Source organism: Betta splendens, chromosome 10, assembly GCF_900634795.4.
Source record: "Betta splendens chromosome 10, fBetSpl5.4, whole genome shotgun sequence".
In the NCBI taxonomy this organism is placed as follows: domain Eukaryota; kingdom Metazoa; phylum Chordata; class Actinopteri; order Anabantiformes; family Osphronemidae; genus Betta; species Betta splendens.
In genome coordinates, this window is record NC_040890.2 from 2894402 (window position 1) to 2959371 (window position 64970).

At 40.5% G+C, this 64970-nt stretch overlaps 5 protein-coding genes and 1 long non-coding RNA gene across 9 annotated transcripts in view; 2 read left to right on the forward strand and 4 right to left on the reverse strand.

Moving 5' to 3' along the window:
- The first annotated feature begins 419 nt into the window (after window positions 1–419).
- Window positions 420–16979, forward strand: immt (inner membrane protein, mitochondrial (mitofilin)). 2 transcript variants are annotated; one of them, XM_029165292.3, is made up of 14 exons: window positions 420–714; window positions 6013–6080; window positions 6186–6375; window positions 6687–6828; window positions 7742–7831; window positions 11273–11416; window positions 11553–11686; window positions 12013–12116; window positions 13929–14064; window positions 14692–14821; window positions 15004–15227; window positions 15328–15459; window positions 15545–15674; window positions 15929–16979. In XM_029165292.3, the coding sequence occupies exons 1-14, from the start codon at window positions 673–675 to the stop codon at window positions 16534–16536; spliced, it is 2274 nt and encodes a 757-aa protein (XP_029021125.1). In that variant the 5' UTR covers window positions 420–672; the 3' UTR covers window positions 16537–16979. The 2 variants fall into 2 exon arrangements, with proteins under 2 accessions (XP_029021125.1, XP_029021126.1); XM_029165293.3 differs by lacking the exons at window positions 6013–6080; window positions 6186–6375 and having other exon boundaries at window positions 421–714.
- A 1065-nt stretch (window positions 16980–18044) lies between these two features.
- Window positions 18045–20270, reverse strand: LOC114864954 (fibroblast growth factor 4A-like). The gene is made up of 3 exons (XM_029165968.3): window positions 19985–20270; window positions 19550–19653; window positions 18045–18878 (listed from the first exon to the last, which is right to left on the reverse strand). Exons 1-3 carry the CDS (start codon window positions 20268–20270, stop codon window positions 18693–18695), a joined length of 576 nt encoding a protein of 191 aa, XP_029021801.1. The 3' UTR covers window positions 18045–18692.
- A 917-nt stretch (window positions 20271–21187) lies between these two features.
- LOC129604782 (uncharacterized) lies at window positions 21188–24853 on the reverse strand. Its single transcript, XR_008695989.1, has 3 exons — window positions 22913–24853; window positions 22705–22773; window positions 21188–22598 (listed from the first exon to the last, which is right to left on the reverse strand). It is a non-coding gene; the product is annotated as an uncharacterized LOC129604782 (long non-coding RNA).
- An 18687-nt stretch (window positions 24854–43540) lies between these two features.
- On the forward strand, window positions 43541–48915 carry tmem129 (transmembrane protein 129, E3 ubiquitin protein ligase). The gene is made up of 7 exons (XM_029165959.3): window positions 43541–43854; window positions 44211–44269; window positions 44434–44691; window positions 45209–45369; window positions 45461–45620; window positions 45716–45788; window positions 48415–48915. Exons 1-7 carry the CDS (start codon window positions 43575–43577, stop codon window positions 48597–48599), a joined length of 1176 nt encoding a protein of 391 aa, XP_029021792.1. The 5' UTR covers window positions 43541–43574; the 3' UTR covers window positions 48600–48915.
- Window positions 48916–50835: 1920 nt separating this feature from the next.
- atoh8 (atonal bHLH transcription factor 8) lies at window positions 50836–54134 on the reverse strand. The gene is made up of 4 exons (XM_029165960.3): window positions 53478–54134; window positions 53229–53384; window positions 52931–53122; window positions 50836–51141 (listed from the first exon to the last, which is right to left on the reverse strand). Exons 1-4 carry the CDS (start codon window positions 54117–54119, stop codon window positions 51118–51120), a joined length of 1014 nt encoding a protein of 337 aa, XP_029021793.1. The 5' UTR covers window positions 54120–54134; the 3' UTR covers window positions 50836–51117.
- Window positions 54135–55012: 878 nt separating this feature from the next.
- rnf103 (ring finger protein 103) overlaps window positions 55013–64970 on the reverse strand; it is a 20607-nt gene continuing 10649 nt past the window's right edge. For 2 of the 3 annotated variants that reach the window (XM_029165954.2, XM_055512575.1), the window contains exons 7-8: window positions 57519–58420; window positions 55013–55141 (exon numbers count right to left, since the gene is read on the reverse strand). In XM_029165954.2, coding sequence (XP_029021787.1) covers window positions 55057–55141; window positions 57519–58420 — 987 coding nt within the window. In that variant the 3' untranslated portion in view covers window positions 55013–55056. Of the gene's footprint in view, window positions 55142–56144; window positions 58421–64970 lie in introns of those variants that run through there. The other variant, XM_029165955.2, reaches the window with a different exon arrangement.

Sequence of the window (64970 nt, forward strand, 5' to 3'; positions counted from 1 at the left end):
CCTTTACTAAAATAAGGGGCCAGCACATTAAATAATGTACATTGTTTTTGGCCTTATTTTATATGGTGCATATTACAAACTAAGCGCTTACAGCCACACCTCTCTCATTTTATTATTATTATTATTATTCACAATGTAACAAGCACTTCTCACCCTCTCACAAAAAGATCCCAAATGTGTTTTATGCTTTTTATTATGTACATATTGAAGTACAGCAAGTACAAGGAGGCTGGTTGAAGCAGATGATATTCCTGCAGTTCACCACCAGATGTCACTGTTCTGTGTGGTTTCAAAGCCCCGCAAGTTTCTCTCATTTTTCCGGCAAAATCAGATGAACCCTCAACTACTCAGCTTCATGGGGCTTCAGCTGCCATCCCTAGAAATAAGCAGCTGTAGTCCTGCACAAACGAGCTGAACGCCTTAACAAGGCGGTGCGCGCTCCCTCGATTTCTGGCAGACAGTTACTTTTTGGCACGACCCGTGTCCTTAGTTTTATTTGTGCGGTCATTCCTTCTCCTGGCTGATGGGGCAGTGGTTCCCACACCAGCGGTTAAAACAAGCACAAGGCACAAGAAAGAAGAATATTAGCTGATCAGAAAACGAGGGTGGAAAGGGGAAACCTTACGTTTGTGTGAAGGTCCATCTGATCTAGGAATAAAGTGACTGAGAACAATGCTGAGGATTTGTTTGAGAGGAGCTAACGCCACAGCCCTGGTAAGACCTGCGCTTTCGCTTTACCAACGTGAGCTAGCTAACATATCAGCAAAGCATGTTGTCATTCAATGACCCACAGCCTGGCTCAAAGTGTCTCTGATTCTTGTGAGCGATGCTAGTCTGCTAACCTGAAACAGTGGTTTCATTTGATTCAGTCTCTATTATAGTCATATCAAGATTAGGGCAAAATGTCGGTGCTAGCTAGCATACAGAAACAGACTACTAATGCTTCAAGCCATAACTAAGGTTGATCTGCTACTGCGAATGGAAGGTCAAGTCAGAGTTGACTGACTGCACTGCCACCATGTTTTTATTACTGAAGACCTCCACGATTTCGTACAAATTATAATAGAAACTGAGAAAATAAATGTTATTGAAAGCTCAATTTGCAATTGAGATGATACACTCTACAGCCTCTATAGTATCAGTAGCCAGATGACGTCAACAGAACTGGAAGTTTGTTTCAGTTGCTACGGACAAAATCAAGATGTATTATAAAATCCCCGTGTGGTGAGTAAGCCCTGTCTGCTCACTCGAGACGTGGGATAAACGTTCAAAAACAACAAAGGGTTGATGGCTCGCTCTCAGATGGAACGTTTGAGTCGAAAAACCAAGTGCGGTATTTAACCGCGGTCAAATGAGCCGTCGCTATTTTCGAGGTGCGCGATTCGTGCGATAGTTACGGTAACAGTGTCGCGATCACCGAGAAGAGCGGAGACACTTAATCTAATGAGCAACTGAGGCAATATGAGTATTAATGTCGTAAGAAGATAAAGCAAATTATGGAATTTACAGTGAATGTTTAAAAAAATATTCATTGATCGAAAATATAAAAAGGGAACTGACTACAGCAAATATCAGATACTTTTACTGTATAGTTTTGGAATAATACATGAATAAACTATCGTACTGTACATTGAATTGGCATCAATACTGTAGCTTTATTTTGACCTTCAATAACTCCTCTTCCTCAAATTGGTACATCACCGTTTCTCCATAATTCTACTTAGTACTTCATGGACTGCCACCACAGCAAGTATCAAATGCTTTTACTGTATAGTTTTGGAGTAATACATAAAGTATCATACTATACGTTGAAGTGATATCACTAGCTGAACTCTAATTAAATGAGTTCCTCAAATTGGTACATCACCGTTCCTTTACAGTTCTTCTTAGTATCCCATGGACTACTATCACTGCAAATATAAAATACTTTTACTGTATAGTTTTGAAATAATACATTACTAAGTTTTTGTATAGTTAATTAAATTTATGTCAATGACCAAATTTGGACCTTTTTAATAAAATAAGTTCTTCCAAATGGAGATTGGATTTCATCACAGTTCCTTCATAGTTCTACTTAGTACTTCATATACTACCACCACACAAAGTATAGGCTACTATACATTTTATGAGTAAAATACTACTCAACTGTCACATGGTAAATAAACAGAGCAACAATGAGATTATCATTCCCTATTTCCTACTTCAAAGTCTACTACTCCAGTACAGGTTTATTTATGTATTACTCAAAAAGTATACAGTAAAAGTATTTGATATTTGCTGTGGTAGTAGTCCATGAAGTACAAGGTAGAACTGTGAAGGAATGGTGATGTACCAATTTGAGGAAGTCATTTTATGGAAGGTTAAATTTCAGATATTGGTGTCAATTGAACTCACTGTGATAGTTTATTGATGGATTTCTCCAAAACCATACAAAGTAAAGTAGTAAGTATGTAGTAAGTAGAACTGTGAAGGAACAGGGTTGTACCAATTTGAGGAAGAGGAGTCATTGAAGGTCAATGTTTAGGTATTGATGGCCATTCAATGTACAGTATGATATTTTATTGATGGATAACTCAAACTATACAGTAAATGTATTTTATATTCTCTGTGGTATTAGTCCATAAAGTACTAAGTAGAGCTGTCAAGGAATGGTGGTTTACCAATTTGAGGAACTCATTTTATGGAAGGTCAAATTCAGGTATTGATGTAAACTTATCTACTGGAAGTATTTGATATTTGCTGTCATAGTAGTCGAGGTAGTACTAAGCAGAACTGTGAAGGAATGGTGTTGTACCAATGTGAAGAAGTCATTTTATTCAAATCCAAGTTTTAGAATAGAGGCCAATTCCCTTTTTATATAAAAATATTTTTCATCAGTGAATTTTTTTAACATTCACTGTAATATTCTCGACTATAGCGACGGCTCATTTGACCACGGAAAAGCAAACAGCGGCTCATTTGACCCCAGTAGTATAACCAGGTGACCGGAGCACAAGTGAGGCAAAAAAAGTAATGATAAAGATGAACCTTTTAAAGGTTGAAATCAAAACCCAAACTGTTCAAAAATGAATGCCTCCTTTGTTCTCGCCCCAATAATTCTCCTGTCAACCAACTTCTGAATCCAACCTTCTCTCCCCCACAATGGAATTTGGCCACTCTATTTAAAGGCCTGGCCCCGCCCCCTACTATCAGGAACCATTCTCTGGTACCATTCTTCTACTACTAGAAATATTACACATCGATATAGCCCTATAACATTCACCCTCAACAGGCAGATTTAGCAATTACCTGCATATGCTTCCTCCAATGCACCAACTTTTCCAAATTTAAAATTCAACTACTCCCTCTGCAGCAACTGTCAGCTGTTTTAAATGTTTCCACAACTTTAAACTATTCTTTCAGCTCTTGAACTCTTATTTACCTATTTTGATACAGCTATATTTTATGAAGTTCAGCAATCCTTTTACTTCCTTCATTTTAGCATTTCTTGAATTTCAGTAGATCTCTTTGAACTTTCCTTAATTTGGAATTCAACTGCTTCACCTTATTTTGAAAATTCTCAGCTCAGTTTAAACAGCTCCCAGTTCCATTCAGATACATCCATCTATACTTTATGTGCTTAAACTACTTTCAGATATGTTTTAAATGTTTCAGCTATTTTTTAGCAATTCTTCAGCAATACATTCAGCATTGAAGCATTCACTGTGCATTTTCCTATGGAAATGCCTTTTCTAGTCTTTATTGTTATTATTCTGTACATTTTTCGGCATCTAACTAGTCCCACATACATTCAGCTACAGAAACCATTCAACTATCGAAATGTTCAACTTTTTAAGGGGAGGGGTGCTATTTCTTTTCACATTCATATCTTTCATACTTTTCAAATTATTAAACTTTTTTCAACTTGTTTTTCCCATTTGAAATTAATGGAAAACCATTTTGAAATCCTCTTCAGCTTTGTCTAATTTCAGCTTTTACTACTTCATCATACTTCAAGCTACAGAGACCATTTAAGCTACAAAACAATCTTCAACTATTAATCTATTGTTCAGCTTTTTAATATCTTTAAACTGCTATAACTCAGTGTTAAATACAAGGTGGTTTTTGCTGAATTCTCAGCTATTTCATTAGTGTGTATTACGTGAGCTAGAGTGCGTGAGGACACGTTTTTTTAAGACAGAACGTTTCTCTTTAACTCGTCACTATAGCCACAGTTTTCACTCTATGAACATATTTCTTTCACTAAGTCATAGTCATACTTGTATTTTTTTCTAATGATGTGTTTGGTTAAGCCTTCAGAAGTATTCTTTAGTCTGTATCTTCATCAAAGTGCAGTAAATTCCAGAAATCCTCCCATAGACTCTAATGCATCTGTCTGAGAGACTTTTCAGAGAAACACAGAAGTACAAGATTTTGAAAGCGACTGGCCACAATTTTTTGTTTTCAAATATAAAACTCATACCTCTTACTCATAACTCTTACTGTTTAGCAATTACCTGCACACCTTTCCTCCAAAGCTCCAACTTTTTCCTCTGCATCTACTTTCAGGTGTATTAAATGTTTCCATAACTTTAAGTTATTCTTTTATCTCTTGAACTTAAAACTGTTCATTTATGTGATTTAGCTGTATTTGTTACATTTACATATATTGTCGTCCTGTATTTACAGCAGTTATTTCAATTTCAGCAAATCTTTTTCCACTTTCCTCAATTTGAAATTTAACTGCTTCAGCTTCTACTGCAAACATTCAGCTCTGTTTAAACAACTCATTCTCTTTGAATACATTCATCTGTTCTTTACATGCTTCAGCTATTTTCAGCTGTCTTAAGTGTTTTAGCTACTTTCAGCAATTCTCCAGGAATACATTCAGCATGTATGGCAGCATTCACTGTGCATTTTCCTATGGAAATGCTTGACTATGAACAGCAAACGCTCAGGGATTTCTTTTGGCAGATGCAGCCAGACACATGCGCTTCCTTATAAACAGTTTGCCGCGTCAGACACGTGAGTTTCCCAACACGATACGCGTACCGTCATAGGGTTTCGTGCTATGAGCTTGACGCATGCACAGTCCGGTGCCGCTGCTCTGTCAGCTGGGAACAAACTACCGGTTTGTCACACCCTGTAACTAAGAACATTGTCACTATTAAATAACACATTATAGTATATTTTCATTCTTGTTGTTGGATGTGTTTTTTTATTTCTTATTTATTTGGCTGAAACAGTCACTATAGTCAAACAAATCAAGTGCTATTTGTTTTGATATTTATTGTATTACTTTTTTAGTTTGGATGTTAGTCATTTAGAGTCATTTTTCCCTGAGGCAACAATAATTTCTTCCCTGTATATAATCTTGAGCTTTGTATTTATATTGAACAAATGAGTTTTTGCCACTGCTCATGCTTTTGCATGACAAACGTTTAATGTTCTAAAATCTGCATGTAAATAAGAATAAGAAAACCCTTTTAATAGTCCCACAGTGGGGAAATTACGTAACACAACAGCACGATGCAGAGAAGAAAAATAAAAATACAGCAGAAAAAGTTAACATAGTACAACAATATACATTGTGTAGCATAAGTATGGAGGGTTATTGCATATTATATAAGTATATAAGTATTGCACAGTTTTTCTACATAACCACTGAAGCAGTGGGTGAGTTTATAGACCAAGAGGTCGTTACCAGTTCTGATTATACAGTTTAATAGCAGCAGGTAGGAAAGATCTGCAAAATCTCTCTTTGTAATAATAATAATAATAATATGCAATAATCCTCATCCAACTCGGTGTATGCATCTCTGTTTATTTATACATGTGTGTTTTTCTTCTATATTCATCCTTTATATTAAGCTGTTATAAGATGCAGTTTCCTTGCTTTGGTAGTATGAAGGCATTTCTGTTCTAGATACTGGACAGAATGTCTAGTGACACTGTATGTAGGTCTTAGCATTGCCCTTTAACTAACTAGGTTAAAATAAATTTCCCCACTTTACACTTTACTTAATTGTTTAGAGGACCTGTAGGAGAACTCCTCCAACCAATCTTCAGCAGCACCGGCAGTACACATCAGGAGGGAGCAGGTAACAAACATGATGCTTTTATATCTAAGCCTCTTGATAGCATTGTTACATCCCACATTGGCCTCAAATTCATGTCTGTCCCCCCCCCCCCCCCCCCACACACAGCGGTGCCACTAAAGTGGTCGCTACCAGTTTGCTGACTGTAGGTGGTGGCGTCGGAGGTACGATACTCTATGCCAAATGGGACAACAAGTTCAGAACAGCTGTGGAGACCAACATACCATATGCGGATTGGTTGTTAGGTCTTGCCTTGGGTCCTGCTCCTCAAGACTGGGAGCGCCCCTTTAAGAAACAGGTTAGGACGGGTTCACAGCACGTTTCAGCAGTAGCCAGGATGGGATGACTTATCTTGAAAATGAGTACAGAGAGCACAACAAACAATTAAAATATCAGAATGAAATTTGTTTTCTGGTACTAAACATGGCATGGCTATTAAACTGGATTGGTTTGTTTGTATTATCTTTGTAATCCACCACAATGATATATCAACAAATATTTTTGAATCATTAAGTGAGATTTAGAATGAAAAAGTGTCTGTCATTCAACATAATGAGATTCTTTTTTTATTAGGTGTAAAACATTCACGTCATATTTTTTATTCTCTAGACTGAGTTGACCCAACCTTCATCCATGATGGAAAAAGAGGTGAACACCCCAAAAGCCAAGTCAGAGAAAAAGGTGAAGGAAGAAGCAGGCACAGCCAAAGAGAGTAGTCCTGTCCCAGCACTGCCTGCAAAGAGTATAAGGGGTAAGACTCAGCAGCTGCTCATACACCAGTCCCTATCTGGTGGCTGTGAGCCAGAATGCTACAAGTATGGGTTGTTCTGGGTTCTCTGATTCTCTCCCACTGTCAAAAAACATGTAATTAGGTTGAGGAAGTGAGTTGAGGGAGTGTAAACTGTCTGCAGGTGTGAGCGCTGTTCCAGTAGCGGACTAGATTTATTTGTTACACCTAATCAGATGCCTCACATTTTCTTTACACTTTCTTTTCAGACATGGGTACATTTTTGAGCTTATAATTTAATACACAACCACCATAAAGGTTCTATACATTACTTGTAGAGCAGCACCACTCAACCTGGAGAACTAGGAGGTTTATAACTCACAGGGCCAAAGGCCAAATTATGATGCTGAACCCGCTCTGCATAGTTATTGCAAGTGACTCATTGTGGATCTGTTAAAAGGTCAGTGTTTCATGTGCGCTCTGTTGTTTTTATGCACCCACAGAGAGTCCTCAGGGTAAGACGCTTCCTGTCCTAATGTAGATCCTTTGTAGGTCACTATGCTCCTGTGCCTTTTTACTACACATTATGCTCCTGTGCCTTTTTACTACACATTAGGATGAAAGAGTAAAGGCACAGGTGATGTCACTAAAGCCCCTTTTTGTTTTTTGCCTTTCTTGTATCAGGAAAATCCATAGATTTATAAATAGAGAAATATATTTAACTAATATTTGGATAATACTGTAAAGCGGTTTTCTATTTCATAATTTGTTTTTTATTGTTGTCAGTGTTTGTATTTTTATCATCTCTAGTAGTGTTAAAATGTCTGCTGCTGTTTATAGAACATATTCATGTCATTTACATATAATAAGGCTTGTCTTGTTTTTGTACTGCGTACAGCCAAGGAACTGAGCTTTTCTGTGTTTGTGTCCCATTCAGAGGCTTCAGCAGAGGCAACTCATGTAATCTCAGCGATTAGTGAGGTCCAGTCAGTCCCCGCTCCGTGTGACACACAGGCAGTAGTCGAAGGTAACAACCACTGTGCAGCTTGATACAGGCCTAGTTATCCTCCCCACTTTCACAGTTGTGCAGCGTAGACACAGGCGGTTAACCGCGAAGGAACCTTGATATAAAACCTTAACGCACAAATCTTCTTGTTTTCAGCAGAATTGCAGCTACAGTGGCAGCAGTTAAAAGTGTCTGCCCCCACTGTGGTTTGCTTCTGAATCATATAATGTAATAATAATAATTACAATAATTATAAATAATTACAAATAATTAAAAATAAAATCACAGTAGCTGAAATGCCACGTTTCCCAAATGTAAATAAAAAAAATAAAAAGGTTTTTTAATTTAAAAAAAGTGAATAAGGATGATCTAGACCAGGGGTCGGCCACTGGTAACGCCCACGTTTTCAATAAAAACAAACAAAAAAAAAACACTGGGAGCCGCGGAGGGCGGCAATATTATATTATTTGAGAACATTCAACATTTGTTTTTTAATACAAACAAGACAGAAAAGTCAGGGCTCAGAGGTTTAACATTTTATATTTTATTGACAGAAGATCAGGAGCGTAAGCATCATATTACGCCCTGTAAAACTATAAAAACTGTTCAGATTTTTTACAGATGATAAAACATTGTCAAGGCATCGACAAGGACAGCTAACTTGCTTTTCTCTGCTTTAAATAGCTGCTGTAACTGAGAGCAACCAGTAACTGAAAGCAACCACACCACTTTAGGTGTGTAAACTGGGGAGGAGACAGCAGAAACAACTGAAGAGCGACTGAATAGAGTTGATGTCTTCCCCACTGACAGGCGCGTTCATTTGATAATGTACTTACCTTGGCTGACAGTTTAGTTGAAAACTCACTGAATCTTCATCAAACCGTCCTTGAATAACATTTATGAACTGCAGTTTCTTCCTTGAATATCCATGATTATTATGGAAGAAGCGCAAATCATTGCCAGTCCAAATTTTGCAATTCATACTGTGTTTACAATAAAATAATAACAAAAGTATTTTCAATTTAAAATGCATTGCATATTTTAAACGAATGTCCAAGTGCTACAAATAAATTAGACCAGAAAAGTGAAAACATGAGACAAACAAAAGCTTGGTCAAACTCAGATCCAAATCATCTGAGTACAAAACACATCACATATCATTCGATCTCGTGTTTCATCCCAGCGGCAGTCTGGAGCTCGCTGCTAAGACTGCTGCCCAGCGATCCATCCACGGATATGCTTCGATTAAAACCCTAGAATGAAAAACTTTTTCGTTTTTCACTAAACGAAAAAACAGCTATAAATCCAATTCTGCGTGTTTTTGTTAAAAAACATATTTTTGCTCAGTTTATTGGTTTGTAAAGCGTTGCTTTTATTCAAATCTGTTTTCTTCTCATACCAAGAGAAACGATAAAGCCTGTGAAGGTGGATGGATGGGCGAATGGGAAATCAAAGTGTTAAAACGTACGTGGGCCGAATAAGTAATTTCAGCCACTCATTCAGTTACAATGACACGCACAGTTAAAACAAATTCTCGCTACATCTATTGCGCCACTCCCCCGTTTCTCTTGTAGCCTGCAGTTGCACATCTATACATTTGTGTATTGGTCACGCTCTGTCTGGACACATGACTCAATTCAATTCAATTTTATTTATATAGCGCCAAATCACAACAGAGTTATCTCAAGGCACTTTACAAAGTAAGGTTTAAGACCTCACACAACTAAACCCACATACTGTACAGCAAGCATTTAATTTGACAGAGAGAGAGAGAGAGAGAGAGAGACAGACAGACAGACAGACAGACAGACAGACAGAGACCGACAGACAGACAGAGACCGACAGAGACACAGAGACACAGACAGACAGACAGACAGACACAGACAGACAGACAGACAGACACAGACAGACAGACAGACACAGACAGACAGACACAGACAGACAGACAGACACAGACAGACAGACACAGACACACAGACAGACACACAGACAGACACACAGACAGACAGGGTTAGTTAAACATAGAACAATGATGGGAGGTTATTGGACAGAAGAGGTAGAAGGAAACAGAGAAGCTCAGTGTATAAATTAAGTCCCCCAGCAGTCTATGTCTATTGCAGCTTAACTAAGAGATGGTTCCTCTGACTAACAATCATTGCCAGTGACCGGAACCATCTCTAACTAAAAGCTTTTTTTTGATAAAGCTTAATCAAAAACACGTCACGTGTTTGTGTAACTTTTAAGAGTTTGATGTCTCCACCAAATTATAAGCAGAGGTAACAAGAGAAGGACCTTTTTTGTTTTCTGTTCGTCTCTAAACAAAAAAAACATCTTAACTCCAATTCCGTGTGTTTTTATAAAAAAACAAATATTTTTGCCTGTTTTATTGGTTTGTAAGGTGGTGCTTTGATTAAAATCTGTTTGCAGCTCATCGCAAGAGAAACGAAAACGCAGGTGAAGGTATGCTGGAGGGACGGATGGGAAATCAAAATGTTGAAACGTACACGGGCTGATTAAGATTGATCTCAGCCACTAAGTTACAATGACACGCGCAGTCAAAACAAGTCAAACTGCAGTTCTGCAGACACAGAGTAAATGCGTAGGAACAAACATGTTGTTGTAATGCGTCGCTGTAGATCTGCTGAGTTCTGGCGTCCTGTCAAAGTTATGATAGACAACTGCTGTAAAACAAATTTCTATGATTATTACGGTTATTTACGTAAAATCTACAACTATTGGAAAACATTCATTAACAAGTTGTGGAAGTTTAAAACTTAAATAAGCGGCTGTAGTTGCAGATGGACTGCGCTCTACGTCTTTACTTGGCCATGAACATTCAAACTATATTAATTAAACCACGACCTATAATCACGGAATTATGTGAAGCCAATATATTGTATCAGATGTTAGAGCGGTGGGTGTGTATGAGACGCCTGCTATTTAAAGACACGAAAAAGCAGAGGAAAATGAAAACAAGAACGTTTTGCTGCTGTGGCGCAGGTCTGTTCTAAACTAGACAGAACAATTATAACTTTGCAGTGAACAGAAAATAACTAAACCATCAACAAGTGGTTGCCCTTCATACTCCCCACATTTGAGCACAAAACAAATAATAATAGTTAATAGTTAGTAGTTAGTTAACAGTAAAAACGTAATAGTAAAATAGGTTTGGTGTAATATGTGTTAAAGGTAGAAATGAACAATCGGACCTCCGTTACGCTGTAGTGCATTGGAGGCTTCTAATCAACGATACCTGGTGGTTAAAATGAGACCAGCGTCCTATTTTTTTTCAGCCGGCTGCAGGATTAAAAATCCCACTGCACTGTGGCAACGCAACAGTGCTGCAGTGAAAACGCTAGTCACTTTGAACTGCTACCACTGTAGAGGCAGGTGATTTAGGATTCCTGGATGAGCTATCTAGTGAAGTAAAGTTTGCATTGTCTCCTTGTGTGCTGGTTGTAGAGTGTAAAGAGTGTCATGACCATAAGGACAAACCAGTGAGTGCAGCAGTTCACCCTGATGAAGGAGCTCTAAGAGAACGGCCAGTAGAGGAGCTGGCAACTAAACTGGCTCAGCAAGACCAAGAAGAACAGGATGCTGTAATATGTAACTACACACACACACACACACACACACGATTTTACTTTTCTCTTTGAGGACACCTGCACACAAAGCTCTAATATTGAATATTATTTTCACACACATTCGAGACTTGTCCTCTCTCCCCTCTGCCTGTCTGCAGCCATATCAGCCTGTCTTGAAGACTCCTTGGCCAGCTCAGCTAAAGCTACTCTCCAGGCTATTGGAGCTCAGGAGGCGGCCCTGCAGGCTATCACACAGCACACAAAGAAACTGAAGGAGGCTATGGAAGCAGAGGTAGAGTAGAGCCTAGAGGTGATGCTTCTTATTTGGTAGCTGTGTATTAGCATAATGATGACTGGGATGGTTCAGGTTCATTATTTTCCTCATTGGCGCACAATCTTCACTAACAAAAGCATTTGGGGCGTTGGTTCTAGAGACATTTATAATTTGAAGAAAAGATGCACTTATCAGTTCATCAGTTCAGCACTGACAACAGAAGCTGCTAGCAGAACTTTTTGCACATATTTGCTACAGAATTTTTGAGGTTTGTACGTTTCCAGTCTCCAGTGCAACTTGTGCTGTGATGGTATTTTAAGTTCTTACAGTAGTATCACATCCAGGCTCTATCTGATGAGAAGTCGGTCCAGTGGAAGGATCTAGAAACAGCTCTTGCTGATAGAACGTCAGCTGTAAATGATGCTGAAACCACCACGTTAAAAGCCAAGTAAGATCTCACGATGCAGACAGCACACTCTTCCCCTTTTACTGTTATGCTAAGCCAGGGGTCGGCAACCCGAAACACCAAAGCGCCATTTAAACACGTTTATCACAAAATAAGAAAAACTTGGAGCCGCGGGGGGGCGATAGGTTCCGCGCAACTGCTAAACGTAACACAAAATAAGAAAATAGTTTAAAAGAAGTGTTGTTATGTATGTCATATCTGTTGTGGGATGCCAGACCAGTTGTGAGCTCTCTCGCCGTGAGTGTAATGTTATTTAGCTGCAGGGACAGCGGTGTCGTGTTAATTTCTGACTAATTTTACAATATTTGAGAACATTTTAACAGTAAGGTTTAAACCCAAACAAGACTTAAAGACAGGTCGCAGAGGTTTAACATTTTATATTTTATTGATAGGAGATCGTAGCAATTACCAGCAACTTATTCAGTCTTTGTTCTCTTTTAGCTACTTCCATCAGGGACGTCCCCTCTGGACATAGGCGAACTAGGCGGTCGCCCCCCACCTGCTGGGGGACACCGCTCCAAGCCTTCAGAAAAAATGAGCTGAGGAGAATGGCGCAAAATCAAAATCTCGCCTAGAGCGAGCCCGAAACAATTGTGCAAAATCACATTTGTGAGCCGGGTTGAGGGCGCATAGTCGCGATCGCGAGCTAAGGGGGGGCGCGTAATTGCGATCTTGTCCCGGGGCGTGTAGATGTGGTGAGTAGAGGGCGCAAAATCATGATCACCCCTAGGGCACCAACTTGGTCAAGGACCCTGACTTCCATAACTAGAATACAAGCAACGATCAAGCTGCGCTTGATACGCCTCGTAAAACTCTAAGGACTGTTTAATCGCATACAGAAGATAAAACATTGTCAAGGCATCGACGAGGACAGCTAACTCGCTTTTCCCCGTAACTAAGAGCAAACGGGTGCACATTCGGAAGTCGGTCACCAGGTAAACTGGGGAGGTGCGCGACAGTGGCAGACAGCTACTGCGATGCGATTTTGAGCAATTAAAATTTTAATTTTTAAGATATTTCAATCTATTTTTCCATCCCATGCAGAGCCGGCAAGTTGGCGCCCTCTACTCACCACCTCTCCACCCCTCGGGACGATGCGCCCCCCACCAGGCTCACAAACATGATTTTGCGCAGGATGGGCACAATTGTTTCGGTGCTCTAGGCGAGATTGTGATTTTGTGCCCTTCTCCTCAGCTCTGGGTGCGTTTACGCACATTTTTTCCTGAAGGCTTGGAGCGCCAACCACCCCCCCCAGGTGGCGCCCGAGGCGGCCACCTGGTTCGCCTATGTCCTGAGCCGCTGTATAAGGACGAAAGAGCCGCATACAACTCCAGAGCCGCGGGTTGCCGACTACTGTGCTAAGCTGATGTGCCCATATTCTTGTTATTGCTTTGCCTGTGACCATGGATGTTTACATTTTTTTTTATTGTGCACAATATTTTGTTGAGATTGACATTTTAAAACCAGGCCTCATTGTTTGCACATGCACTCTCGACTATATCTATTAGATCCCATTGGGGTGTTGTGCCCAGTTGTTACTTTATAAATACAAGGCTACCCCTGTGTGAACACATGAACTCACTGTAACAACACACAAATGTGGGACTGGGCAGCTTGCTGGAGCAGGTTGCCTTTCATACTGTACATACAACCCATTATAACATGTCGATTACAGTACATCCCTCCATATTTGACATCCCTGTACCAGGTCTTGTTAATGGACCACTTAGGTCGCTTTAAGATTATGCTTTCGCTTTCCATTATAAAACAGTGTTCATATTTTCCTCCTCTCAGTGAAACCTTGGACAGTCTGAGGTCAGTGATTGACAAGTTCAAGGGGCTGAAGGTCTCTGCTGTTCGTCCACTCATCTTAGCTGCAGAGGAGAATCTTCATAACATGATGGTGGACCTGAACAAAGTGGTCACTAAGGTAAGAACACTATTTTGTACGATATGCAGGGCCTGACAGTGGCGTCTGATCGACCACAGCAAAGATGCTTTGATCTGATTGATTGATTTGAAGCATGTGCTTTCAGATCTTCTGCCAGGAGGCTATGCTGCCAAGCTCCTTTGAGCAGCCACTGCTTGTCTTGCTATAAAAACACAATATTTTTATGAAACAAAAAATTGGAGAAAATTGGCAGTTGGCTTGTCAAGCTAAAGCAATTTAGCAGCTTCTTGCTTGAAGAGTATTGCCTGACTACAGTTTGACCATGCCACACAAAACAATAGTGCACTTTGGTTGTTTTTATCTAGACAGAATAATTTTTGAATTATTTTAATTTGATAATGATTAATAACAGATAGATTAAGCAGTGTGTGTGGTGGAGTGCAGTAGGCAGTAAAGAAACATAGTGAAGGAGGGTTGAAAGTTTCTCTACTTTATGTCAGCTGCACAGATCTGTGTTCCACTCATTTACTGGATGTTTTCACTGGGAGGCCAGTGACCTTACAGTAGGACAGGGTGTTGCTGTACACCAGCTACTCTGAGCTTTCATTCAAATGGGTTTTGCAGTACAGATTGTCAAACTTAAAGGTATTGTGGGTGTGTGTGCAGGTGCAGTCTGCAGAGTCTGAAGCCAAGATTGTCTCTCAATATACTGAATTGGTGAATGAAGCCAAACAACAGTTTCAGAGGGAAGTGAGCAGCCTCACCCCAGAGATTCAGGCCAACTGGAAGGGGCTCAGTAAGATGACATACATATGCACATTAATATTTATGTGTATCTCACCAGTTTGATAGCATTTTATATTCTCATAATGACGTACTGCTATCTTTAATACATAATATAATATGTATACTACTGGTATTGGATTGTGACATTACAGACATTAGTTTGCAAAAGAACCTTGTGTTTTTGTGTGTGAGCTGGTAAACTCTCAGCCGACGACCTGAACGCCCTTATCGCCCATGCACACCGTCGCATTGACCAGCTGAACCGAGAACTAGCCGAGCAGAGAGTCAGAGAACAGATTCACATTGATGCAGCCCTGGAGCAGCAGAAGCTGGAGGACCAGAAGGTGCTGGAGAAAGCTGTCAAGACCAACCTGCAGCACATCAAGGAGGAGACCCGGCTGGAGCAGGAGAAGAAGGTAGAGCCATGAGATAATCCAGGGGAGCTGATGAAGAAGCATTGTTTGTATTATTATGAATGGGACCTAGCTCAATAATGTTTTTGTGTTTCGTGTATAGTTGGCTGAGTTGAGAGAAGTGATGGAGGCCGAAATGAGGACTCAGCTGAGGCGTCAGGCAGCAGCTCACACAGACCATGTTCGCGATGTTCTCAAAGTCCAGGAGCAGGAGCTGAAAGCTGAGGCTGACCAGGTCTCACATGCTTCACCCTAATATCAGAGCAGATTGAATTAAATAAAACACTAGCTGTTCTTACTTAGCTGTGACATGTGTTCAGGTCCTGAGCAGTAAGATGCTGGAGCTGGAAACCCGTTACCGGCAGCTGAGCCAGGAGCAACTGGATAACTTTACTCTGGATATGAACTCTGCCTACGCAAGACTGAAGGGGATTGAGGAGGCCATAGACAGTAAGATACATGCACTGATTCTTGCTAAAACAGAATGAGCAAAACTGTAAAAATTGCTGCTGTGCATCATAGGCTCCATCAACTGTTACATATGACAACCTCAATAAATAATCTAGTAAACAGTAAAGTAAACCTTCTATCCTTTTAAAATTACCAATAAATGTGGCTCTCAGAAAAATGTACTACACATATAATATAATATTGTAGCGTTATTTCAGAGTGCTAAATAAATCGTGGTCGTCTTTTGCCTGCAGGCCATGTGGTAGCAGAGGAGGAGGCCCGTAAAGTCCACCAACTCTGGCTTTCTGTGGAAGCCCTCAGCTATACTCTAAAGACCACCAATGCTGACGCACCCACTGTGCCTCTGGAGGATGCTGCCCAGGCCGTGCGTGAGAGCTGCCAGGACAATGACTTCGCCCTGGCGCTGGTGTCAGCTCTTCCTGAGGAGTCCTTACAGCACGGCGTGTATAGTGAGGCCTCACTTCGTGCCCGCTTCAATTCACTGCGATACTTGGTGCGCCGCGTCGCCCTCATTGATGAATCTCACAACTCCTTGTACCAGTATTTCCTGTCCTACCTTCAAGCTGCACTGATGTTTGAGGCTAAACAGGAAGCTCCCCCTTCCCTGCTGGCCTGGGAGGATTTAGACACGTTCAAGCTGCTGTCGTATGCTAGTTACAGCCTAGAGCATGGGGATCTGGAGTTGGCAGCTAAACTGGTGAACCAGTTGAGAGGAGAGGCCAGGAGATTGGCTCAGGACTGGCTGACTGAGGTCAGACTCACACTGGAAACCAGACAGATAGTCAGTTTGTTGTCTGCGTATGCAAATGCTGTGGGATTAGGAACAACCCAGGCTCAATAGTCTGCTGTTCCTCCTTAACCTGACCATCTTTTAAATTAGCAATCTTTTCAGATCACCTTAAATCTGAGTAGGAGGCAGCAACTTGATGCAAGCCAGAAGGATTTGGGCCAGTTTGATGCTCAGAGATTTTCATGGGTGTGTACTTTAAAGTTCACTGAAGTTAACAAAGTGGAAGCTGTTGAGATATAACAAGCTAAATTGTTGTATGCACTAATTCACTGCAGATGGTTATATAAGTATAAATATATAATTGATGCACTCTTACAATCTATTCTTGTTAATTTAGCCCCACAGTTTTGGTCCATTTCTTTCTTACTGGATGTTGATTTTTTTTGTGTGTTACAAAGGTATCATTCTAACCATAAACAAGGAATATGAAATGCCTCATTTTTGTTTGGTCAAAACTCCACATGTTCCAATAAAAAAGAAACCAGAACACTCTTTGCTCGTTTTCATCATTCCTCCACTGATCCTCCACCGCAACTTCACTGGTTCACAAATAAATCACTGTTTTTTAGTTAAGTCACCCATCAGGGAAGCTTCTATGTACAAATCCAAATAGGACAAAGTCTCTGACCACTCACTACAGACTGGTGTCTCTTGGGCTAGTTCAGTGAAAGTATTTTGAGACACTGATAAATCTTTAAAACATAAAAAAATCAGACCTCCACATCTTCAGGCGAATGTCTTGAACACACTGCTGTGAGCATTGTTACATATTTTCTACTTCCATAGTGAGTTCTGCTAAACCCATTTTTACCATCGCTTTGACATATTTATTTGCTTAAACACAAAAAACAAAATACCAAACTTATATACTTTTATACTTAACTTACACTATCTTTTAAAATTCATCTTTAATTGTTAGAGTCATAATATGACCATATGTTAAATATTCATTTATTCATTTATTCATTTATTTATATATCAGTCTCAGTCACCATTTAATCGTACTACATGTCTTTAAACTGTGGGAGGAAACTACAACATGTAAAGACACCTGGCTGAACCCAGAACTCTAACCCAGGTACGTGTTGCTGCGAAGCCAAACCTTAACATACAGTCTGTGTAGTGTAAAACACACTCGTCCCTGCCCCTGATGAACTCCTCCTGCAAGATGAAGGACCTTCAAAGTATCCTCTTATCTTATAAATCTTTGGCCAGAATCTTTGACCTGTTTTTGATTAATTTCAGCCTGGTCTTCCTGCTGTTGTTGCTAATGAGCGATGTGCATCTTCTGATTCAGCTTCTTTTGTTCATAAAGTTGTTTGTAGATTATCACTTCCTTGGTTTACCTGATTTTTTTCATCTTCTCTCAGCTTTACATTTTCACCCACAGAAAATAATGTAGTTCCCAAATTAAAATCTGTCAACACTCAGCCTCAGAGAATAGACAACGCAGCACAATGAAATAGGGTCAAACAGCTGATTTCATAGTGGATTTAATTAAAGGTTACCACCACACACAGGTTGACACACTAAATTATTTATTGGAAACATTATAATTTCTTATAAATCCTGTAGGTTATTTGAATCATCCCTTCACATTAGAAAACCTTTTAAACCATGCCACAGACGGTAATAGAGTTCCGGTTGTGTGGAGCTAAATCACTGACATCATTATTTGGCATTGGAGTAAAAACACTTGAAATCTATTGAATAAGTAAATGCTTGATTTATTCAAAGAATTACAGATTTCAATGTCAGACTCAAAGTAGTTCCCTCCTGGTTTTCCAGCACTTTACTTTGTGCTCTGATCTTTCAGTTTGTACCCTGCCTTCCCTTATTGCTTAAGTTGTTGTGTGTGACAGCCTTTGTCCACAAGCCTGAGGTGAACACTATTAGAAAAAATATCCAGAATGAGGTGAAAAGACGCAGCCGCGTTTCTATAACCCCCCATCAGTATGTACGGTTTGCTTCTGAGGAGACATTTAGAGCAATTACCTTTTGTAAGTGTGTCACATCCATCAAACATTCAAGTGAAGCATGAAGCACAGAAACTGCAGTCAACAAATTTGAATGACAAATACAGACACACACACTACTGCCCAGTAATGAGCAGTAGTGTGTGTGTCAGTGACATTATTAGCCTACTTTACTTTAAGTGAATAATAATGATTTGTTTTAATGTGGCTTCTTTTCCAATTCTTTCCAATTCATTCTCTTCCTGTCCTGGGGAGGAAGTGTGTCATGATCATGGTAGGTGTTACCCGGTTGCCTTTCTTTGTTTTGCCAGTCTTGCTTAGGCCAATGTACATTCCAGGGTGGGCAGCGGATTCGTATGCGTTATAGTTGTTGTCCAAGAGCGTCTCCTTAAACCTACATTCTTCGCTATAGTGGCCCTGAGGAAGAAAAGACAGGAAATAACACATTTACTGGTCAAGAGCTGTTATTTGTCTTGCCTTCACGATTAGGTGGTCAAAGATGTCTGACATATTTTACTTAAGTTCAAATAGCTAATTTTGTTAATGCTTCTGTTACACGTTCATGCGTTTATTAAATTAAGTATGTTAAAAATAACATACACTCACCCCAGTCCCCTATCTAATAAAAGAGAGCTGCTGCACACTCCATCACACCTGTTGCTTCTTTGCATCTCATCTAGATACAGTATTAATAGTTATTACATTGGTAGAGGGGATCCTGTTGTATGCTACTACAATCAGAAGACTAGGGTTTGATTCTTAGCTCCCCCAGTTATGTGCTGACGTGTCCTTGGGCACTGAACCCCAGGTTGCCCCCGCGATGCAGCTCTTCCAGTGGTGTGTGAGTGTGTATTTGAGTGAATGAGAAGAGCACAACTCCTTGTGAGCTTTGAGCACAGATAAAGCAGAAAGGTGCAATAAGTGCAGAGCATATAGTTGTGCTACAGTTTTTATACAGACATCAACATTGAAATCATTTAAGGGCCTTGTTCTGTCTCTGTTCTACTTTGTTAGCACAATATTTTATATATGACATTAGCATGAATACAGCACCATATGTAGTCAGATCAGTCAAGACTGGCTCTTACCGAGCCATAGAGTTTTCCTTTCATGCTCATGGCAATGAAGAGGCCACTCCTGAGCCCAAACAGAGTAACTATTCCTCTCTGTGTGGGGGAAATCTCTAGAAGAGCTGAGGAATTGAAAAAATAGATTATTAAGTTTTTCAGAAGAGATGCATTTCATTTTTGAACTTAACAATACAAGCTCACACAATACAGACATGTCTTTTTTTCCTCTTACATAAATGGTCAATAAATTATGAAGTGTGAAATATTTCTAACTTTAAAGAAAGAAAAGATATTATTAATAAAGTCAAGTAGGTTATACTTCATTTTACAAAAGCTGCACTGTGTCATATTACAGCCAATGAAACCTATAACATTTATTAATACAGCAGCCTGTACAAGTCATTAATGTCCTGCTGGGCAGAACTATAGATGGTTTGGTATAGATCCACTTACTGTATCTGTTCTCGTTGTGCACACCTGCGATCTTCCCACTCGGTAAGACCTGAATGTGGAAGCCGATGCCCACATTACAGTAAAGTCTCCTCACCCTCTTTATTCCCTGCAGGTAATGTCCATCACTAGCAGGCACCTCCCTCCAGTCCCAAGAGCCGCTGATCGAACTCAGCGGCCCATCACTCTGAGCGGTTTGTCTCCTGCTGCTGAGGGCTGGTGGAGCCAGCGAGACACACAGGAAGACCCCATACAGGAGCAGAGGGAGCTTGGACCTTGGTGCTGACATCCTCTGCTAGGTACAGAACTGATGAGTGGTTCAAAGCCCCCAAAAAAATTCTCACAAATACTCATAAAACCGGTTCAGAGTTAGTAAGTGACAGACAGAGGATATGTCAACTTCAGCCCAGAGGAAAGTTTCAGTTTGTATATTAAAACATCTCAAGTCTCTGACTTTACCAGTGATGCTTCCTCGTCAGGTAGATGCAGCAGACAGACAGCACACTTATATGTGGCCTGTATGACATCACACACCACCTGCTGACTTGTTTCTCTGAGTCACAGATGCTGAGGCACAAAAACTAGGAAATACATATAGTGACAGGAAAAAATAAAGTAAAACAATCTATTATAATAAACAAACACAATTCATCATAAAACAACAAAAACTAAACTTTTAGATTATTTCATGTTTATTTGTCGTCGGGTTCGAGGGGATGCTGCCTCTTGCCAACCAGGAATTAAACCCACAGCCTTCTATCTCTAAAGCAACACTGCACTACTGCCCATTTTAGCACCAACTCAACACAGATGCCATCTTAAGGTGCTCTAATAAAAAATGTGAAGGAAGTCCCTCTTGTGCAGGGTTTTTTTCTTTGCTGGTTCTTTAGAGTGTGTGTATATATATCGATAGCGAGAGATCGAGATAGCGAGAGAGCGAGCGAGCGAGCGAGCTAGCGAGCGAGCTAGCTGATCGAGCTAGCGAGCGAGCGAGAGAGAGAGAGAGAGAGATAGATAGATATATATATAGATATATATATATATATATATATAATATATATGTGTGTGTGTGTGTGTGTGTGTGTGTGTGTGTGTGGGTGTGTGTGTGTGTGTGTGTGTGTTTGAAATTGGAAGTTATAAATATCACAACTTGATGGTACACAAACATGGTACAATTGGTTTTAATCATCATTTGTGTTGTCTGTTATATGTTTGATATACAGTACTCTCCTTCTATTGAATTATGTTGGCACACAAATAGCTCAGACACAGTGTGATTCATACAGGCAAGCGTTGGCCTTAGTCGCATACAGCCCATAATACAGCAGCGGACATTTGATGCCATGCGACATGTTATGCGTCAGAGCACGGCCCATGTAGAGCTTGATGCAGAAAACTCTGAAAGAAAAGAAAGAACACAAGTGACGATGGATCTTCATACACATGCAAAGCTCAAGTCCTCACCAGGAGAAAACCCCAGAGTAGGAGTGACGTAGGTTACTGCTGACCAACTGCTGACCAACATTTGCTCTGGCATCAGGCCTCGTAAACACAGCCCCCAGGCTGTGAGAAGACAGGTTGGTAATCACAATCCACTGATGTGCAAACAGAAGGTGTTGCTTTCCTTGGACTTTATGAACAGATGCTCCTACACTCAAACCCTGGAAACACTTGGTTGGATAGACCAGGGGTGTGTTCCAGAAAGTGGGTTTTGTGACATACCCAGGTAAGTTTTAGGGTATGGTAGTTAGTGCCCGTTTGATGACAAGCCCATGGATGTAGAGGCGCAGCTTATTAGAGTTTTTTTTCACCGTGAGAGGGTCATAAGACCACGTATAGATGTTTTTTCATATACTGATGATTATTTGAAGGAGTGTTATTGTTTCTCTAAAGAATCATTAATTTATTCACTGAACCTTTTGAAACCTTTCACTTCAATCTTAAGTCTGCACTTACCACAGAAAGCATTCTGTGCGTAGCTCTTTGTTTTTTTGCGTGATGCAACCCATCTCATCACTAATGCGAAAGCAAAATGACTAGGGTCGTTACACACAGGCCAAGTTGGAGATGACCACAGGCATCCTGAAGGCGAGGTTCCAGTGTTTAGGTGGCCTCAGGGTCAGTCTATAGAGGGCATGTGACATTATAGTGGCTTGTGTTATCCTTCACAAAATTGCCACAATACGAGGAGAGCCACCCTCCTTGTCTTGATGAAGATGACCATAAGGATCCAGTAGTGAACCAAGTAGACCTCAGAGATGGAAGACACAATGATTTGTCAAAATCACTTTTATTAAGGTTTCTGCAAAAAATCACTCATCTAAAATAAGTCGAAAAATAAAATGGTATATTATTTACATTTGCTTTACATAATGTCCCAGACTGTGTGCTTTCTGGAGGGTACAATAATGCAATCCGTCCATCAGTGACTGCAAGACAATGCAACCCATATGATCAATGTAAAATAAAGTCAGAGTACTACAACATTGTAAATAAAATAAGCCTGCATACTACTGTTAAGCAGATTTTTACTGTTGAGCCAGCTCCTCAGATGGGGTGAAGGGAGGTGGTGGTGGTCCCCCACCTGTCAGACAAGCCTCTGCCTTCATTCTATTAGCTACATTACAGAAGGAATATGTTAAACATGTTTAAAACATAGATCCTGTAATTTTTTTTATTGTTGTATTGTATTTTATTTTATTTTTGTAATAATCAAATCTTACCTTTTTATAGGATTTTGTGTTTCATTTTGACTGGGGAACGAGTTCCTCTTGCTCCAGAAGGATTACACCCTATTAAACAAGAATATCACTATTATCCAATATTCGAATCTTGTGGAATTAATAGTACAAACCGATGTGGAAGTTATGTTTAATTTACCATTACAATAAAAGAGGAGAGGGTAACATTATGGTAATTAAAAAAACTCACTTTATTTTTTTAGCCAAGCCAACTCTCTCTTAACTCTCAACTCGGCTTAGATTCTTCATTCTCTGCATTAAAACCTCCAACTCCGTGGTTAAAATATGCTGCCGTTTTCGTGTTGCTTCGATTCTCCATGATGACTTGTGAATTTGGCGATCCATTGACAATGTCTTTATATATACGCCGTGCACGTGTGTTAACTCTGGGTTACCGACAGGAGGTAAATTAACCTAACAATTCTCAGGTGTTTTGGAACCAACATACTCAGGGTAAGCAGTTTCTGGGTTAATCAACCAAGAGTTCAGGGTTTAGTAGAAGGTTAATCAACCCTGCCTTCTGGATCACACCCCAGATGACATGACATTAATCAAACCAGGTCCAAATGTATATGCTGTAATGTTTAATAGCGGTTTCCTTCTATTTTTAAATAATGTTTAAGAAACAACACTTCTGTTGTATAATTTGTTTATACATTTGTTTACATATGTAAAGACCACTTTGTTGTTGTCCCTTTGTTTCTGTCAGAACGTCAAGGCGGCGGACCCACATGCACGACACGGACAGGCTGGGATATGAGCAAATAGCAAAAGGAATTTATTCCAACTCAGTGTCGAGATCAGGCAGGATCATACACGGACAGTTCATACAGCGTTATACGGGAGCAGGCAGAATCGGTGTCAGGGACAGGCAAGGTTCGTACACGAGAGACTGATTTACAATACCAATCCGTCAGGCGTAGAGTCGTGGTCCGGCAGGCAGACAAGGTCGGTAACAGACAAGATCAGAAAACCAGGGCAGACAAGGCAGACAGGGAATCGGAGGTCAGAAACAAGATACACGGTACACGACGGGACTAGATCAATGAAAGTGGTGACTAACACGAGCTAAACAATCTGGCGAGGCGCTAGAGTGAGAGGTGGTGCTTAAATATACTGAACTGATTAATGATGACATGCAGGTGTGGCTGCCCGGTAGAATGACCGGTAGAAACAGGGAACAGCTGTGACATGACATGAACAGGAAGTCCTTTCAACATAATGACGGAGATCAGAACCAAAACGTGACAGACCGGAAGGACTTCAAAATAAAACCAGGGACTAGAACCAGACACTACCGAACGTAAGGAACTCAAAATAAAACAAGGAACAGGACCAGGGACTGTGACAGTTTCCTGCCAAAGTGTAAAATCTTATTGTAAATTAAGACATTACATACATATACAATGTTATTATATAATTCTGTTTGCGAATCTGCAAAATACTTATTACTGTAACAGTCCAAGTGAAAAAACACTACAACAGAAACACAGCAAAGTGAGCACAGAGACACAAAGCACAAAACAAAAGGCAAAATGGCAGGAAAGGGTTAAAGTTACTTCACACAGAAACAGAGGCTACAGGAACAAGGCTAATAGTTTATAGGCAGGAGGCAGCGAGGGTATGAACTCTGTGGTAATGATCAGACAATCTGGCAAACTGTGAGTGTAGGTGGGCAGGCAGAGGGCAGATTGCAAGGAAGAGAGATTAAAAAAAATCCAAAATAAGACATTAAAACATTAACTAGAAAAAGTAATTTCTCGAGAAATTACGTGGGAGAGCTGATCTGCTGCCGCAACGATGCCAAACGCTGATTAAGCTGCTGATGTCAAAAAGTTGACTACGTCCAAAAGTTGACTACGGCAAAACGATGAAAACGATCAAAACGAGAAAACGTTGACAAAGATTAAAACGATGACAAAAGATGGCGATTAAAAAGATAATGATTAAAAAGATGACCAAGGTCATACTATGACAATATTAAAGAGATGACAATCATTCAAAAGTTGACCAAGGTTAAAAGATGTCAAAAATTAAAAAGCATTGTTGACAATCATAAATAAGCGGACTATCTTTTTGATTTGAAGAAAGTATTTGTAAATAATTACCTAACTGTGTAATAGTTTAATAACTAGTAAAAAGTTACCAGTCAGAAACAAAAATCTTGCCATTTAAGGTAATAAATTACATTGGTGCTTTTATTTTGAAAGGATTTAGAGGTTGTGTGTGGGCGATTACTAAACTATAAAACAGTCATTAGATAGTGATAATTGGGGCGGCACGGTGGTAGCACTGTCGCCTCACAGCAAGAAGGTTCTGGGTTCGATTCCCGGAGGCGGCCCTGGTGCCTTTCTGTGTGGAGTTTGCACGTTATCTCCGGGTTCTCCGGCTTCCTCCCACAGTCCAAAGATGTGTCATTAGGCTTCTCTCCATTCTCTCCATTGTGAGTGTGTGAGTGAATGGTTGTCTGTCTATGTGTTGCCCTGCGATGGACTGGCGACCTGTCCAGGGTGTACCCTGCCTCTCGCCCATAGCCTGCTGGGATAGGCTTCAGCAGGCTACGCAATCTATCAATCTATCTTTAAATAGTCATAATTACCCATCTAAATGCAGAAATATTGCTATTAAAACTAATTATTTGGCTTGGTGCTTTTATTTTGAAAGGATTTAGAGGAAGTGTGTGCTTAATTATTACACAATCCAATAGTGTAGTTGAGTAATCAGTAATAAGCATGGAACTGCTGTCTACACTAAACATCAGGAGTTTTACCTGTCAGTGAAATCTGCAGCTGCGCCATCGCCATGGAGACGAAAGGCGGGAAAATCAGGCTCACTCTGAGTTTCACCCTGTATAAACAGGCTTGTTCCAGCTAAACCATGATAATTATCACAAAAATTATTTCATTTTACGAGTCCCAAGGCTTCAATGAGCAAATGGTGTGAATTTTATGTTTGAGGACAAAAGCTTGTAGCCACAGTGGCAATTTCAAAATATGTCTCCTCTGTTTTTCTCCCCAGACGTCTGCCATAAATTGTCATTAGAGTCTATGGGAGAATTTCAGGATGTCTCTGCGCTTTGAGGTTGATAGCGACTAAAGTATAGGTCTGAGGGTATATCCAGACACATCACTAGAAAGAAGACAATTATGACTACGATTTAGTGAAGTAATTACGTTGATAGAGTAAAAATTGTGGCTGTAGTGACAAGTTAAAGACAGAAGTTCTGTCTTAAAAAAGCCCACCCTTTCACTGTAGCTGTGACATCACGCACTCTAGCAGACGCAATACACACTAATTGAAAAGCAGAAAATTTAACAAAAACCACACGATATTTAATCGCTCACAAGTCGAAAACTATAAAAGATACGAGGACGCTGATTTACACGGAGAACGTTGAAAGATGATAGACGCTTTTGACGTTGAAATGACATTTCTACGCCAAAGTATGACGATGACAGAAGCTGACAAAAAGGGGCAAGTTGACAAAAAGTTAAACGATGATTCCCATAGACGACCATTATAAAAAAACGACGAAAAACGTTGAATAATGTTAAAAGTTGAAAAGCTGAAAACGTGAAAAGTAACAGCCTGCTTTGTCTAACGATGACGCATGTTTAGAACGTTGAACGATGATTCTACGATGAAGCGTTGAGAAGTAGATAGCGGCCGAAAAACGGAGCGAAATAATAAGAATAATAATAACTAGATAAAGCATTTCCATAAGAAAATGCACAGTGAATGCTTCCATGCTAAATGTTTTGCTAAAGAATTGCTGGAAATAGCTAAAAATTTTAAAACATATGAAAGTAGCTTAAACACAATGTATAGACGAATGCATCTGAACAGAACTAGATGTTGTTTAAACAGAGCTGAATATTTTTAGAAGAAGCTGAAAGAGTTGAATTTCAAATTAAGGATAGTTCAGAGAGATCTGTTGAAATTCAAGAAACGCTAAAATGAAGAAAGTATGTAAAGGATTGCTGAACTTGATGAAATAATGTTGAATGTATCTAAATAGGTAAATGGAGTCCAAGAGCTGAAGGAATAGTTGAATGCTGTGGAAACATTTAAAACAGCTGACAGTAGCTGCAGAAGAAGTAGCTGAATTTTAGATTTGGAAAAGTTGGAGCATTTGATGACGCATGTGCAGGGAATTCCTCAATATATCTGAAAGAAAACAATATAGTTATATTAAGAAGTGAACACGTAAACAAGCCTTATTATACTGTAAACTATTCTAATTACCTATTTGTAAATAATCAGTTGAAACATTACTGAAACTAGCCGATGAGTTGAATGTATAGCTGATCAGATTTGCTAAGAAGTTGCAGAGCTGAATGTGAACAAATAAAATAAAAGCAGTTTGATTTCACTAAAAAGTGTTTTACACATAACAACAGTGCTGTAAATCTTTTTTCTAAAAAAGCTTAAAGACTTGCTCCAGCCGGGTTTCAAACCAGGAATCTCTGCATTTGGGTGCTGCTGTCTTGCCACTGGGCAAAACTAGCTGCTCAACCCACTTCCTAGAGTGGCTGTATAAATCCCACTCTAAAACTGAACTTTCTAAAAATTTTTCATTGATGATATAGATTACTAATATAGTGATAAATTAAGGATATAACTCACTTTATCTGGGAAATAGAGATATTTAAACAATAAAGTGATTGAACCCAGAATTCCCACTCCCGATTCAAGGACTTAAACCACTGTGCTATTGGACATAGTGACAGGATGACTTGGCAGAAGAGTTTTCGTCAAATGAAAACAAATCCTTATTCATTTTATCATGTTTATTATATTAAACAAACACCTGAAATTTGCAAGAGTGCCAAAACGCTAAACCTAAAGCAAATGAGAATATTTTGATACAAAATCCTGCATCAATCAATGCAATTTCAATTTTAACATATTGTACTGGCTCACAGCAGTTAGTCCCGCCCTGAGCCGCTAAGGCTTATGGGTAAAACAACCGTTTTTTGTGTTTAAAGTCTTATAGTTAAAGTTAGGATTCAAAAATTTTATAACTTTGGTTAAATTAAATTAGCATTTTGTTCATTTATGGTTGTAATGTGTTCTTTTTGTTTTTCTTCTTTTTTGTGTGGTACACCGCAGGTCAGGGGATTGTGTGTGGGAGTGACCATCAATGAGCAGTGCTTTGTTGGGTGTGTGAAAAGTAAAGGGTGCTTGCTTTCTACAAAGGAAGAGCACAAAGAAGTGCAGTTATTTTGTGTCTCACAACCTGCACAGACTAATCTGAGCAACTGAGACATGAATGATATTGCCTGTAAATAAGTACAGGATTTAATTGGTCATTCAGTTATTTGGACTTGCTTGCAAGAAGGACTCTAAAAATAATTTAATGCATGTTGCTATAAACTTAAAAGTCTTCACCTGAGCCAAAAGTGCATAGTTCATTAAAAAATCAAAATGCATCGATGAGTTTTTATTTTAGCAAAATGATAAGCTGAAGGGCATTCTGCGATTAAAAAAGTCAATAAAATATAAAAAAATGTAATTAAACGCAAAGATTACTCTCTTATGTCAACAAGAAGACCCTTATTAAAAAAAATTGTTCATCATTAATGGTCACTCCTATTAACACCACGTTCTGTTATGGTGCATTTCCCACAATGCATTGTGCTATAAATTTGCATATATTTTTGAACGCTGTAATGTTGACTTAATTCCTTAAAAACACCCCCTCAACTATTAGACAGACCAGGTAGTTTAAAAAAGCTTAATGTCTACACCTGCTCTTATGGGGAATCAACAAAGGAATTAACTTATCAATAATATTCCTAGAGCTGTTGGGAGCATTAGGAGTTTCACTTGTAAGTCAAAGTGCTACTGAGCTCAATGCCTTATCTGCTGCAGCTGCGCCGTTGTCATAAAACAGTCAGAAACCTCCACTGATCAGCACAAAGAGCTGGAGTTAGGCTGATTTCCACCCCAGCTTAACAGGCTTGTTACACCAAACCATAAAGATTATCACAAAAATAACTTCACTTTATGAATCCCAAGGCTTTAATGATCACCTGGTGTGCGTTTTATGCTTGAGGATTGAAAATTGTGGCCACAGTCGCGATTTAAAAATGCCTGTTTCTCTGTGATTTTACCCAGTAGTCAGAGTATTTTCCATTGGAGTCAGTGGGAGGATTTCTGGAACTCTCTGTGCTTTGAGGCAGATACAGACTAAAGTATAGTTTTGATGGCTTAGCCAGGCACATCCTTGGTAAGAAGACAAGTATGACTAGTGAAGAAAATGCGTTGATAGAGTGATAACTGTGGCTGTAGTGACGAGTTAAAGAGAAAAGTTCTGGCGTAAGAAAGCGTGTCTCTACACTCTAGCTGTGAAATCTCCCACTCAATTAGGCACAATACACACTAATGGAAAAGCTGAGAATTCCTAAAAAACCACCCTATGCTTAAACTGCTATAACTCAGAATCTGTTAAAGATATCAAAATGCTAAACAAGACATTAATAGATGAATAGTTGAAGATTGATTTGTAGTTTAAATGGTGTCTGTAGCTTAAAGTGTGTTTGAGTAGTTAAAGCTGAAAGCAGACAAAGCTGAAGAGGATTTGAAATCATTTTTCCATTCATTTCAATGGGGAAAAAAAGTTGAAAAAAGCTTAATAACTTGAAAAATATGAAACATGTGAATGAGAAAAATAATAGCACACTTCTCCTTAGAAAGCTGAACATTTTGATACTGGGATGGTTTCTGTAGCTCAAAGGATGCGGGAGTAGTTAGGTGCCGAAAAACGGAAGAACTAAAAATAATAATAACTAGATAAAGCATTTCCATAAGAAAATGCTCAGTGAATGCTTCCAAGCTGAAAATATTCCTTAAGAGTTGCTGAAAGTAGCTGAAACATTTAAAACAGATGAAAATAGCTCAAGCATGTAAAGCATAGTTGAATGTATCTAAGGAGAAATAGGAATTGATTAAACAGTGCTGAATATTTGCAGAAGAAGCTGAAGTACTTGAATTTCATATGGAGGAAACTTGACAAAGATTTGGTGAAATTAACGAATTTCTGAAAATGAAGAAAGTGTTTAAAGGTTTGCTTAATTTGTTGAAATATAGCCAAATGTATCAAAATGGCTAAGTATTGTAATAAATAGTTTAGATTTCAAGAGCTGAATGAGTAGCTAAACGTTTTGGAAATATTTAATACGGCTTAAATTTGCTCCAGAACAAGTATTTGAATTTAAATTGATAAAAGCTGAAGCTTTGAAGGAAGTGTGTGCAGATTATTGCAAAAAAATAGTTTCATTAACTAGTTATAATTAACTAGTCAAATGTACAAAAGCGATATTTAGGCTAAAGAATTAGATTGGTGCTTTTATTTTGAAAGGATTCGGAAAAGGTCTTTGCGGGTATTTGTTAAACAGTATATTAGTCTAATTAACTAGTCATAATAAACCTGTTCAAAGCAGAATTATTGCTATCTTTACCGAAAGAGCAGGATTGAGGCTTTTATTTTGAAAGGATGTGGAGAGGCTGTGTCTGCTTAATATCTAAAATATTCAATTCAATTCAATTTTATTTATATAGCGCCAAATCACAACAAAGTTATTTCAAGGCACTTTACAAAGTAAGGTTTAAAACCTCACACAACTAAACCCAACAAATCCCACATACAGCAAGCATTTAATTTGACAGCAACAGTGGAGAGGAAAAACTCCCTCTCTAACGAGGAAGAAACCTCCAGCAGAACCAGACTGGATGTGGGCGGCCATCTGCCTCGACCGGTTGGGGTGAGAGGATAGAGAGATAGAAAAGCACAGCAACAGCAACAAGCAACAACAAGCAACAACAGAGCACAGGCAGGATGGTAGGACCAGGGACTGGATGCAGGCAGGATGGTTGGATCCGCAGCTGCCCATCACAGACACCAAACTTTGAGTCCAATGATACCTGTGGGTGAGGACAGAGAGGGAGAAAGAGTGGGGGTGGGGGGGGGAGAGGAGAGAAGCACAACTACTGGACAGAAAGAGACAAGGTTAGTTAAACATGGGACAATGATGGGAGGTTATGGGACAGAGGAGGTAGAAGGAAACAGAGGAGCTCAGTGTATAAATTAAGTCCCCCAGCAGTCTATGTCTATTGCAGCTTAACTAAGAGATGGTTCCTGTGACTAACAATAATTGCCAGTGACCTGAACCATCTCTAACTATAAGCTTTATCAAAAAGGAAGGTTTTAAGCCTAATCTTAAAGGTGGAGAGTGTGTCAGCTTCTCGAACCTGAAGAGGGAGCTGGTTCCAGAGGAGAGGAGCTTGGTAGCTAAAAGCTCTGCCCCCTGTTCTACATTTAAACACTCTAAAATATAAAATACTCTCATTAACTAGTCATAATTGTCCATTCAAAAGCATAAATAGTCCTATTAAATCTAAAAGTTGGATTGGTGCTTTTATTTTGAAAGATTCAGAGGAAGTGTCTGATTAATTACTAAAAAATCAAGCAGTGTAATGAAGTAATCAATAATATGCATAGAACTGAGTAAAAACTGTGTCTGTAGTGACGAGTTAACATAACGCACTCTAGCTCACGTAATACACACTAATGGACAAGCTGAGAAACAAACCAGTTGAAATCAGAAATATTGCTATATTATATCTAATTAACTATTTGTAATTAATCAGTTGAAACATTACTTAAACGAGCTAATTAGTTGAATGTATAGCTGATTGGATCTGCAAAACAAAAGGTGCAAACCAAGGACTGAAGCCATTGAACCACAGTATATACTGTACTTCAAAAAGGACCCACTGTAGCTGAAGAGCTGTTTCCACATGGAGAGAGATGTGTGTGTGTGTGTGTGTGTGTGTGTGTGTGTGTGTGTGTGTGTGTGTGTGTGTGTGTGTGTGTGTGAATATAACATATTTATTGGTTCAGTAAACGACAGTCCCAAAACGGTGGACCTAAAGCAAATGAGAATATTTTATTACAAACTCATGCATCAATCATTGCAATTTCAAGTTTACCATATTGTAGTGGCTCACAGCTGTAAGTCCCGCCCTGTTTTACCCATAAGGCTTATGGGTAAAACAACCGTTCTTGTGTTTGTAGTGATATAGCTAAAGTTAGGATTCAAAAAATGTTATGACTTTGGTGAAATTAATTTAGTATTTGGTTAATTTATGCTTGTAATGTGTTCTTTTTGTTTTTGTTTGTTTTTGTCTGGTACACCGTGAGTGAGGGGATTATGTGTGGGAGTGACCATCAATGAGCAGTGCTTTGTTGGGTGTATGAAAAAAAACAAAAAAAAAAAAACTCTTTGCCAAGAAAGCACATCAAGAGGTGGTATTGTTTCGAGTGTCTTTGTCTGCACAGTCTAATCTGAGCACCTGCGACATGAACGTTTCCCCCTGTAAAAAAAAGTGTAGTAATTAACTGGATGGCCAGTTAATTGGTCGCACTTGTTGTATGAAAAGAAGGACTTATACATTAATTGGTTGAATGTTGCTGTAGTCTAAAAAGTGTAAACTCAGTCTATTGTGCATAGTTTAATACAAAATGACACATGAGTGATTTTTCTGCTGTATAAGCAAAAGGTCAAAGCTAAAGAGCATTCTGTGACTAAAAAACAATTTAATTAAATTTTTTATAACATTGAAAAGCCTAGAATAATGTAATTAAACATAATTTAAAAACTAAATATAAATTAAATTATAATAACAGTAAACATCATTGCAATGGCCACTCCAATTACCATCAGTTTCTGTCATGGTGCATTACCCACCATGCATTGTGCTATAAATTTGCATATATTGTTAAGTGCTGTAATGTTGAAATAATTCCTTAAAAACACCCCCTCTATATCTATAACTATATGAAAGTTCAGGTAGTTAAAAAAAGCTTAATGTCTACAACTGCTTTTATGGGAAATATATATATATTATATATATATATATATATTATATATATATCTAGATATATATATATATATATATATATATATTATATATATATATATATATATATAAGCTCGCTGGATAGCTCAATCGGACTTGCATACGGGGGGTTTCTGGTTCGAATCCCCATTACGGCGAATAGGCATCCAGTGTGGGTCCTTGGGCAAGACCCTTCAAGCTACCGCCTACCTCATATCATGAGAGACAATGAACCACATGAGATACCGGCTCAGACGTCGCCCGGTCTAACAAGGTCTGCGTCAGGTGTTGGGGAACCAGAGCACCTTGACGAGAAGTGGGCTACTGGAACAAGAAAGAAATGGCTGAGATGCGAGAACAAGGCTCTGTTGGAATGCTACTACTCAAGTAACCCTAGTCAGAGGGGCTACATGCAAAGAATGTGCGGTGAATGGGAACGGAGAAACCCACATTCAAGGCTGACGGCGAAGCAGCTAGTAGCTCAGTGTTCCAACATCCACAAACGGCAACTGCTATCACAACTTGAGATTGACGAGATACAACACAAATGCTACGGCAAGGGGGAGCCAGGACGCCAGGTCAGAGGGGAGGTTTCACCATCTCCCCAACCGGAAATTGGGTACGAAGCCCCAATAAGCACAGATACGCTGAGCGAGGCAGCGACTGACCTGAAAGATAAGATCATGGCGAGATTGAACAGGCAACCCCGAACCCCACTACAACGGCTAAGTGAAGTACCATCAGAAAGACTCATGGAAGATGTGAATGCAGCATTGAGAGCGATCCCTACCACAACAATCACGGAAACCAATGAGCTGGTATACGCTTCCGCATCAGTGATCCTAGAGGTGCTTGGCTATAAGAGCAACCATGGGAGCCATGAGAAACAATACCCACCATGGAAACGAAGGTTGGAGGCAAAAATCAAGGCAGCTCGGAGGGAAGTGAGCCAAATGACAGAGGCCCAGAGAGGTGCAATGAAAAGACCAATGCCTAAGTGGTACAGCCAGATGCCCATACCTGAAGCACTCGAAACTGCCAAGCAAAGGCTACAAGCCTTGGCCAGCCGCCTAAAGAGATACACCAGAGACAACGAAGCCAGACGAATAAACCGGCTGTTCGCAACACAACCTGCGAAAGTGTACTCTCAATGGCAGGGTAATAACAGCAGAGCAGACCCACCAAGGCTGGAAACTGAACAGTACTGGAAAGGGATATGGGAAAGGGAGGTGTCACACAACAGTGATGCACAGTGGCTGGTGGATCTGAGGGAAGACCACAGCAACCTCCCTGAACAGAAGCTCACTGCAATCCATGAGCGCCTGGCAGCACAAATGAACCAGCTGCTAAGGGATGGGACTCACCCTGAATGGCTAACCGAAGGGCGAACGATTCTGATAATGAAGGATCCCTCAAAGGGTACTGTCCCATCCAACTACCGGCCAATAACCTGTCTCTCCACAACATGGAAGCTCATGTCAGGCATCATCGCAGCTAAGATAAGTGGGCACATGGGTCAATACATGAGCAATGCACAGAAGGGCATTGGTAAGGATACCAGAGGAGCCAAACACCAACTCCTGGTTGACAGAACAGTTGCCCAAGACTGCAGAGCGCGACACACCAACCTGTGCACAGCCTGGATCGACTACAAGAAAGCCTATGACTCAATGCCACACACATGGATCACTGAATGCTTGGAGCTGTACAACATCAACAGAACTCTAAGGGCCTTCATTGCAAACTCGATGAGGTTGTGGAAAACCACACTTGAAGCCAATGGGAAGCCACTTGCCCAAGTATCCATCAAATGTGGCATATACCAAGGAGATGCACTGTCCCCACTGCTGTTCTGCATAGGTCTGAACCCCCTCAGCCAAATAATAAACAAGACTGGCTATGGATACCAACTCCGGAACGGGGCCACCATAAGTCACCTCCTCTACATGGATGACATCAAGCTGTACGCCAAGAGTGAGCGAGACATCGACTCGCTGATCCACACCACAAGGATCTACAGCTCAGACATCGGAATGTCATTCGGGCTCGAGAAATGTGGGAGGATGGTGACAAAGAGAGGCAAGGTAATCCACACAGAAGGGGTCTCACTCCCAGAAGGAACAATAGCAGACATTGAGGACAATTACAAGTACCTTGGAATACCACAGGCAAACGGCAACCTTGAACAGGCAACAAGGAATGCGGCAACAGCCAAATACCTCCAACGAGTAAGGCAAGTCCTAAGAAGCCAGCTCAATGGCAAGAACAAATCCCGGGCAATAAACAGCTATGCCCTGCCAGTGATCAGATACCCTGCGGGAATAATAAGGTGGCCAAAGGAAGAGATACAGACCACAGATGTTAAGACACGAAAGCTCCTCACCATGCATGGAGGGTTCCACCCCAAATCCAGCACCCTGAGACTGTACGCTAGCCGCAAGGAAGGAGGCCGAGGACTAGTGAGCGTGAGAGCCACTATCCAGGATGAAACATCCAAGATCCATAAGTACATCAAGGATAAGGCCCCGACAGATGACGGGCTGAGTGAATGTCTCAGGCAGTGGAGAACAGAGGATGAGATGCTGGAAGAGGGACCATCATGGGAGGACAAGCCCTTGCACGGGATGTACCACCGGAACATAACTGAAGTGGCTGATCTCAACAAATCCTACCAATGGCTTGAAAGGGCTGGGCTGAAGGACAGCACAGAGGCACTCATCCTGGCTACACAGGAGCAGGCCCTGAGCACCAGAGCCATAGAGGCCCAGATCTACCACACCAGACAAGACCCAAGGTGTAGACTGTGCAAAGAGGCCCCAGAGACGGTCCAGCACATAACTGCAGGGTGTAAGATGCTGGCAGGCAAAGCATACATGGAACGCCATAACCAAGTGGCTGGCATAGTATACAGGAACATCTGCGCGGAGTATGGACTGGAAACCCCAAGGTCAAAGTGGGAAACACCTCCCAAGGTGGTAGAGAACGAGCGAGCCAAGATCCTGTGGGACTTCCAGATCCAGACTGACAGAATGGTAATGGCGAACCAACCAGACATTGTGGTGGTGGACAAAGAGCAGAGGAAAGCCGTAGTGGTGGATGTGGCAATACCAAGCGATGGCAACATCAGGAAAAAGGAACATGAGAAACTAGAGAAATACCAAAGGCTCAGAGAAGAACTGGAGAAGGCTTGGAAGGTGAAGGCCACAGTGGTGCCTGTGGTGATCGGAGCACTAGGGGCTGTGACCCCCAAACTGGAGGAGTGGCTACGACAGATCCCTGGAAAAACATCCGAAATCTCAGTCCAGAAAAGTGCAGTCCTAGGAACAGCAAGGATACTGCGCAGAACCCTCAAGCTCCCTGGCCTCTGGTAGAGGACCCGAGCTTGGAAAGTGGATGAGACCACCCGCGGAGGGTGAGAATAGAGTGTGTGTGTGTGTATATATATACACACACTCTATTCTCACCCTATATATATATATATATATATATATATATATATAGAAGAATGTGTCTGAACAGAACTGGGTGTTGTTTAAACAGAGCTGAATGTTTTCAGAAGAAGCTGAAGCAGTTGAATTTCAAATTAAGGATAGTTCAAAGAGATCTGTTGAAATTCAAGAAACACTAAAATGAAGAAAGTTTGTAAAGGATTGCTGAACTTGTTGAGACATAGTTTAATGTATCAAAATAGGTAAATGGAGTCTGAGAGCTGAAAGAATAGTTGACTGCTGTGGAAGCATTTAAAACAGCTGACAGTAGCTGCAGAAGAAGTAGCTGAAATTTAGATTTGGATAAGTTGAAGTATTTCATGACGCATGTGCAGGGAATTCCTAGAATTTATAACTCAAATAAATTGAAGGAAATCAATATAGTTATATTAAGAAGTGAACGCATAAACAAGCCTATTATACCGTAAAATATACTAATTAACAATTTGTAATCAATCAGTTGAAACATTACTGAAACTAGCCGATGAGTTGAATGTATAGCTGATCAGATCTGCAAAGAAGAAGTTGCAGAGCTGAATGTGCACAAATAAAACAAAAGCAGTTTGATTTTACTAAAAATCAAAGTGTTTTACACATGACAACAGTTCTGTAAATCTTTCTTCTGAAGAAAGTCTAAATACTTACTCCAGCCGGGTTTCGAACCATAAACTCCAGCATTATGGGTGATGCTGTTTCCCCGGGAGGGTGGATTCTTTAGCTAATTTTCCCTAAACGCGTTTATCATTCATTTCAATGGTAGTCCCTAATCCGATACGGATGTAACCATACTTTTGGCCACTAGTATGCGCCGGCTCGTGGTTTCTGCTTTTACCGGGCGTGACGTCCTTATTCTCAGATACAGGTAATGCATGTTATTTCAGTAAAGGAATTAATTCAAATGCATATAACACAGGCTGTGTCTTTGTTACAGTAGTTGACACAGTGTGTTTTACACATGAAAGCCTTGAACTGATAGGTTTCAGTATTTGTAAAGGAACTACAATTATTCTTGGTTTGTTATCACTGTTGATCTATGTTTCATTACCTATTAATATTTATACTGAATTATATCGTATCCCAACAGGTAAAATGCAGAAAAGAAACATCTTTTTCAAGCTGAAGTAGTTGAATTCAAGAAACGCTAAAATGAAGGAAACATAAGGAGACAGTTGATGAAATAAAGCTGAATGCATCAAAATAGGTAAATGGAGCTCAAGAAAAAAGAATAGTTGAAAGTTGTGAAAACATTTAAAACAGCTGCAGCCTTAAATTTGGAAAAGTTGGAGCATTGGAGTAAGCATGTGCAGGTAATGCTAAACAGTAAGATAATGTCATTAAGTAATCATAATTAACCAGTTAAAAGCAGAAAATGTGCTATTTAATCTAAAGATTTGGATTGAGTGTTTGCCTAATGACTAAACTGTAAAACAGTCATTTAATAAAGTTATAATAAACCAGTTGAAAGCAGAAATATTGCCATATAAAGCTGAAGATCTAAATTTGTGCTTTTATTCTGAAAACTGTGTGGTTAATTGCTCAAGTGTAAAACAATGTGAATGACTAGTCATAGATTTGTCAAAGATCCAGCTTTTTGATCTTGTGTTGGCTTTATTTTCAGTTTTATTTTGGTATTTCCTGTCTTGTTTCCTGTCTGCCTTATTTTTATGTTCACTTACCTAGTCATGTGTCACACTTCCTGTTTTATTTTGGTACCACTTCTGGTACTGTTCTGTTCTGCTTAGTTCCAGCCTGTTCAGTCTATCATGTGATTTCCCCACCTGCACTCCACTTGTCATTAGGTCAGTGTATAGCCACCAGCATGTTCCTTTGTTCTCTGCCAGACTGTTTTTGTTCAAGCACCCGGTTTGTCAGCCTCCCAACGATATCTAATAAGTCCATGGTTTTTGACTCGTGCCTGTATTCTGACCCTGTTTTTGCCTTGCCCCTGCCTGTACCTCTGCTAGACCTTTGCGATTACTGGTTTTGACGATTGCCTGCTTGACTCACGTTTTTGTCTGCCATTTGGGTTTGATTCTAATAAGCCCTGTTTTGCTTTAAGTCCTGTCTCCCGAGCTGTGCATTTGGGTCCATCACTCCTGCTTGCTCGTGCCGAGCCGTGACACAGATGACCCTGTTACAATATCGCTGAAAGATTTTTAAGGAAAGCTATTAATTTTGACTCATGCTTTGATTCTGAAAAGATTTGGGGGATGTGTTGGCTTAACTGGTAAAGTTAAAACAGTGTCAGTAACTATCCAGTGAAAAGCAGAAAACATGCTAATAAGCAATTGGATTGCTTTTATTGTGAAAAAATTTAGAGAGAGGGAGTGTGGGTTTTTATTATACTGTAAAATGTTTTAATTAACTATTTGTTGAATATCTATCAGTTGAAACATTACTGAAACTACCTACTTGCAAAACTGAAACTTTCTAAAAAAATGTCATCTATAATATACAGTCAGGACCATAAATATTTGGACAGAGACACATTTCTTCTAATTTTGTTTCTGTACATTACCACAGTGAATTTCTAATGAAACAACTCAGATGCCATTAAAGTGCAGACTTTCAGCTTTAATTCCATGGGTTGAACAAAAAGATTGCATAAAAATGTGAAAAACTAAAGCATTTATTAAACACAATGCCTTCATTTCATGGGCTCGTAAGTAATTGGACAAATGAAATAACTGAAAATAAAATGGTCATTACTAATATTTGGTTGAAAACCCTTTGTTGGCAATGACAGCCTGAAGTCTTGAACTCATGGACATCACGAGATGCTGGGTTTTCTCCTTCTGAATGCTCTGCCAGGCCTTTACTGCAGCGGCTTTCAGTTGCTGTTTGTTTGTGGGCCTTTCTGTCTGCAGTTTAGTCTTCAACAAGTGAAATGCATGCTCAATTGGGTTAAGATCAGGTGACTGACTTGGCTATTCAAGCATATTCCACTTCTTTGCTTTAATAAACTCCTGAGTTGCTTTGGCTGTATGTTTTGGGTCGTTGTCCATCTGTATTATGAAACACCGCCCAATCAGTTTGACTGCATTCACCTGGATCTGCGCAGACAGTATGTCTCTGAACACCTCAGAATTCATTCGGCTGCTTCTGTCCTGTGTCACGTCATCAATAAACACTAGTGTCCCAGTGCCACTAGCAGCCATGCACGCCCAGGCCATCACACTGCCTCCACAGTGTTTTACTGATGATAGTGTGCTTTGGATCATGAGCTTCTCCATGCCCTCTCCATACTTTTCTCTTGCCATCATTCTGGTAGAGGTTGATTTTGGTTTCATCTGTCCAAAGAATGTTTTTCCAGAACTGTGCTGGCTTTTTTAGATGCTTTCTAGCAAAGTCCAATCTGGCCTTCCTATTCTTGAGGCTTATGAGTGGCTTGCACCTTGCAGTGTACCCTCTGTATCTACTTTCATGCAGTCTTCTCTTTATGGTAGACTTGGATATTGATACGCCTACCTCCTGGAGAGTGTTGTTCACTTGGTTGGCTGTTGTGAATGGGTTCCTCTTCACCATGGAAATGATTCTGCGATCATCCACCACTGTTGTCCTCCGTGGTCGTCCAGGTCTTTTTGCGTTGCTAAGTTCACCAGTGCTTTCATTCTTTCTCAGGATGTACCACACTGTTGATTTTGCCACTCCTAATACTGTAGCAATTTCTCGCATGGTTTTTTTCTGTTTTCTCAGCTTAATGATGGCTCGTTTCACCTGCATGGAGAGCTCCTTTGACCGCATGTTGTCTGTTCACAGCAAAATCTTCAAAATGTAAACACGAGTCCTCTAATCAACTCCAGGCCTTTTATCTGCTTCACTCATAATGACATAACAAGGGAATTGTCCACACCTGCCCATGCAATAGCATGGAAGTCAATTGTCCAATTACTTACGAGCCCATGAAATGAAGGGATCGTGTTTAATAAATGCTTTAGTTTTTCAGAGAGTCTGCACTTCAATGGCATCTGAGTTGTTTCATTTAAAATTCACTGTGGTAATGTACAGAAACAAAATTTGAAAAAATGTGTCTCTGTCCAAATATTTATGGTCCTGACTGTATATATATATATATATATATATATATATATATGTAGTAATACCCTAAGCATATAAGTCAAAAATATCTGGGAAACACAAATATTTTTATTATAATGTGATTGCATTATCATGACTGAGATGGGAATCAAACCTAGATCCCCCACGCCAGAGTCAAGAACTTACACAATTGAGCTACAGGATACAATAAGCTAAACGACAGCACTGAAGAGCTTATTAAACAAAGACTTGAATGTTGCAACAGTCTCCAAGATGTAAACCTAAGACAAATGTGGATATTTTAATACAGAACCATGCATTAATCATTGCAATGGTCACTCCTTCTCACGCCAGCTTCTGTTAGGGTGCCAGAAATACTCACTAATAAAACTACAATACAAGTATGGCTAAATATACCTATATAAGATCTTCAATGCTTCAATGAGCAAGTGGTGTGAGTTTTGTGTTTGAGGAGTTAGAATTGTGGCCACAGTCATAATTTAAAAATGCCAGTCCTTGTGCGCTTATCCTCAAAAGCAACACAGACAAATGTATTAGAGTGTATGGGAGAAAGTATAAAGTATGCCGCGCTTTGAGGCAGATACGGACTAAAGTATAGGTCTGAGGGCTTAACTAGACACATCATTAGAAAGAAGATAAGTATGACTATGACTAAGTGAAAGAAATATGTTCATAGAGTGAAAACTGTAGCTGTAATGACGAGTTAAAAAGAAAAGTTCTGTTTTAAAAAAAAAAATGTGTCCTTACACTCTACCTGTGACATCAGGCACTCTAGCTCACGCAATACACACTAATGAAAATTCCTCAAAATAGTTCAAAAAAGATGGAAGAACTATAATAAAGATTAGAAAAACAATACAGTGAATGCTGGGAGCATTGTGATAAATACTAGAAAAAGGCATTTCCATAAGAAAACGCACAGTGAATGCTGTAGTGAGTGTGTAAAGGTTTGCCAAGCCATAGCTGAATGTATCAAAACAGCTAAACAGATTTCAAGAGCTTAAAGAACAGTTCAAACATTTAAAACAGCTGAAAGAAGCTGCAGAGCCTTCAACTTTTGTTCAATGTCTTGTTCTAAACAGGTTTCGACCAGGATTTCCAGGGTTGAAGTAAGGCTTCTTAATAACTCAGCCACACTATATAGTGCTACACTCAGAGTAGCACTATACATAAATTAGAAAAACAGAACATTTCTTAAAACATCAATAATACAGTTGAACATTGGTGATGCATTATGATAAAACCCTACATACATACATTTTTACAGTATTGTATAAACATGTCTTAGAGAGGAGTCAAACCCAGGTCTCTCACTTCCAAGTCTCAGACTTAAGTCATTGTGCCACAGAATATCACACATGAACAAGGATATAGCTGCAGAGCTTTCTCCAGATGGAGAAAAATACTCACGTTGTAGCAGCCCAGGGGGGCTGATCTCGTCCTGAACCACTAAGGCTTATGGGTAAAGTAACCATTCTTGTGTTTGTAGTTTTATAGTTAAAGTTATAATTTAAGTAATGTTATAACTTTGGTGAAATAAATTTAGCATTTTGTTCATGTGTATTGTGTTTCTTGTTTTTTTGTGTGCTGCACCTTGAGGGAGAGCGTGTGTGTGAGTGACCCTCAGGGCTCGGCAATACATTAGATGCATGAAAAATAAATGGGATTTGCATTTTGCTGCGGGAGTGTCCAACAAGAGATGATCTCTTGTTTTTTCTAGAAGTACCATTCTGATGTTTACTTATTAAACAAAGACTTGAATGTTGCAACAGTCTCAAAGGTGTGAACATAAGGCAAATGTCAATGTTTTAGTACAAAATCATGTGTCAAGCATTGTATCTATAAGCAAGATGGCAAAGCTAAAGAGCCATCTAAGCTTCTAATAATAGTAAGATACTTAAAATATTTTTATTGAACAAAACACTGCTTTTTATAAAAGATTTAAAGATGCAAACATGAAAAATATAATGCAATTATCATTCACCAAGCGTTGCAAGCGTCACTTCTTCTCACACCAGTTTCTGTTAGGGTACATTACCCATAATGCATTGCACTCTGAATATGCATATAATGCTAAATGCTGTAATATTGAGTTTGCTCCTCAAGAAAAACTTAAGCATTTTAAAGAATAGCCAAAAGTATAGCTGAATTGCTTTATCTAAGAAAAGAACAAAACTGGCATCAGAAAATATAACACTGGCAAGATCAAACACCACTATATTTTCATAAAACAATGTGAAAATACAATTATCACAAGTTGCAGCTTACAAAAGTGGACTTGCAAAAACAGCAACGTCAATCATTGGAAGGGTCACTTGTTTTCACACAAGTTTCTGTTAGGGTGCCACAATTGTTTACAATTTACTAACTATAATGCATTGCGAACTAATTTACATACAATACTGAACACTTTAATGTTGACTTAATGCTCAAGAAACAACAATTTAACAATTTGAAGTATAGCTGAAAGTGGTTAATACAAAAGGGAACACCTGGATATATTTATATAGGTAAAAGAACGAAGGGTTAAGAGCCCTTTCTGAATTAGTAAGTAATTTATGTAAATGTATAATAGTATTAATATAATCAATATAGTGGCAACTAAACGAGGGGGGGGGGCATGTGCTATAGTATGCTCAAGAATCTAAGTGAGGTAGGGCTTGAGAGGTTGTTAGAGTTATTATCAGGGTGTGTTGTGAGAGTAGAAAGACGACACGCCTCAAGGTAGTGTGGTCATCCCTGTGCTTTTTAATATTACAATCAATGGTGTTTTTAGTGAATTCGAAAAAGGTTTGGGGAGATCTCTTGTTGCTGACGATGCAGTGCAATTTGGAAAAGAGAGAGGAACAGAGACTATATTGTTAAGAAGGTGCTGGAAGGAGTTACCAAAGTTTAAGAATGGGGGGGTGGATGCTCTGAAGGATGTGTACAATATGCTAATAGGAACCAGGCTGGACTATGGGACTGTAGTGTATGGCTCAGCGGCATAATCAGTGATAAAAGAACTGGATGGGGTGCAGGCAAGGGCGCTAAGAATTTGTTTTGGGCCATTTAAAACGGCTCCTATTTGTGCTCTTAAAGTTCAGACAGGTGTCATGCCACTCAGAAGGAAACATCTTGCTGTGAACTACTGGAAAGGGAAGGAATGGGGAAGAGTATGAGGTAAGCAGGAGTGAAAGAGGTGTGCCTGAGGAGTATATTGGAGGCTGGAGGATCAGGAAGATGGGGGAAAGCCCTGTTTAAGTTTTTAAATGTCACTGGTTTAAGGAAAAGAATAAGGGGTGTAGAAGTCGACAGGTGGCAGTAGTGCAACACAAACCGCCGTTAAACACAGAAGAAGAGAAAGCCAAGACGTCACTGCAAAATAACAGAAAAACAGAGAAGAAGAGTAAACTGAAACGTATGAGGAAGGGAAGCTCCGTAAACTTATATGGTTTCAGGGTTCAAATAAAGACATGCACTAAAGGCGGACCCACAATGGAGAGTCCTGAGCTGGGCTTTACTCTGGCCTATGTCGTGTTCTCGCTCTGCTTTGTGTTTCCGCCTAATGAGTTCCGTTCCGCCGGTTTAACCATCCAGAACCTTTTTTCTTCGTGGCTTGGCAGCGAGGATGTGGGCTTCGTCCAGTATCACGTCAGGAGAACCAGCGTCACTGTGCTGGTCCACTCTGCACTGCCCATAGGTAAACATGACCCGCTAAGCTGTGGCCACTGCACAGTAGGGACGACCAGTGGGGTCATTGACTGCGGGGGGGAAACGCAGACGAAACAAGTGAAATGAAATGAAGCGCGTATAGTATAGTTCAATTAGGCTAAACAACGCCAGTTATAAGGACTGAGGCACTTGTACACACATTTAAATCCCAATACTAATTTGTTCTCACTGTGAATGAAACTGGTCCCAGGTTGTTGTGCTTCAGGGCGTAAAGTAGTCATACAGTTACAATGTGTGATAGGGTGAATGTTGTGGCGTTGTAGTGTGTATAATCACTCTCTAAATGGCTCATTTCGCTTCCTTTGTGTGGTTCTTGTTTCCCAGGTTACTACATGGGGATGTGTTTTGCTGCTCCAGAGAAGGACCTGGGATACATTCACCATGTCAGCCTGTCTGCACATTCAGCACCTATGCTACTCCATGCATACAATACACACACATTAAGCTTTATGACAATGCCTATTATAACACACACATTATAGTCAAGGCACATTTTAATTAATTTAGAGGGACACGTCTCAGCTGGACTGTAATTGTCTTTCTCTAGGTCACTCATGGCTGGAGAGTGTTCCTGCTCTTCTCTATTTGCCTCCAGTTGTTCAGCTGGATGGTTGTCATCTACTGGTCCCGCTGTCACTGGGGCAACCATCCAATCTGCACCGCCTTGCAGGCACACATTCAGCCTCCTCACTCCAACTGGGGCTCTGTGGCAGCCAGTGTCAATGATGAGTTCAGACGTATAGATAAGTTTGCTACAGGGGCACCTGGAGCCAGAGTTATTGTTACAGACAGCTGGGTGCTGAAGGTGAGTTCCTTTTGTGTTTAAGTTCACTCAAAAGGATCAATTTCTGGATTTCATCTCTACTTTATGATAAGCCATTTTCACATATGGTTAAGTGACACTTGCTGTTAACATTGTCACAACTGGCTCAGGCTAAGACAAAGAATGGGAGAGACCCAGCTTCATGGTTTTAAAGCAGAGGTAGAGACTATAGTTATAGTCTGATGATAATAATAACAATAATGATAATAATAATAATAGAATTCAGTGTTCACAAGATCAAAATACAAAATAAACTAGATTTTCTCCTCTTTTGGGGAGCGACAACAGTGTTAGCTGAGCAAAAAAAACAAAGTATAAAGTAAATTTAAAATTAGAAAAAGTGAAGAGTGATGAAGAATATTAAAGACACAGTGTTTGCATGTTGTGCATGTTTACAGTGTTAAAGGACAACACATGAATGGTTGAAATTTCAAGCCTGTAACATTAACTATTGTACAATTACCTGTGATCAACACGGCTGAACATCATGTCTCTCCAGGTCACAACCTATCACATCTACATGACCTTACAGAGTGAATGTCATGTCACCGTAACAGATTCCAGGCACAACCAACTGAATCCGAACTCGGCCTCTCCTGCACAGATCTTGACCTTAAGAGTGAACAGCATCAACCCGGCTGTCAGGCCCTTTGATATCAGGTGTGTATATCTGTGTGCCTAGAAGCTTGACAATAAAACAGGTTTTGAGCCTTATTAGCTGGAAAACATCTGTCTTGGCAATGTCCTCCAGACTCAATTCCACTGAGTACGCTGAGCTGAGGGAGAAGCTCCATGCTCCCATCAGAAACTTGGCCAATGTTGTGATCCACCAGACAATAAGTGAGCTGTTTCTGGAAACATTCAGATCTCAGGTGGAACTCAATCAGCCCTATACACTTTCTAGTGAACAGGTACGCTGACTGTTATGTAGCTGCTGAGATCATGTCTGTGTGGTGACATTAAAAATGTGAAAGATAAAGGGTTATTTTTGACTGTCCACATACAGGAGCTTGAGGCCTGTATTGGCTGCATGCAAGTTCCTGCCAGTACCAAGCTGGTCAGACTTTGTCAACCAGAAGGTAGGTGTGTGTGTGTGTGTGTGTGTGTGTGTGTGCGTGTGTGCGTGTGTGCGTGCGTGCGTGTGCGCGGTTATATCGAAGTGGGGCCCAAAATCCTTTTTTTCTACCAAAGTGGGGCCCCTGGACACTTTTCAGGTCCTTTGGACCTTTGGCTGGGCCCCACAACTATATAGGTCTTTTTGAGGGTTTTGAGCCTTGCTGCAGCATGCCCCCATCACTGTCTTACCGTGTTGACTTACACCCTGATGCACCCTCTCTGATTATGTTGTTTGAGAGAGTTTTTTGTCTGTTTTTTTGCCTGGATTTATACTTTCCATCATCCATAAAGCTGGTGCGCAAGAGCAGCCTGGCGCCACACAAACCTTGTTTACACCCAGAACCAGCTGATTTAAAAAATAGAGATACAAAGTAATGACTCCGCCAGAAACATCAAGCTTCCCTAAGGAAGTAAGGAGTAAAAGGAGGGGATGAGAAGGAGGCAAAAAAGTTTGTGGAGGGAATAAAGACCGAACAAAGGAGCTGCGCAAAGAGGTGAGAAGATTCAAACGTCCCTTTGCCGATTATGGGCAACGTGAGGTTAATGAATAATAAAATAGACAAACTGCCAGTTCTAGTGAGAGAGAGAAGATCTTTGCCGAGTGCAGTTTGATGTGTTTCATGGAGACCTGGCTGCTTGACGGTATCCCAGACTCCAGCGCTAACATTGATGGGTTTAGCGCCATGCGCTTTGACAGAGACCGAGTGGGAAGCAGGAAGAAGCGAGGAGGAGTGGTTGCCGTTTTTATTAACAATAAATTCTGGACATTTGATGGTCAAAGACCAGATTTGCAGCCCTGACATCGAACTGCTGACTGACAGACTGCATCACAAATTTCTGCTTGAACACCCATGTAGCTGATAAAACTTTTTGCTGCTTTACTAACAACAAGCCATGAATCACTCGTGATATCAAAGCCACCCTAAATTAAAAGAAGAAAGCATTCAGGTCAGGGGAAAGGGAGGCAGCTAGGAGTGTCCAGAGAGAGCTGTCAGTCAAAATCAGGGAGGGAAAGGAGGCTTACAGGGGAAACACAGACTTCAGAACAACAATACCAGGGAAGTGTGGAGGGGCATTAGGACCATCACTGGCTACAAGTCTAGCAGCCAGTGACTGAGGGGTCTGTGGACAGGGCCAACAAACTTAATAACTTCTTTAACAGATTCCAGGTAAGGCCTCTAAACCCCCCACTGCTCATGATAGGCCCCCCTTCACATCACCCACAGGGCTCATCCACCCCCACCTCACACATAATCACAGCAGATCAGGTGAGAAAGAAACTGAACAAGCTTCATCCACAAAGGCTGCAGGACCTGATGGAATCAGCCCAAGCGAGCTGAAAGTCTGTGCTCCCCAGCTATGTGGTGTCCTCCAATACATCTTTAACCTAAGCCTGCAGCTGCAGAGAGTTCTTCAGTGAAAAAATTCATGTATAGTGCTAGTGAACAAGACGTCACATCCTAGAGTCCTCAACGACTACAGACCCCTGGCTCTGACCTTTTACAACATGAAGGCTTTTCAGAGGCTGATCCTGGACTCCCTGCGTTCTCTGATCAAACCCTCAGTTGACCCCCCCTCCAGTTCGCATATCAACCACAACTAGGAGTGGATGACGCCATCATACATCTGCTCCATCGTACCTACAACCACCTCAACAAGCCTGGCGCCTTAGTGAGGATCATGTTCTTTGATTTTGATTCAAGGGCTCCACAGGGGACAGTCCTGTCTCCCTTCCTCTTCACCCTGTACACCTATATGATGACTCTGCTATTGTAGGATGTATCCAGGGTGGTGACGTCACCCCTCTCACTATTAAAAACGAAGAGGTGGAGGTTGTGACCGAGTACAAATAACTCGGACTGTACATGGACAATAAACTGGACTGAAAAAAGAACTCCTCAGCTGTGTACAAGTAGGCTCAGAGCAGGATGTACTTCCTGAGAAGGCTCAGGTCCTTTAACATCTGCAGCACCATGCTGAGGATGTTCTATGAGTCTGTGGTGGCCAGTGTAGTGTCTTCCGCTGTGGTCTGCTGGGGAAGCAGCATGAATGTAGCAAACAGTAACAGACTGAACAAACTGACCTGCTGTAGCTGGGAGGAGGATGCTGGTCAAACTCCTCTATCCTAAACAACACCTCCAACCCCCTACACAGTGTGCTGGCTGGACAGAGGAGAACCTTCAGCCAGAGGCTGAACAGTATTAAGTGCTCCACATGATGCCACAGGAGATCCTTCCTACCGGTAGCCATTAGCCTGTACAATTCCTCCTCTCTCTGTAAGGGTTGATCTTCATCCGTGGAATAACATGTATAATAAAACTTTAGCTAGGAATTAGATGTGAGCTTGTGTAGATATGTTAAATTTTGAACGTGTGATTTTAGGGCTAAGGTTAGAATTGAGGTTTGGTTCGGATTAGAGCAAGGCTTAGATATCTGCCTTGAGTTGTGAGGTTAGGGTAAGGGGCTAGGGAAGGCATTATGTCAATGGTGGGGCCCCACTTTTATAGCACCGCAAGGATGTGTGACTGTGTCTGTGCCTGTGTGTGTTTTAAGGACTAATGTCACTTGTTGTCACTTGTTGTGGTACAGGGGCTGACAATGAGTTGGACTGCCAGCAGTGTTTTTGCAGACCTATGTGGTGCCTGTCCTGTCTGGGCCGGTGGTTCGCTAGCCGCCAAGACCAGCAAAGACCTGAGACGTGGTTGTCAAGCAGAGTCCCCTGCCCCACATGCAGAGCCAAATTCTGTGTCCTGGACATCTGTATGGTCCGATGAGGAGATGCATATTTTCCTCATCATTTCCAGCAAAGCTCTGGAAGAGCAATTGACAAACTGCTGTTTATTCTATGGTTTCAGCACTGAGCCCTCATACAGTAATGTTATAATACTGATCACCTCTTTGAGTCTCAGTTTGTGTAAAGTAAGTGATTTATGTAATGTTCTGAAAAAGTTTCTCATGATATAATGATCATGAATAAAAGTGATCCATGTTTACACTTTTAATAAACAGAAAAAGCGACACAATCCAGCACATTATGATGTAAACACCAGGATGGAATAGATAAAAATAAAAAAGAAATAGAAAACCAAATGGATGGAATATGTACTTCTGGTAAAAGGGACTTTATTACTGATTTTAAGGAGGAAATCTCTGTATGACTGACTGTAGACTGTATGGGAGGTGTCTGGAGGTAACAACCATGTCACATGAGCTATGTGAAACAAAAGGCAAATAGTAGACAGGGTAGCTGAATGTACTGAAAAGGAGGATATTGGGTCAGTGAAAATCATCAAAGTTACTTAATAATACTAGTAACTTTACATTTAATATGTGATATAATCATTTTAATATTTAACTTCCCAAATTTTAAAAGCCAATATATGGGACCTATTTTTTTTATAAATTTGTAAACCCCCCCCCCCAAAGTCCGCCTGGGCCAGATACCCTTAATACAGTGAGGGAAAAAATCTTTTGAACCCCTGACATTGGCAGCCCTCTCAGCTCATTACCTGTATAAAAGAGACCTGTCCACAGAAGCAATCATTCAATCCAGATTCCAAACTCTTTACCATGCCCAAGACCAATGAGCTTTCCCAGGATGTCAGGGACAAGATTGTGGACCCACACAAAGCTGGAATGGGCTACAAGACCATCGCCAAGCAGCTGGGTGAGAAGGTGACAACAGTTGCAATTATTCGCAAATGGAAGAAACAAATTAACTGCATATCTCTCTCGGTCTGGAGCTCCTCGGGGAGTTTCAATGATAATGAGACGGTGATGAATCAGCCCAGAACTACTCGGGAGGAACTTGTCAATGATCTCAAGGCAGCTGGGTCCATAGTCTCCACATAGTAACACACTACGCCGTGAAGGACTGAAATCAGCTGTGCCCGCAATGTCCCCTTGCTCAAGAAAGGCAATCTATAGGCCCGTTTGAAGTTTGCCACTGAACATCTGACTGCTTCAGAGGAAGACTGGGTGAAAGTGTTGTGGTCTGATGAGACCAAAATCAAGCTCTTTGGCATCAACTCAACTCGCCGTGTTTGAAGAGGAGGAATGCTACCTATGACTCCAAAAACACCGTCCCCACCGTCAAATATGGAGGTGGAAACATTATGCTTTGGGGGTGTTTTTCTGCCAAGGGGACAGGACAATTGCACCGCATCAAAGTGAGGATGGATGGGCCATATACCATCAAATGTTGGGTGAGAACCTCCTTCCCTCAGTCAGGGCATTGAAAATAGGTCGTGGTTGGATATTCCAGCATGACAGTGATCCAAAACACACGGCCAAGGCAACAAAGGATTGGCTCAAGAAGAAGCACATTAAGGTCATCGAGTTGCCAAACATCAGCCACGAAACATTAATGACTTGGAGAGGATCTGCAAAGACAATTGCCAAAAAAGGTTTTGCCACCAAGTACTAAAACCAGTTTTTCAAAGGGATCAATACTTATTTCCTTCATGGAAATTCAAATTAATTTATAACTTTTTTTAAACGCATTTTTCTGGATTTTTTTGTCATTGTTTTCTCTCACTGTTCAAATAAACCTACCAAAGAAATTATAGACTGATCATTTCTTTGTTAGTGGGCAAACTTACAAAATCAGCTGGGGTTCAAATAATTTTTCCCTCACTAGAACTCTGGCCTGCATCCACCTACAGACACCACGGAGGACTTGGTCCCGGAAGCACTGAAATATGGTTGTTAATGGTTTTGTTTTAAGGAGTCTGAATGTTCTACCATGTGTTAAAACCTATATGGAAACTATGTGTCAACCTAATATATTATTAGTTTCTTAAAATTCTAATTTTATTTTAAAACATTTTATTTCATTGTATTCGTTACTTCCAATGTTCGAGTTGTATTATGGTTAAGTCTAGATGATAAATCTGAATCGCTGCTTCAAGGTTCACTGTTCAGTTAAATTAGCATCAGCAGCCAGTTGACATGACATCAAAGCTTAAACTCTAAAAACTGAATGAGGCAACAGAAATCAGTCCATCCAACTTGATGTAAACAATGTCAACTAACTTTTATTGGCCCAATAATGTTATATATCTTGTTCGATGCTGTCACAATATCACAAATGAATTGCCTGCTTTTTAAAACCATTCTTATCATTATTATGATTGTTCAGTGGCCTGGATACTAAACGGTACAGTCATAATAAAGTTCATATGATATGGATCTATTTCCATATTGTCTGTTAGTGTGGTGAGCAACAGGATTTTTCCATCCAACGTAAGATGAGTTGATCCTGACGGCGGCTGAGTCTGGCAACAGTAGACGTCACACGTCTTCCATCCTCCCCACCTGTCGACACAGTAAGAGAAAGAAGCTTCATCAAGAAACCTTAAGACCTTAGAAAGCACCCGGTCTGCATTAGGAGTCTCAGTCACGTGGTCAAATCAAGTCTATGCTCTTCATTTTGAGCATGAATTAAAACTAGTAGGTATTCAGTTTTCACGTCACAGTTCTTTCCTGTTGCTTAGACAAACAACCCAGACTGTTGTATATGCAGCAGTGACATAAACAAGGCAAGTGAAACTTTAAACAAATTCTGGACACGAGGATGAAATTGCTCCTAATCACTGCAAAAACAAGACAGAGAATGCACTAAACTAAAAATCTATAAATCAATAAGCGCTCATTATTCTCCCATCACTGCTCCTACCAGCCTGAGACACAGAAGCTCTGAGTTGGGATGTTTGTGCTGCTGCAGCGTGACCTGGGCCACAATGTTTGCTGTCAAATTACAATCAAGCTGAATACGGCGTTTTACTGCAAACTGTGCTCCAGACTCTGTGGCTCTAAGAAAATAAAAAGCATTTCATCCCTTCCAGCCACCACCCCAACAGACAGACAGACACACACACACACACACACACACACACACACACACACACACACACACACACACACACACACACACACACACACACACACACACACACACACACACACACACACACACACACACACACACACACAGTCTTTAGACCAGCTGCTGCTGTCTGACAAGCTGATGATGATGATCCTGTTTTTCCCCCTCCTTGTTTGAAAGTATGTTGGAGCAGATGGCCTGGAGAGGCAGGGGGAATGTGTTGGAGAGACTGGGGAATGTGCCAAGCGTATGTGTGTGTGTGTGTGTGTGTGGTTTCAGTTCGCGTGCCTCCCCACTACCCTCTGCCCTTCATGGCGCCAGCTCCACTTCCCCTCCACTCTAAACATCTGGTGTCTGGGACTTTGAGAACACACACACACACGCACGCACACGCACACACACACGCACACACACACACACACACACACACACACACACACACACACACACACACACACACACACACACACACACACACACACACACACACGGGAAAAAGCCCTCAGCTCTTCAATGTCTATAAGAGCAACATGACTGTTAGTAAAGCTCGGAGTTAAGCACGGGAAAGTGTCAAACACAGAGAGTGTTGCACATATCAAATATCTACTTCAAACGTTTATTAACTTCAGCCTGTTGAACAACTAAAAACCTGTTAAACATTGTTTTGGTGTGCACTCAAGTCTGATTACCATGTTTACACCAGACAAAGAACTGCACCAAGAGGGACAATGAACTTGAGTTTGATTCTTTTAAACCAAATCCTGTAGGTGTGAAAGCACGCTAAGAACCTGGTTCTAGGATGGCGATTCCATCCAGAACCAGGCCTGGGTCACAAAAGGACATTCATGATACTACCACATATGTTGGTTCATAGACACTGACTCACAGGTTCAAGTCAAAGACACTCAGATATATTGGCTTCCTTCGTCCAGAGCTTTGACCCAGCTGTGGAAAAGTCAGCCCTGATCCCTCAAAATGACCTTTACCTTAGAGAAGGATCTGAGACTTTGGGTTCTATGAGCTCTGTTCTTGCCATGCAGGCAAGTAAACAGAAGTTCTCATTCACTCTGCATGTTCACAGGCTTGTAATGTGACACACCTATAGGAAATGCCGACCTGGACTGAGTAATGTGTTGGGAGCTGATTAGTGAGCGGACAGTAAAGAGTGAGACCTGACTTCCTCAGGAGGATTTTCCCTGTTTCCCTGATCAGCCTCACCTTCCTCTTCTTGCTCCGGCCCTCGGCCTGCAGAGTCCTGGTGCACTGCTCCACACACTGAGAGAAGCTCAGGCTGCTGTGGTCGGGGCTGTAGTCCAGCTCGGCCAGCTGAGCCAGAGACAGGATGTAGTTGCAGGCTATGCGCAGTATGGCCAGCTTCGACAGTTTCTGACCATAGGAGTAACACGGAACCTGGGGAGAGGGAGCAGAAGTTGTTTATGTTGGACTGTCCTGCATCTCTAACGCCTGACGAGTGACTCTGATCTGTTGCTTTTTCAGGACAGACACACATTCTGACCTGCTTCCTCAGAGCCTCAAACGCTGCACTGATGGTGTGGACGCGAGTCCTCTCCCTGGCGTTGGCCAGCAGCCTCCTGGTCTGCTGGATGGCCTTGACCTCTGGAAGGCGCCCAGGTCTCTCAGTGCTCAGGCCAACTTGCTTCTTTGGAGATTCCTGAAGAACATAAGACACTGTTAAGATACATACATCCAATAGGACGTGACTAACCAGGCTAAGTCTAAATCTCCTCACAAAGCATAAATTCACCTTGGGTGACTGGCCCTCGGCCTCCACGTGCTCATGGCAATGGGAGCTTCTGGGGTCAGCTTGGCCTAGCAGAGACGGATCCAGTGAGATGGCCTGGTGGCTGGGTGAAAGGCTGTGGCTGCTGCTGCTGCTGGATGTGGTTAGAGGGAAGGTGGGGTGGAAGCCCAGCTTGAGTCTGTTGGACAGAGGCTGGGAGATGGCTGAAGGCCAGTGAGAGACCTCTGAATGAGAGAACTGGGAGGCAGGCACCTGGGACAGTTTAGACATGATGGCAGGCACATGAGTGCTGATCCTCATGTCTATGGCGCCGCTCTGAGTCAGAGCCATGCCACCTTCTGGGCGCACCAAAGCCTGATATCCAGCTGTCAGGTCGGACTTTGCCTCCTGGATCATCAGGTGCCTTTGAAGTGGAGTCGACCCGCTGAGGTTACACGTCTGCACCTGGATGTCATCCGTATGGTCCAAGTCAGACATGTCCGCTGGGAAAACAACCGTGCTCTCTGGCTCAGGACTGCTGAACAGCCTTTTAGGTTCTCGGGACTTCCTCTTGAATCGCTTGTTAGTCCCCGGCATAGAAATCAGCACTGAGTCCTTGCTGATGGATGTATTCCATGTTTTACTGGCTGAATGAAGACTCTTCATTTTCTAACAGTCAGTGTAACAAACAGGCTGAAGGAAAATAAATGTCCTAAAAAGTAAAAGTTGCTCAATGTCTATCAGATGAGACTAAAAGTGGCCCTGCTGTATAATCAAAGTGCACATATTCAACCAGCAGAGTTCTGTTCACTAGGACGCTATGAACCCCGGCGTTCAGCTGCACAGACAGAAGCTGTACAGCTGTGTGTTACTTTAAATGTAGTGCCGGCTCCTCTGTGGCTCCGCTCTGTCTGCATAGTGGCATCCTGAATAATCCACATTAGTACACAAAGCTGTGGAACATCTGCTATATTCTGCACAGGCACGTCCCGCAGGACGGAGACTCACGGGGAGCTTTTCCTCAGCTATGAAGCTTCTCCTTCTGCGTAAACAGCCAGGGCCTGTGCTCAGAGCTGCTTACAGTGGAGCTGTCTGAGCTGGCTCCAGTCAGTCTGCATAGCAGCGTGAATACACCCCCCCCCACACACACACACACAACGAGCACACACGAGCCGCTTCAGGCTCGCAGCTGCTGGACGCTGTAATGGCAACGGCAAGTTGAACAGGCAAAAAGGGCGGCCTGAAGCGGCGCCGTGTCGTGGACACAGAGAAAGACGTCCAGACGCTGGTAAACTTCAGCGGCAGTCCCCGATGAAACTTCACCAGGCTCACGCACACGCTGCCCGGTAACTGCGCATCTCCCGGAAAAGAGCGCACAAAGCTCCGGTTTTGCTCGACACTTCTCCGCGGGATTCGATGTCCACACCAGTTTTCTAATTCCTCTTTTAATTCAGAGCTTCATTTGTCTTTGCTCTAACAGCTGCGTTTTCTGAGTTGACTCCGGCAGATCCTCCGGGTCCGAGCTCGCGCGTCTCTGCGCAGGAGTCCGCGTCTCCGCTGGAGATACAGATAAATGCGCGTGCGGGAGGACGGAGCAGACAGCTCAGTGGTTGACGAAGAAAGAAGGGGTTCGCGCTCTCCTCCAAGTGTGGTGGCGTCGGACTGGCCTCCCCCCCTTCCTCCACCCGCTGGAGTGAGAGAAGAGTAGCATTGACTGGCTTGGAGCAGAAACCACCTGGAGAATTATCTACATTTACCGTCACCAGGAGCAAGCAAAGCATTTTAACAGGGCGTCCATTAAAGCACAATCATAGAACTATCGACATATCCTCTGACCTTCTGCTCTGCCTGCAAGTTCCAACCCTAAACAAACCAAAAAGATTTTTGTAATTTATATCGCATTTATGGTAAAATATTGTTTTTGCAGGTCTTGTAACTTTACTTAGTTCAATAATTGTTAATGATTACATAAGGTTTGGTGTCGTACTCAAAAATGATTCTTGCCCTGAACAAAACATTTATAATTTTTAAGTATTATGTATGAAAAATAGAATTTCAAATGGTTGTGTTTTTTAAACAAACATAACGCAAATATGCTGAAACACATACTATGTGTAAAAAAAAAGTAACCTTTACCTGAATCGGGCATAACCCTAACCTGACTGAAAGACTTTACATTAAATGTCACCTCTTACCTAGTATTTATGTGATACAATTACATAAAGTCTGAGTTTTAGGCTTGATTATTTTCTGTGGATAATAAACATGGATATTTTGAATCCATCAGATAGCAATAGAAGTAAAGACTGACTGATTTTTTTAATTAGACTAATTAGAATAGACAATTTTTATATATTTTGAATGATGTTATTGCTTTTATTATATTATGACATATTGTTCTTTTTCTTGTGCAGCTCTATAGATGATCATGATCCTTGCGCACCAGCATAACTGGTGCCTCCCGTAGGTGGCATAACAATAACACCTTCTGTTCTCAATAGAAAGAATTATTCTCAACAAAAATGACATGCACCTGCTTTTGCCACATGCCTGGTTGCGGTTGTTTTTACTGCCGCTACATAGGTTTGTAACCTGTGGACCTCTTTATGGTTTCCTTGGACACAATGCTGGACCCTGCTTCCTTGTACAAAAAGCAAAAGTCAGTCACAGTCTTCCATTAAAGTATCTCACTGAAGTTCTGAAACACTGATTTTATTTTGGATAAATGTTTCTATTCTACATGTTTTCTTCTTGCCTTTTAGGCATTGCGAGAGAATCAGCTCAGAGATACAGTTAAGCACCGATAAAGGTTCATAAATTACAGTTGGGGTTTGTTTTGGAAATGATGCAGGATAAAGTAAGAGTGAGGCAGCAGCTCTACAGGGTCGGACACAGACATGATGAGGTCATTGGCAAAGCACATGACAGGTACAGGGGTAAACATACACAAAATCACCAAACACATTCACACACACACACACATCAGCCTTCCAAGAGATATAGCAACTAGACTTGCTTAAGATTGTTGAAGATTCTTCTTTCGTGACCAACTGTAACCATAGGAACCCAACAACACATGGTCATGATAATGATCCACACATGACAAGTCTCTTCACTTCACTTCTTCTCCTGCAAGGTCCGGAACTTGCAACCAAACAAACACAAGCAAACATCTTAAAGAACTTCAGGCCAGTCCTCTTGTCACAGAGCAGAGCCAGTGGATGAGTTACAGCTGAGATGAGCAAGACTCTCTGTATACCACCAACAGACAACAGATTTATGCTGTGTCATTGGTTTCTTCAAACTGTTCAGGGTACAACAAAAAAATCCAGTTCAAAATATCTCAGAATAGTGTTTGATAACTTGAGGAAACAGTTTCAATGCATCAATGATGTTTGTTACACATTGTATCAAAAGGAAAGTTACGTGTTAAACAAGTGTTTCATTCATTTACTAGGTGTCCTTCATTAGTCCAGTGGGTTTCTGTCTGCTGTGCTGTGTTCTGACCACAGTGTGAAGCTGACCAGGCCAACCATGCATGATAACAACTGTTTGTGCCCTGCAACACTTCCCACAAGCAAGGCGGCAGAATTCAGTTTTAAGTGTCTGTAGCAAAAATAATGTTAGAGCAGAAAGAGAGAAGACCAACTGTGATGGACTCCTTAGCTGAGGAATCGACAGTGATGTCAAATCAAGAACTACATTAATATGTTGCATATCTCACAACTGATTTGCTCATTTAAATTCTTTGGACTAAGTCCAGTAAAAAACAACCTCCTCCTCCTTCTCTCAACAACATGCCAATAACATGCACCTGCTCTCACTGATGGATTCTGGGTCACTTTTACACTCCTGTAAATTTAATTTTACAGTACAAACTTTACTGTGATTATACCCTGCAGGCTGCCTTTACCAGGAACTGAACATAAACTGAACAAAGTCAGGACAACAGCAGCCTAATCACATCGAGAATATCTTCACTCCAACATCAACTTCACCTAAAAGCAAGCGACAATGAGGACAGGCAACATGAGAATAGAGGACACCTATGTAGCTCAGTCACACCTGTGTTTCTTCTTGTAGCTGGGCCAGCGACACACGGGGCAGCAGTGTCTGCCCCCCGCCAGCCACACCACGATGCACTGCTGGTGGAAGGCGTGGCCACAGGGCAAAGCCATAAGTAGCTCCTCGCTCACAAAGTTCTCGAGACACACCACGCACTCCGAGCACTGCAGGACATCACAGGGCCACGCCGACCTATCACAATGTTGCTGGCTAGATTCAACTTCACACGGGAGGCTAGCGCCCTCTGGTATACCTTCAGCTGATGAGTTGTTGTTCCTGTGTTGACAACAGTAGGTGGAGTCCATTTTCGTGTTTGCACACAGTTGTGTGTCACTGTCCTGAGTACACAGTGACTTCTTGTGCCGTCTGTTTCTATGTAAAGGTCTGCTGGGACCTGCAGGAGGAGAATCTGTGCTCCCTGTGTCTGAATGTGAACCACTGGAGTCGCTATCCTGTTGTTGGCCCACAACTATGAACCTCCACGTAGGCAGGGCTTTGATGTAGTCTATATTCACCAATGGTCGTAGCCAGAGATCAGGAAATGCCAAGCGCTCAAAGAGGAAGTTAGGATCATCTTCCCAGTCTGAGTGGTCAGATGGTATGTGCTGCAGCGATGCAATTGGGTGGAGAAGGTAGGACGTGTACCAGTCCCACAGACTAGCCAGCCATTCCAGGTTTGTGGAGCTGTCCTCTTGGCCCCTGTTGCCACAGCGGCGTTTCTTCTCAAAGTAGTCGACCAGCAGACCGTGGGCCAGGTACGTGGACAGAAAGAGAGCAGGGTGGGATGAGTAGAACGTCCAGTCGGCTCTCACCAGGCTGGCCAGTGTAGTGGTGTCAGCGTAACGAAGCAGCTTCAGGCTGTAGCCGTACAGAGTGTCCAGGTAGGACAGCTGGAGAAGAGCCTAGAGAAGCCAACAGGCATCAATAAGTCAAGAACTATGACCATCAACTCCTCTGTCTAGATAAGAAAGTATCAGTGAGGTTAATCTATAAAAGATGCAGGTGTAACATATAGTTAGTGGGAGAGCTGGCAACAGCTACAGAAACTATTCAAAATATTCATATTTTTAAGAAGTGTGCTATTATTTTTCTCATTCATATATTTCATACTTTTAAAGTTATTAAGCTCGTTTCAGCAAAATCCTCCCATTAAAAAGAATGGAAAACCATTTTCAAATTCTTTTTATCTTTGTCTAATTTCAGCGTTAACTACTTCAAAATACTTAAAGCTACAGACACCATTTAAACTACAAAACAATCTTCAACTATTTAACTATTTATCTCTTGTCCAGCTTTTGAATATCTTTAATAGTTTCTGAGTAATATCAGTTTAAGTATAGGGTGGTTTTTGAGAAATTTTCAATCTATCAATATAACCTTTTTACTAAATTATAATCATACTTGTCTTCTTTGTAATGATGTGTCTGGCTAAGCCATTAGACTTACACTTTAGTCGCTATCGACCTCAAAGCACAGAGAGATCCTGAATTTCACCCATAGACTCTAATGATAAATTTTACCAGATGTCTTGAAGAATTGCAGAAGGAGATGAAATCTGAAATTTGAAATCACGACTGTGGACACAATCTTTGGTCCTAAAACATAAAATTCACACCAGTTGCTTATTAAAGCCTTGGGATTTATAAAGTGAAGATATTTTTATGAGAACCTTTATGGTTTTGCTGTAACAAGCCTGTTAAGCAGGGGTGCAAATCAGCTTCACCACAACTAACTGAGCTGATATGTGGAGGTTCTTGCCTTTTCTACCAATCCAGATCTTTATCTTAAATACCACTAATTCTACTTTTGATAATAGTAATGAGCCTAATTTACGGTTTAATTACCAACACACATCTCAGATCCTTTCTGTATAGAAGCAAACAAAATCTTTTTTATATATATTCTATATTTACACAATGTGCAACAATATTTCTGTGCAACATTTGTGCAAACCGGTGTGCAATAACCCTTCCAGTGACTTCATACTCACGCTACCTGTACTGTACTGCGTTGTACTGTGCCAACACGAAGTGTCTTTTTAACTATTTTTGATTATGTCTATGTATTCCTCTGCAATATAATTGCTGTTGTGTGAAGTGATTTCCCTGCTGTGGGACTATTAAAGGTTTTCTTATCTTCTTATCTTATAATTTATTAGCAATATTTCTGTTTTATTTTGCATTTTCAGTCTCAGCATTAATATCTTATAAGAGTAATAGTATAGTAAGTATAGAGTTAATAAAAAGCTGACAATTTCAACAGTAAAATGCAATTAGCATTTAAAACAATCTTTATCCATCTAGAGAAAAAATTTCGGTTTTGTCCTCTTTCTTATATAGAGATATTCAGCTATAATTTTAAAACTGGGAAAACAAATAAGGTCGGAGCTCAAACATTGAGACTGTGGACACTGTTAAATACCTTGTACCTAGTACAGGCAGAGACAGGAAGAGACTGAACAAGCTGGTTCAGAAGTCAGAAGGATGTTTGCTCAACTAACATCCATGATGGAGAACCCTTCCTACTCTCTGCACCACACTGTAGAGGCTCTGACCATCTCTTTCAGCTCTAGACTGTTACACCCACAGTGCAGAAAGGAGCGCTACCGCAGGTCATTTCTCCCCACAGGCATCAGACTTTACAACACTGCACTGCAGTGACACTACATTTACACTGCACACAAATTTTTAATTGCTGTGTTACTACATTAAATCTCCCATACATGTGCAATGCACCATACATAAATGATGTTGATACAAACACAAATATTTTACATACACAAATGTTGTAAAAATTATCTTTTAGTATTTTTTAATTCTATTTGAGTGCCTTTTCTTGTTCTGTTTTCTTTTTTTCTTGCACATTTCAATACCATTTTTGTTTCTGTTTTGTTTTTTCTTGCATATGTCAATGCCGTTTTTGTTTCTATCTTGTTTCTGTCTGTTGTTTTTGTTCCCGATTATATCACTGCTGTAAACAAAGAAATTTCCTCACAGTGGGATTAATAAAGTCTGATCTTGTCTAACGTAATCTAATCTTAATGTTTCAGCATTTCTTGAGGAATAACTAACATTACAGCATTCAGCAACATATGCAGATTTTTAGTGCAATGCTTTATGGGTAATGGTAAATAGTGAGTCATTGTTGGCACCCTAACTGAAACATGTATGGGAAGGCAATGACTTATTATTTCGACTTATGACTATTAGAGTGCTTTTGCTTTAGGTTAACACCTTTTGAAATTTTACAACTTTCAACCCAAGTACATTATGTTAAAATTACAACATATTTATAATCTCGATTCCCCATCTGGAGAAAGATACAAGTCAAGTCATTTCAAAATAATAGCTCCTACTCTGCAACTCAGCTATCCCATAGGTGTTCTAAGGGATTCAGGTCCGGTGAAAGTGTTATAGCATATTTTAAATGCATTATGATAATTCACACCGAAAGTTAAATATCCTCAATTTTTTGTGATTAGTGTATATTATAAAACAGAAAATTTCCTAAAACATCAATAATACAGTTGAACATTGGTGATACATTATGATAAATTATGACAAATATCTTTTTTTTTGGAATTACAAATTTATATTTTAACGTTGTTGTATAAACATGTCTTAGATGGGAGTCGAACCCAGGCCTTCCCTTCTAAAGTCACAGACTTAAGCCATTGAACCACAGGATATCTAAGGCAAATAAGGACTTAGCGGAAGTGCTTTCTCCCGATTGATAGAAATACTTTTAACAACTTGTACTTTGTACTAAATACTTTTAACATGTTGTAGCAGCCCAGGGGGGCTATTCCCACCTGAACCACTAAGGCTGGGTAAAGTAAATGTTCTTGTGTTTGTAGTGTTATAGTTAAAGTTAGGATTTAAGTGATGTTATAACTTTGGTGAAATTAATTAAGCATTTTGTTTATGTGTATGTGTATTGTGTTCTTGTTTTTAGTGTGCTGCACCCTGAGGGAGGAGAGTGTGCATGTGAGTGACCCTCAAGGCGCAGTGATATATTAAATGTGTGAAAAACAAATGGGATTTGCACTTTGCTGAGGGAGTGTTGAAAAAGCGCCAATCTCGTCTTGTGCCTAGAAGTACTGTACCGTTCTGATGTTAACTTTTTTTTAAACAAGGCAAATGTTAATGTTTTAGTACAAAATCATGTGTCAATCATTAAAGCTATAAGTAAGATGACAAAGCTAAAGGGCCATAAGTAAGATGACTAAGCTAAAGGGCCATAAGTAAGGTGGTAAGCTAAAAGCCATAAGTAAGATGGCAAAGCTAAAGCGCCATCTAAGCTTTAATAATAGCAAGATACTTAAAAAATTTTCAATGAACAAACCGCTGCTTTTTAAAACAGATTTTAAGGTGCAAACATGAAGAGTCTAATGCAAAAGTCATGTACCAATCATTGCAAGGGTCACTCCTTCTCACACCAGTTTTTGGATGCAGATGCAAGAACTATAATAATAAAGTTTAGAAAAAGGTAATAAAACAATCTTCAACTATTCAACTATTAATCTATGGTTCAGCTTTTTAATATCTTTAATACTTTCTGAGTTATAGGAGTTTAAGCATAGGGTGGTTTTAGAGGAATAGCGTGAGCTAGAGTGCGTGATGTCACAGATAGAGTTTGAAAGCACGTTTATTTAGGACAGAATTTTTCTCTTTAACTCATCACTACAGCCACAGTTTTCACTCTGAACATAATTTTCTGTATCTGCCTTAAAGTGCAGAAAGTTCCGAAATTTCTCCTATACACTCTAATGCATTTGTCTTTGAGGCTTTTCAGGAAAAGCGCAGAGGGACTGGCATTTTTAAATTGCGACTGTGGCCACAATTCTTTCTCCTCAACAGTTGCTCATTTAAGCCTTGAGATTTATAAAGTGAAGATATTTTTAATAATCCTTGTGGTTTTGCTGTAACAAGCCTATTAAACAGGTGTGGAAATCAGCTTTACTACAACTCACTGAACTAATATGTGGAGTTTCCTGCCTTTGGAGAGCTGTCTCCATGACAACGGTGTAGCTGCAGTAGATCAGTCATTGAGCTGCTCAGTAACACTTTGATTGACAGGTCAACCTCTGTTGCTGAAACGCTCTACGGCTCAGTGTCCACAGAAGCTCTATGCATATAACTGATGAGTTCATTACACTGTCCATTCCTTATCAGAGCAGGTGTACACATTCACCTTTTTTAAACTACCTGATCTTTCTTATATAGGTATATTTAGCCATATTTGTAGTATGGCTAAATTGTATTGTAGTAATATAAGCAGGTATAATAAGTATTTCTGCACGCTAACAGAAACTGGTGTGAGAAGGAGTGACCATTGCAATGATTGAGGCATGGTTCTGTATTAAGATGTTCACAGTTGTCTTAGGTTTACACCTTTGAGACTGTTGCAACATTAAAGTCTTCATTAAATAAAATATGTTAAAATTACTATTCCAGTAGTATGTATACTGCTCCTCTGAGCAGTACTTTAAGCAGCTAGTGTGGCTGAGTGGCAAAAGAGCGTAACTCTGATGCAGAAGATTCTGGTTTAAAACCTGACTAGAACAAGTCTTTCAACAAAATTCAGAAGAAGTATTTACAGGACTGTAGTCATGTGCAAAACAAACAGAAATAAAACTGCTTTTGCTTTATTTGTGCACAATTAGTTCTGCAACTTTTTCTTTGCAGATTTGATCAGCTATACATTCAACTCATCAGGTAGTTTTAGTAATGTTTCAACTGATTAATTACAAATAGTTAATTAGAATAATTTACAGTATAATAAAAAACCCACACTCCCTCCCTCAAAATCTTTTCACAATAAAATCAATCCCATTGCTTATTAGAATGTTTTCTGCTTTTGACTGGATAGTTACTGACACTGTTTTAACTTTACCAGGTAAGTACACACATCGTCCAAATCTTTTTAGAATTAAAGCATAAGCATTAGCTTTTGTAGAAAATGAAAGTGTTTTACACTTTAACAATGAAACACACATACACATTTTCAAAATAAAAGCACAATTTCAGATCTACAGCTTTATATAGCAATATTTCTGCTTTCAGCTGGTTTATTATGAGTTTGTTATATTATTATAATTTTTTATTATATTATACTATTTTACCAGGACACACTTCCTCCATATCCTTTCAAAATAAAAGCAACAATGCCAATCTTTAGACTAAATAGCACATTTTCTGCTTTGACTGGTTAATTATGATTAGTTAATGAGACTATATTACTGTATTACTATATTAGCAATTACCTGCACATGCTTCCTCCAATGCTCCACCTTTTGCAAATTTAAAATTCAACTGCTCCCTCTGCAGCTACTGTCAGCTTTTTTAAATGTTTCCACAACTTTACGCTATTCTTTCCGCTCTTGAACTCTATTTACCTATTTTGATACATTTAGCTATATTTCATCAAATTCAGCAGTCCTTTACATACTTCCTTCATTTTAGCATTTCTTGAATTTTAGCAGATCTCTTTGACCTTTCCTTAATTTGAAATTCAACTGCTTGAGCTTCTTCTGAAAATATTCACTTTTTCCCATCTAGAGAAATGTTTGTCCTCTCTCAGCTATGATAGACTGTGGCTCATGGTATAAATCCTTGACTCTGGAGTGGGAGGGCTGGGTTTGATTCCTTTGTCATGTTTATGCATTCACCTCGTATTATAAATATATGGATTTCCTTTACATAAATCGAGTTATATGCTTCAGCGGTTACTACGGCTCTGCAGTTAAGGGTTTGACCCTGATGGTGAAGACTCTGGTTCAAATCCTGATTAAGGCATCAATAAACATGTGGGATTATTTGCTTTATATGAAATTATTAAGAATATATGCAAAACAGACATTTAGATTTATTCAATTATGCATTCAATTCCAGCTGTTGTAAATGTTTACTTTCAGCAATTCAGCTTGGAAGCATTCACTGTGCATTTCCTTTTTCTACTTATTCTTACTATTCCGCCCGTTTTTCGGTCGCTATCTACTTTTCAACACTTCTAGAATCATTGTTCAACTTTCTAATTGTTAGTCATCTTCAGGAGATGGGGGCTATTACTTTTCAAGTTTTCAGCTTTTCAACTATTAACGTTATTCAATTTTTTTCATAGTTTTTTATAATGGTCGTCTGTGGGAATCATCGTTCAACTTTTTGTCAGCTTGCCTCTTTTCATCAGCGCCTGTCATCAACATACTTTGCCGTAGAAACGCCATTTAATCTTCAAATCAGTGTCCTCTCTATCCTTTATCCTCTATCTTTTGTAGTTTTCGACGTGTTTAAATATCGTCTGGTTTTTGGTGCTTTTCAGCTTTTTTATTAGTGTGTATTGCGTGAGCTGGAGTGGGTGATGTCACAGCTAGATTGCGAGGGCATGTGTTTTTAAAACAGAACTTTATTCTCCACACGCACAAGGATTAGCTATGGAGTTCCACAGGGTTCT

What these genes read in the sequence shown, in the direction of transcription:
- immt (XM_029165292.3), top strand. Translation starts at nt 673, where the DNA reads ATGCTGAGGATTTGTTTGAGAGGAGCTAACGCCACAGCCCTG. An exon ending in GCCTGCAAAGAGTATAAGGG is followed by an intron (nt 6,829 to 7,741) that starts GTAAGACTCAGC and finishes TGTCCCATTCAG; the next exon opens with AGGCTTCAGCAGAGGCAACT. An exon ending in GATTGAGGAGGCCATAGACA is followed by an intron (nt 15,675 to 15,928) that starts GTAAGATACATG and finishes TTTTGCCTGCAG; the next exon opens with GCCATGTGGTAGCAGAGGAG.
- LOC114864954 (XM_029165968.3), bottom strand. Translation starts at nt 20,270, where the DNA reads ATGTCAGCACCAAGGTCCAAGCTCCCTCTGCTCCTGTATGGGGTCTTC. An exon ending in GCACAACGAGAACAGATACA is followed by an intron (nt 19,654 to 19,984) that starts GTAAGTGGATCT and finishes TCAATTCCTCAG; the next exon opens with CTCTTCTAGAGATTTCCCCC. An exon ending in AAGGAAAACTCTATGGCTCG is followed by an intron (nt 18,879 to 19,549) that starts GTAAGAGCCAGT and finishes TTTCTTCCTCAG; the next exon opens with GGCCACTATAGCGAAGAATG.
- tmem129 (XM_029165959.3), top strand. Translation starts at nt 43,575, where the DNA reads ATGAGGAAGGGAAGCTCCGTAAACTTATATGGTTTCAGGGTTCAAATA. An exon ending in ACCTGGGATACATTCACCAT is followed by an intron (nt 44,270 to 44,433) that starts GTCAGCCTGTCT and finishes GTCTTTCTCTAG; the next exon opens with GTCACTCATGGCTGGAGAGT. An exon ending in CAGACAGCTGGGTGCTGAAG is followed by an intron (nt 44,692 to 45,208) that starts GTGAGTTCCTTT and finishes ATGTCTCTCCAG; the next exon opens with GTCACAACCTATCACATCTA.
- atoh8 (XM_029165960.3), bottom strand. Translation starts at nt 54,119, where the DNA reads ATGAAGAGTCTTCATTCAGCCAGTAAAACATGGAATACATCCATCAGC. An exon ending in TTGAGGCTCTGAGGAAGCAG is followed by an intron (nt 53,123 to 53,228) that starts GTCAGAATGTGT and finishes CCCTCTCCCCAG; the next exon opens with GTTCCGTGTTACTCCTATGG. An exon ending in GCCGGAGCAAGAAGAGGAAG is followed by an intron (nt 51,142 to 52,930) that starts GTGAGGCTGATC and finishes CTGTGTCGACAG; the next exon opens with GTGGGGAGGATGGAAGACGT.